The 72089-nt window shown below is 41.8% G+C and overlaps 2 protein-coding genes and 1 long non-coding RNA gene across 4 annotated transcripts; all 3 read left to right on the top strand.

Annotated features, from left to right (window-relative positions):
- Window positions 1–9273: 9273 nt before the first annotated feature.
- LOC134222399 (uncharacterized) lies at window positions 9274–10553 on the top strand. Its single transcript, XR_009982416.1, has 2 exons — window positions 9274–9505; window positions 10356–10553. It is a non-coding gene; the product is annotated as an uncharacterized LOC134222399 (long non-coding RNA).
- Window positions 10554–19316: 8763 nt separating this feature from the next.
- On the top strand, window positions 19317–22255 carry LOC134222396 (sterol O-acyltransferase 1-like). 2 transcript variants are annotated; one of them, XM_062701549.1, is made up of 4 exons: window positions 19317–19746; window positions 19835–19892; window positions 19963–20461; window positions 20523–22255. In XM_062701549.1, exons 2-4 carry the CDS (start codon window positions 19848–19850, stop codon window positions 21584–21586), a joined length of 1608 nt encoding a protein of 535 aa, XP_062557533.1. In that variant the 5' UTR covers window positions 19317–19746; window positions 19835–19847; the 3' UTR covers window positions 21587–22255. The 2 variants fall into 2 exon arrangements, with proteins under 2 accessions (XP_062557533.1, XP_062557532.1); XM_062701548.1 differs by having other exon boundaries at window positions 19317–19766.
- Window positions 22256–35481: 13226 nt separating this feature from the next.
- Window positions 35482–68214, top strand: LOC134225915 (sterol O-acyltransferase 1-like). Its single transcript, XM_062706355.1, has 4 exons — window positions 35482–35879; window positions 66320–66387; window positions 66460–66961; window positions 67019–68214. The coding sequence occupies exons 1-4, from the start codon at window positions 35777–35779 to the stop codon at window positions 68080–68082; spliced, it is 1737 nt and encodes a 578-aa protein (XP_062562339.1). The 5' UTR covers window positions 35482–35776; the 3' UTR covers window positions 68083–68214.
- Window positions 68215–72089: the final 3875 nt, after the last annotated feature.

Below are 72089 nucleotides of genomic sequence, written 5' to 3'. Positions count from 1 at the left end.
TTCAGCAAAATGTGGTCAATAGTCATATAACTACTGTTCTAATGTTGGTTTTTCATTATAGCACCCAAATGAGTGCTATAATGTAATTTATCACTCAAACTCGAACTGTAAACCAGGTATTATGATCAGGAATTGCAAACATAACTTTTTGGCACTTATACTCATCCGATTTGCTCACAAAAAGCTGTGTTCAGCAGGAAATTTTACAAGCACAAACTTCACATTCGTTATTCTCCTATTAGTATTTTTTAGACCTTTCTTCTCAACCTTCAATGCGAACGAGAAAGGCATCTTCTCCGCTAGGTGGATTATTCTGGTCAAAAACAACAATAATTGTGCAAAGTCAGTTATTTAAGGCATCAAAAGTCTTGAGCGAAATGGACTTTATGTTCGGCAAATTTTCCTAACTTTTCCAGCACGTTAAAGGTTGGTGCATTATTTACTATAATCGTTTTTAAAAGCCGTAAGGTAGGCAACTATAAGCAGGGTGACCACTGTTGTCGATAAAATAAATTCCCGGGTTTTTTTTCGGTATTCCCGGTAGGTTTTCCAAAATTTTCCCGAAAAAACTAAAAAGTACCTGATAATGTTTTGAGCACTTTAGTCTATATTATGTAATAAAATGTATTTATTTGAACGAAGAGTTTCTTGGTAAATATATACAATGTTCAACATTATTTATAAGTATCAATTATTAAGTTATTTTATAATAAACATTCCGTTCTAACATTCTAACAGACTGCTGCAAAAGACTTTAAGTTCTAACTGCTGCTTCGTCCAAAAACCTTTTTTAGATATTGATTGTAGTCTAGAACCTATGGCCATGCTCCATGAAACTAATGAAAACCGGATATATGTATGGAGTAAAATATGAAAATATTTCAACATAGTTTATTGATGAGTCATTTATTTATCCATTTTTATCTTAATAATGTTCATATGTCTAATGATTTCTCTACCTTTTCGCATTGATAGTCAAAAAGTACCAACAACCTGTTCGCTCTTTTGCTGTAAAAAGGTAAGCTAGGACTTCATTTTCAATAAACCTTGAGCTTGATTGACTGCCCGTAGTTGCTACTCCATTATGACCAGATCAGCTGTTCTTGCACAGAGAACAACAGATGTTTTGCTTGGGACTAGCACTCATCTTCAATGTAGAAGTACTGGTGATCTCATTTGTTAGGTCACACTGCCGCCTGCCACGTCAGAATGCAAGTCAATGTAGGGAAGAGGAGGAATTGATGACGCATTCCCTCGCCCACTGCAAGCCGAATATACCTCTGCACTTGCCACTAGTTCATGCGGAAGTTTATAGTTTTTTTGGGTGAGGTTAACGGGCAGAGGTTCATCTTAGTTCACGAGTTCCCAGTGTGGTAGGAGAAAGCAATTGATGGAATTCTAATTTGATATAGGAAACTAGTTTTCCGTTCATTTTCAATTCTAGCCGTTACTGCTAAACTAGTCAATTTGAAGGTGTAGGATAGAAATGGAAACGGTATGGAAGTCCATTTCCTGTTCTAGCGATTGCTAGAACATGAGAAATATAAAAAGAAAGAATACAATGTAGGAGGAATGAGACGAGTCTGGGATTGAACCCACGACCTCCTGCATATGAGGTAGAAGCGATAGCCATATGACTACTAAGCTCGTCAAAACTTTATTTTCAGTAAATCTATCATCTAAACTCAGATAGATTAATCCACCTTGGAATTGGTGGTGCCTTTCTAGCACATAATTTAAACAAATAAAAAAGGCATCAGAAAGGCTATCAATTTAAAGGGATAAGTTCCACTATTTCCACCAATTTGCATCTATTTGTTTTCATTTGAATGCATTGCAGCAAATTTATTTTCTAAGGGAAACCCTTGGCAAAAAAACAATGTTTTTCAATATCTCCGGAAGCGAAAAACTAAACCGGGTCGAATGCAGAACTTGTTTCTTTAATAAAGAGATAAAAAAAGCAGAACTTGTTGAGAGCAAATCGGATAAGGACTAATACCAAAAAGTGTGTCTCACATTTTTTGCATACACACACATACATACATACACATATACAGACATCACCTTAATTCGTTAAGATGATTCGATTGGTATATAACACTATGGGTCTCTGAACTTTCTATCAGAAGTTCGGTTTTGGATCGGTCCAACAGCCTTTCCATATACTTATAATACGAGAAATTATAATGTGTATGAGAAAGGCAAAAAGGGTCCTCTACTGTTCTGTACTCGATACTGTCGAGAGATCTTATATTTATGCAGTACCTTTGGCACCTCTTTCTTAGGTGTACCTTCTTAGCAGAACTGTCTTTTTTAAATTTCAAATAGATTGTGAAATAGAAAGATAGAACAGTTTAGTGTGTCTAAAATTAATCAAATTTCAGTATTTAACGACAAACGACAATACACTGGTACCTGGAAATGTGCGTAAATTATAGGAAGCTTCCAGGAGTTTCCAAAAAATGTAAGAAAAAAGTATTCAAAGTTACTACGACTTTCCGAAATCTAGTCTCAAATTCAAGTGTTTTAACTTTATTAGCAAAACTGCTAATTTTACATAAATAAGAAAGAATTAACATATACCTACTTTTGAAATAGAGATTTGAAAGAATATAAATTTAGGGACATTCCCGGTAACTTGATCAAATTCCCGGGTTTTTTCCGGCTTTCCCCCGGTGATTTCAAATTCCCGTGTTTTTCCCGGTTTTCCCGGATTCCCGGGTGAGTGGCCACTCTGTATAATGTGCTGTTTGAAATTAAAATCGTAAGATGTAATTTGAACCGGTGCCAGCAAAAGTGGTACATAAACCATTTTTGTCGATTTTGTGTTTTTTACATCAACTGCTTCTGTGAGCAAAGGTTTAGTAAGGAAATAACGAAAAAGTTATTTTTGACAACTAAATCTGAAGATATGCACTTTTTAATTTCTGGTATATATCACAATGGCAATTTCGTTGCCAGGAAAAGTGGTACATGTACAGCTCTACCCACTAAAATCAGCTTATTGAAAAAAAAAAATTGTAACTTACGTTTGTTACGCCCGCTCAGTCACAAGGACTCCCAGCCCACTCAGGGTCGGCTCTTTCACCGAGAATTAACGAACAAGAGGAAAATACGGTAATAATACGGAGTAATGACGGCTTTTATTAATAATGGTCCCTAGCGTCCCTAATGCCCTAACTACGGCCTACCATTGACAAAATACTCACGGTTAGTGTATGGTGTAAGTGTGGGGCCCTGATGTCGTCGACGCCTGGTATGCTTCTGTGGATTCGTTCGTCGACAGTCGTGGCACCGGAGACGCAGTCGTTCATGCGAGATGCCTTATCCAGAGGACGTCGCCAAAATACCGTCTCGATGACTTTGCTGATGCCTGCGGTCCGCCACCTCGTGTACCGTCGCTACGATGCTGGGGGTGTCGGCCGCCGGGCCGGAATGGTGTTTGAGGGTTATTACCGTCGCGTTCGCATCCGAAAATGGATGCTCCGAGTATGCTTTCACGTTTTGACAGAGCGTCGGCCGCCTGGCCGGAATTGTCCTTGAAGAATGTCGAGGGTTCGGCCGCCGGGCCGGAATGGTGTTTGAGGGTTATTACCGTCGCGTTCGTGTCCGAAAGTGGATGTTTCGAGTACGCTTTCACGTTTTGGTAGGGCGTCGGCCGCCTGGCCGGACTTGTCCTTGAAGGATGTCGCCGCGCGTTCGAGTCCGGAACTCACACCTTCCACGGAACCTTTGTTCTTCACCGGTTATACCGGGCCACTCACTAGCTATGGTGGTGATTTAAGGTTCACCTATGCTCGTCACTATCTGTAGACGCTTGACACTACTTTTAGTGAACTTTAAAAAACTGGTTTCTGTTAACTTTTGTGAACGTGTTGCTCTTAACGTGGTTGTCCAGAATCTGCCAAGTAGGAGAGAGCTAGACCATCTCGGAACCGGGGAAAAGGCTTTTTTTTGTCGGGACCAGTGGAAAACGGTTTCGCCCACATACAACGGCTACCAAGCTCCGACAGCGAAAAGGGTGTTTTTGTAGAAGTGTAGTGTTGTATGACTGTGGATACAAATTCTGTTTTGTGTTTTGTGCTTTATTTTAATTTGACCGTTGTGCCGTCCTTCTATCTAGCTTTAAATAATTTTGCATGATTTTTATTTAATTGCATGATTTAGTTTGTAAACAATATTTATTGATATCACTTTTAGTCTAGTAATATATGGTTTCAGATTGACCCTACTAGCTAGCTAAATTTTTAACGTATTTTACCGGATTTTCCTGCTAATTATTATTTGTGGTTGGAATTTCTTGAGAAGAGAGTGAACATCGCTAAACGACTGGTTACACTACCGCACCGCTCGGGTAAAAATTATTAATGTAATTAATAATTTTAGGAAGACTACACACAACTCTCGCCATACCGCACCTGTACCAATATTGGACCACAGTGAACATCAATGTATATCATATTGACAAAACGTAGTTTCTCATAGTGACTACTTGAACTAATAAACGAAAAAAAAAACAACAATGTAATTGTGCTCCATGATCAAATAGTGAACCAAAAAATTAACCAAACATATACTGGTTTAATACCAGAATAAATATGTTATTCTAGTTAATCTAATTTACCAAGCTATAAGCTCCAGAAATAACTAACTCATAGATTCTATTGCATATTGAGAGTAAAAATAAAATATCGCAATCTAATTTGGGGTCGCTTAGACGCTACATACGATTTACCGCGGCGACAATGATGATTGATATCAATTTAATTTGAATAATGGGCCCGTGATCATTCATGAGTAATCACATCATTGTCATTGTTTGTAGTTTCTATTCGACTTCAAATCAAATGTGATGGGAATTTGGCTATTGTAAGAGTTCGGAATCGGAATGCTAAATCTGACCTTCATGAAGGTCAATAAATTATAGATTGTGCTTGCCTAAATATTAGCTGGAATTAGAGCTCTGATAGATTCGCGTAGCTTAAGACATCGACTTGCCCAGATCAAATTTCTGTTGATGATCTGGCGTGCAAGTTGCATAGTAAATTACGTCATACGTTAATTAATTTCTATAGTTTAGGATCCAACATATTATACAAATAAATCTTCTCACTCACTTTCGTATATCCCGGGACATCTCCATCGTACTATTTGTTGATGAGTTGGAATTAGCACACAAAAATCAACTATTATGATCGTCAAACAACCTATTCACGATAACCACAATAATTTCATATTTATTCCACATTGACCAACAATAAACGAATATTTAATTCTAAACCAATTGCAAGCCCTAGGCTTTTAAATCTCCTGCTGAGAACACGCCGAGGCTTTTGCCGCTGAGGTCAGCGACCTCGTACGAACAAGTACCTTTCTTGGCCATAATTACACATGGCTCATACACTTCACCGAGCTTGGCGTTGAAGTGATCGCCAGCTGAAGACTGACGAAACGTTCGTTTGAACACCCTCTGGCCGATATCAAAAGTCGGCGAGTATCGTTTGTGTCTAAGGTCATATCTCACCTTCGTTCTCTCGTGACCTCTCTGAAGGTTACTCACCACCTTATCAAAGATCGATTTACTTACAATCTCCATTCTCTTCATTCTCTCCTCGTCTGATAACTCTGTCTGATCTGAGTGCCTATGCTCAGATCCCTTCGTAACAATTTCATGTCCGAAGATGACCTTAAACGGTGTGAATTTGGTTGTCGCATGTACAGTGTTATTTAGGACGAACTCCACTTCGGAGATTTTCGTATCCCATACTTTTTGATTATCTCGAACATAGCTCCGTATCATAGAATTTATGGTACGGTTCAGTCGTTCGGTAGGGTTTGCCTGACTACGGTGTCTAGCGCTAGCCCAATGGCGAATTTCATATTTGGCCATCATCGCTTGGAACTCCTTAGAGTGGAATGTTGCTGCGTTGTCGGAGATTATATACTGTGGCACAGATAACCGTCGAAACCACAACTGTTCCGGAATCTCGCAGACGCTACCGGAAGAAATCTTACGCACCGGAACAAGGAGGCAATATTTCGAAAACACATCCATAAGGACAAGTAAATGTGCGTTGCCTCGAGTGCTCCGTGGAAGAGACTGAATGTAGTCTAACGTGAGAATTTGAAACGGCCGGGTTGTGACACGCTGGTTGCCCATTTCTGGAACAACGGACGTTGTCGAATGTTTAATTCGCTTGCATGTGTCGCAGTTTGCAACGTAGCGTTTGATCTCGGCCGACATGCGCGGCCAGTAATAGCGCTTTTTGATTTTGTCAACCGTTTTTTCAAAACCTACATGAAAGGAACCGTCGTGTTCTTTCGCTAATATTGTTGGGCGTATCGATTCTGGAACGCATAGCTTCCAGTCGAAGGCATAGTCCAGTACATCGGACTGTGAACTAACGAATTTGTAAAGTTCATTGCCCTCTATCTTGAAGTCGATGAATTTTTCGGGGTCTTGCTCTACCGATTTGAATAATCGCGAGTACCAATCGTCTCTCACATCTACTTCTGCTAGTTCAACCGACCTCGACAGCGCGTCGGGCACTACATTTTCTCGTCCCTTGCGATGCTTGAGTATAACATCATATTGTTGTAACTCAATACTCCATCGCGACAAACGGGATGATGTTCGCCATTTAGAGCGCATTATAAACGTGAGTGCTGACGAATCAGTCACTAGAGTGAATTGCTTTCCTTCGATGTAGCATCGAAATTTATCGATGCATCTTAGGGCCGCCAATCCCTCCTTTTCCGCGGCGTGGTAATTAAGTTCCCCGCCTATAAGTTTTTCCGAGTGGAATGAGTTTACTTTTCCTGTCCGCCTTGAATTTGTGTCAACACGCCAGCGATAGCATGATCGCTCGCATCAGTCTGGACAGTAAAGGGAAGATCGAAATTAGGGTTGGCCATTACGGGTGCGCTGATTAATTTTTCTTTAATTGCACGGAACGCTTGGTCGGCCTCTTGATTCCATTCTACCTTTTTTGGTTTACCCTTGAGTAAATTAGTCAAAGGTACCGTGAGTGCACTGAATTGGTCAATGAACCGTCGGTAGTAATTAGACATACCGAGGAATCTGCGTAGTGCACGGACCGATTTGGGCACCTCATACGCAACGATCGCATGCACGCGATCCGGATTGGGCCTCAAACCGTCTTTTGACAAGATATAACCTAAATAAGGCAATTCCGGTACGCAAAACTTTGATTTCGTGATGTTTATGCGCAAATTGGCTACCCTTAATCTTTTTGCTAGTTCCTTTAAATGAGCAATATGCTCTTTGAAGGTCTTGGACGCCACAACAATATCGTCCAAATAGACAAATATGTTGGGCTCCAGTTCTCCGAATCCCAATACTCGATCCATTAATTTGCTAAGTGTCGCCGGGCTGTTTGCGAGCCCGAACGGCAATCGCTTAAATTGATAAAGACCTCGTCCGGGAATTGAAAAGGCTGTATATTGGCGAGACGATGGGCACAGTGGAATTTGAAGGAACGCTTGACTTAAATCAATAGTCGTAAGGTATCTAGATGATTCTAATCGGCTAAGAATTCGTGTTTGGTGGGGAAGTGGGTACGCGTCACGCTTGGTGCGCTCATTCAACTTCCTCGCATCTAAACAGAGACGAACAGTTTCGGTACCTCGTTTTGCGACTGGTACCACTGGCTGTGACCAATCTGAGCGAGATCGTTCTACAATGTCGTCTTTGATCATATTGTCAAGCGCTGTGTGGATTTTTCGCTGTAGGTACTTCAGGGCTCCATGGGTATGCGTTTTTACGAATCGGAGGTTGCTCACGAAATTCCTCCCTGATTTCGCTTGTATGGGTGAGCAGATCGGTACATTCAATATTTCCAGGCTCGGGGACTAGAAATAGTGCCGTAACTTCTTCTAGTTCGATTTGTTGCTCCAGTGTCAGTGAGATTTCATTTTCAGGTAACTCAACTGAGTCGTCGATCGTTTCAATAAACGAATCCATCAGTGAAGGAACGATGCCAAACTGGTCCCAGAAAGACATCCCCAAATAACATTTGCGCTTCAGAGAAGGTGCAACAACGAAGGATACGATTTTCGTGGTCCCATTGAACAAAACTGGTATTGAGACTTCTCCCAGAACATGTACTGGATTACCCTCAGCAGTTATCAAAGTCAAATCCGATTGTGAATAGTTTAGATTCAGATTCGTTACTAGACGTTCTGATCCTTTGCCAAGAATATTTCTATTAGTTCCACTGTCTAGGAGAGCAATTAATTTTATGCCTAACAGTTCGATTCTCACAAATGGCCGGTTGTCGCCATGTGGGTGGAGAAAGATTGTGTTAACCTCCTCACACAAGGGATTGCAAGCCATGGAGTGATAACCAAGCTGTGTCAGAATAGAATTAATTGAATTGATTTCATCATTTTGAGGACTTGAAGGCTGAAAACGAAGACTACTCTGCCTCAATGAGCAGTCTTGTTTGCGTTTTTTGTGACACAATAGGGACACTCCTTTTGCAGGAAGCCGGGGAAACCACAGACTTCGCAGAAGACCTGTTTTTCCTGGCTGCATTGTGTAGCATTATGGCCAAAATTATGGCAATTAAAACATGTCCCTTTCTTAATCGGCACATACGCTTTCAAAATCTTTTCCATAGGACTAATGATTTTGCTGGGTCCTGGCTTTTGATCGTCTAACTTTTTAGACTGATCTTGCTTTTGTTCGGGAGCTTTGGAATGCGAGTGATACTGACCAGATTTCGACGTATAGTTTTGTGGGTTCTCGTGATACTGTTGTCGATTGGAATTCGTATACTCTTTCCTATAGTTCTCCCCTCTATTCCACGATCGATTGTTATCCGAAAGTGGATTCTTTCGATCTCCTATCTCATTAACTTGCCTCTCTGCCGGCCGATATGCTCTAACAGGTTCCTTATCATTCCGGCTGTACCACTGCCAGTTGATCGAATCGAAGTTCTTTCCAAACTCTCTCATTTTCGGAATGGTGTTTATATTCCCCGCCAACATGGCACTCTTGTACTCTGACCGAAGATTACGGAAAAGTATTTGAAACTTTTTCGTGTCATCGAGAGCAACTGTCATGTTTCGGAAGATACGAGTCATTTCCAGGTAGTAATCCTGAAAACGCTCTCTCGTACCTTGCTTGCGTAGATGTGCTTGTCTCTCATGTTGATAATCAATATCAGGTGGTAGAAACTCTCGTTTCAGCTCACTCACGAGATTATCCCAGGTACGGAGCTCATTGCAAGCATTGACCTCCATGTACCATGATCGCGCTTTGCCAGTTAGTAAGTGGTACGCAGAGTTGTACAGCTCTTGTGTCGAAAATCCCTCCGATCGGGCAGTGAATTCTACCTCGCGTAAAAATTCAATTAATCGTCGGCCGTAGTCTGCACCATCATAATGAATTTTCCACTTATGGATGGGCAACCGTTTGCCAGTATTATCATGCATCGTTGCGATGCGAGAAGACGAGCTACCTGTGTTGTTTGGTTGTCGAGTGAGTATCGCATTATCTGTTCTTGGCAAAATAGGTTCCTTTAACAATGGAGCCTCCTGCAATAAATTTTGATCCTTGACTAACCAGTCCATGAATCCTTTGTAAGAGAACTTAGGTTTAACCACGTCAACTGGAGCTGAGTTCTCTAGATCAACTAAATCATCCGTATCGCCCACTTGTGTACTGTTCTGCTGGTGTGATTTAGTTAGCCCAGGCAGACGAGTTTCTAGGATTCCATTCTAGTTAGCAACTGATCAAGCATAGACTTGAGCTGATAATTCTCGGTTCTCAGAATTTGGACTTCATCAGTGGGGTCACCACCGCCAGCCGCTTCTGACAATTTATCTTCTTCGTTCCGATTCTCTAAGTTAAACAGACCTGCAAGTTGTATGTCATTTTCCCCACCATCTCCATTTTCTCCCAATTGCTTGTCGGGATCCGATTGCTGATTGGGGGGTGAGGATTTTGGATTATCATTTTCGGGAAACGCATACCGTAGCTTTTGTACACTATCGTTCACCCTAGCGATCTCCGCCCTGCGTATTTCAGGGAACGGAGAGGCAATTGAATAAAAACTGTTCAACAACCTAACACATTCTCCTGCTAACTCTGAAATTGAATTTGTTTCGGACTCTTCAACCGTATGAGCTTTCACTCGTAGTAACCGAAAAAGATAATGGAGCAGTCTAGATTTGTATTTCTGATCTGGTGCTTTTTTGTACGTCCTACTGTCTAACACTTGTTTGATTTCTTGAACATTTTTGTCGCAGTCTTCCAACTCTTCAACGATAGTTTTCCATGGGCGCTCATAAACAATTTCTGAATTTTTTTCTATTCCTTCTTTTTTCAGCTCGGTCCTACACTTCCGTTCGAGAACGGAACGCGGTTCACCATGATCCTCGATTTTACGGATTTGCAACTCGTGCGCGAGCTCCTCATCAAGAAGATGAGAAACGTTCATCCCAAAATATTGGGAAATGAAATGATCCATCGTGCAGTGTAATTCGCGAAACAATGAGTGATAAATAAATTCTGTTCTAATCACGAAGTGCAATTCCCATCAAATTTGATAACCTAGAAAGAAATACTCGCGTCGTTTGCGATTTTTTTGGTGCGATTTGCTCTATGAGAACGGTAAAAATGCAGAAAATTGGTTTATATTGCCTAGAATTGGTCCACCTTGTAACCACGCGTTCACAAGTACATTTACCAGAAGTAAATTATTGAAAAAAAAATCCTAAACGCGAACAAATTTTTGTGCAAATTGATGTGCGTTGATTTTAGCTACCGGTCTATTGGAATCAATTACCAGTATCACCGGCGTAAACGATTATCGCTATCGTTTTCCTCCCTCGCTAACCTCAAAAATAGGAACTATTTTCTATTGGTCGCCAGAATGTAACTTACGTTTGTTACGCCCGCTCAATCACAAACTCCCAGCCCACTCAGGGTCGGCTCTTTCCACCGGGGTTCAACAAAAGAGGAAAAACCAATAATACGATTAAACGACGGTTTTTATTCGGAATGTTCCCTAACGTCCCTATCGCCCTATCTATATCCTACCATTAACATTACTCACGTTGGTGTGTGGTGTCAGTGTTGGGCCCTGATGACGCCGCCTGGTACCTTGGTTCCGACGTTCCGGCCACCTGGGTATGGATTGCCTTTGTCGGATCGTAGTCGGCCGCCTGGCCTGGAAATCAATTTCAGAGCTTTTCTGTCGGATCTGGGTGGACTTCGTCGTACAGTCGGCCACCTGGCCTGGAATTCACTTCTGTGATCACCGCCGTGGTACTTTCGATAAGGATCCCGTCCGGAGCCTGGCGCTTTCTCTTGCTTCCGCCTGAAGCTATGGCTTTCCCGCACAGGGGGGGGGGGTTCCTTCGTTGATGGTGCTGCCCGCACTGATACTGTCGAACTGTATTCACCGTGGCGCTGAGCAGCTCCAAACCAGATAACCGTAACAACTCGGTTAACGACACTCAAAGTATCTAGTTGACTATTGCTGCCACTGTAGCTTTTGAGGAATCTAGACACTTCCTAGCACTTATAAAAACTTGATTTTCTTCGGGAGTTTGCTTTTGCCTTTAACGTGGATCATCAGCAAGTGATCGAGTCGAGCTTTCCAACCCAAGACGGAACCGGTGAAAAGCCCTTTTATTCGTCGGAGCTCCTGGAATGTTCTGTTGCTCAAATCCATCGGTTACCAATCTCGGCAGCGTAGAGGGGTGTATTGTGGATGTGTCGTGTTGTACCACTGAGCTAACAAATTCTGTTTTGTGTTATGTACTTTAATTCAATTTCACCGTTGTACCGTCTTTCAATCTAGCTTAAAATAATTTTGCATGATTTTTATTTAATTGCATGATTTAGTTTGTAAACAATATTTATTGATATCACTTTTAGTCTAGTAATATATGGTTTCAGATTGACCCTACTAGCTAGCTAAATTTTTAACGTATTTTACCGGATTTTCCTGCTAATTATTATTTGTGGTTGGAATTTCTTGAGAAGAGAGTGAACATCGCTAAACGACTGGTTACAAAATAGACAACATGGGTGTTTCCGCAACATATTTTAACCATATTGTGAATTTCATGATGGTTTACTACCGCTTAGAATGGTTTTAAAAATGTACATGTACCACTTTTACTGGCAACGATTTTCGATTTCTGTTGCATTTGTTCCCATTAATAGTGGTACATGTGCATTTTGTTCCTACAAACTTGAAATTTGTCAAGAAACTTCGCATATTTCTCATTTCTACCTTTAGGCACATCAGTCATAACACGTTGGTACAGTTGAGATGGAGAAAATTGCGAATTTGAATTTTATTTTCGAAGTTTTTGGAAAAATGCGTCTCCTGTAAAATTTACTCAATGTAACATGTACCACCTCCGCTGGCACCGGTTCATTTGTAAACGAGTGCTCCAAGTTTTGGTTAATCGTGTCGCTATACTAATGAAAATTGTGAATTTTACATGAATTCTAAAATAGGGTGATTGTAATCCGTCTTATGTGCGAAAATAGGTATGTCCATTTAGAAAACTACTTTATTGAGCAAAAGAAAAAAAAAACTCTTCAACAGCCAGCCTACTTTAAGTGGATCGTAATCGAAATATCAAGCAGTCATTCAAACAGTGATAAGTGTGCTATCAGATAAAATGCCACTAGACCCTGATCATGATTAAACAGCACAAATGTAAAGTCAAGTTTCTTCAGAAAACTTTCTACTATATTTATATTTAATACACCCTATTTGCCCAATATTTAAGTTCAGTCCATGAGTTAATCCTGTCGCACTAGTTAACCATTATCAGTCGAATCAGCTACAAGACGAGTAAATAACGATTCATTGAATCTCAATTACTTTTCTCACTCGATTAGTGCTGTCTAATGAGCAGCTTGAAGTTGCTCCAATCAAGCTCGTTCTTTTTTGTCAACAAATGGAATCGAGAGGGATGAGAACAACTTCGAGCTTCAATTATCGTTTAAAGTGCTTTTTCTTGCGTTTCAACCTAGGCCTATACCTATCAAGAAACGTGGATTACTTGGATGAGCTCTTTCGTACGAACGACAGTTAACATCAAGATGAATACACTACACACTACACTTGGTTTACATGGCTTGCTTGTCCTCCAGTACAGATGCACAATGCCACCCCAGGATTGAGGGTGATGAACGATCAGAAAATCTTAAAATCCTAGGCGAAGTGAGAATGGGTGTTCGAGAATTAGGGGAACTGTTGCGTTTTCCATCTCACTGAACATATATTCATCTCATCGCAAAACAAAGTAATACAGCGCCAATCTCGTCGCTTCTTTTTGCTAACATGCGTGCTCACTGCAGAAAAAATCACAAAAATAAGAAACAAATAAAATTCCTCTCTATTTCTTTGTTTTTGGTGGCATGGACATGGGAGCTATGGGATGAAGTTCCGAACAGTTCCCCTAAGTAATGATTAAGTATCGTGTATCTTATCAACGAAATGAAGCTTATATTCGATTGCGGTAGCAAGCAGCCTAGTCAGAAAAGATGTAATTAGTTTTGTTATAAATCATTGTTTCTGCCTATCGGTTGGGAAAGTAATGAAAGGGAAAATAATAATCTATGTTTCATGTACAAGCAAAACAGAGATGTTTTCATGATGTTTTAATCAGTGATCTGATAAAACTTGCATGTCTTCTATAATATCTGGTGAAAAAAAGAGATAATGTTCTAGCGTAGAGAAGCTTCTCAGTTTGATTTTATTCATTGATCCGTTTAGTACTCATTCGCAGGAACTTTTAAGGATTATCGGATATTACAATTATTGTTAAGTTCATCGTCTGATTTAAGGAAGTGGTAAGAGAAATTGATTGCTTCCCAGAAGTACTGTGTGATTCAAAAATATGAATTTCATTGTTTACAATAGTGAGTATTCATCAACCACTATTAAAGGCTCCCCCAGATCATCGCCGCGACGCACAGTGCTTTGTCCCTTAGCAAAAATGGAAAAATCGACTCTCGTATTTAGTCGAATCAAGTAGGCCATGATATTAACTTATGTTTTAATTATGCTGTATGCGCATTCAACATAGGTCAATTACGCAAATATTAGTTTTTATATTAGTTTATCACCCAAAGACACCATTGAATTAGAACGGATAGAATGTAAGTTATGATTTTTGTCCCGTAGCTCGCTACGTTTGAATCACTGTGCGACGGCGACAACTAGTCGCCGAGATTCTATCGTTGGGTCACTACAGGCAATGTTCCATTTAGGCTTCCATACCAACGGCGACAGAATTACAGTCGCCAAGTGATTGAATCGCGTCGCGTGTATTTGGGGGAACTTCAATATTGATCAACCATTCCACAGCTACTCAAAGAAAGGTACAGATTGATTTGCTAACAAAAATGAGATTTGTGTTATTTAACATCAGCAACTACCAGATATCGCTTGTACCACTAATGGGTACACTGTTCCTTTAGTGATGGTAAAAAATAATTTTGGTTCCCATATTGGTGCTATCTATTGATTTCTCATGAGACTCGCCACTATTGGTACAGTAGCACCACTATAGGTGCGAAGGAGTCAATTTTATTAAGCATAATCATTGTTTTTAATCCTTCCTAAAGATTAAAGATAAGTTGCATTTAACAGCATCAACTGGAATCATCATAAAGTGTATAATTATGAAAAATCTCATTAAAACCATTGATGAACTGGCACTTCTGTACGATTGATACATATTTCTGGAGCAGTAATTTGTCTTGTGCCGGCGTTCCTCCTTCCGAAAGCTGCTCTATCTTGTAGAGCTTAGTTACGTCAGCTGTTGCTTCCATTCCTGCTTTCATTTATCTCGTAAAGTAGGTGGCTATCATCAAGGCCTCTCTCTCTCAAACGTTAGCTATCGAGACGTAATTTATGTTTACATACGGATTTATTGTCCATTGTTTTAACAAAGTAGAACAATGTATTGAACGATGAAGAACATGTAAAAATCGTGTATTGATGCAAATCGCAAGTCGAATCGTAAACGGTTCTTTGTGTCATGAGACTCATGAGTTTGGTGAAATTGGACTCGCGTATGAGATCTGAGAATTGCTTTTTGCTCAACACTGCTTTTAGTCGGTCCCCCGTTCCTTTCTTTGGTAGAGTTCGTTATCGGCTTGCATTAGATCATTCACTGTTTTGAGTTATAGTCTTAATGGACATTTTTTTTCCAATTTCGTTTATTTGGAAGGCCCAGGCGTGTATAACACTTTACGGAGCTATTGTTCTTTGTGATATATACAATCAATATCATTTTATTATACGGTTAGTAAGAGGGGGTTAGAAGCCAGCGTACTCGTGGTGACTCGAGATTAGTTTACAATGTTTAAGGATGGACGGGGCTTAGGATTTGGGATCAGGAAATTTCAGCTTCTCATCCGGGAATTTGGCGTCAGTGACGATGTGGCGTGTCGTCGTGCTCGAGGAATGGTTCGACTGGGAGCATCTTCCGGATGGCAAGAGCTATGGAGCTCTACGGAACAAAAAGGCAGAGACAGAACAAAAAAAAAACTTTAAAGAAAGAAAAAGAAAACAAAATGTTAGATTTTTATGTCAGAAGCACAAAGAAAACTATAAATGCCCTGCATATAGACAACATCACGATCTCCCAAAACACCGCGAACTTCCCTGAAGGGTTGTTTATCTCGGGCCACAAGGGTATCCAATAATTGCTCTCTTGAGGCGTCATTTTCCGAGCAGGACCAAACTACGTCATCATAATCGGCTCCGCACCTACATAAGTTGCTATCGACAAGGTTTATTCTGTACAGATGTGCGTTTAGTGAATAGTGATTGGATATAAACCTCGACATCGACATTTGGTCCTCACCTCTGAACCACGCTCGCCCAGAAACTTTTGGAACTATGGAAAATAGCCAGCGTCCAAGTTCGTTGTGTGTCCAATTTCTTTGCCAACTTTGAAGAGTACTCTGAAGGACTAATGGGAAAAACTCGTTGCTCGAGTATTGTCTATCATAAACCTCACCTTCCTGTGCGCCCACCTTTGCCAGCGAGTCTGCCTTCTCATTGCCGTAGATTGAGCAGTGAGATGGGACCCAAACAAAGGTAATCTTGAATGACCTTTCGACCAAAACACGCATCTGCTCTCTTATGTTTGTAAGAAAGTAAGATGCGTGCTTAACAGGTTTCATCGACCGGAGTGCCTCGATAGAACTAAGACTATCCGAGAAGATGAAATAATAGTCTACGGGCTGATTGGAAATAATCCCCAAAGCGAAGATAATTGCTGCCAGCTCAGCAACATAAACCGAACACGGTTCCTAAAGTTTCCGGAAGGTGGTTGAAGTTACATTGAAAACACCGAAGTCAGTGGATCCGTTAATGCGAGAACCATCAGTGAAATATCTGTTGTTGCAATTGACATGTTCATATTTTTCTAAAAAAAAATTAGGAAATAGATATTTGTCGAAGATGATCTGATATTCCTTGAATAGCGTATTTCATGGACAGATCGTATTCAATTGAGGAACTGTCGTTGGTGAAGTGAACTCGAGGTGGATTATAACACGGACGACAAAGATCTGAAGAAATGTAGTTGAGATAGACTCTAAGGAATCTTGAACGACAAGTCAGTTCAAGCATTTTATCGAAGTTATCTAAGACAAGTGTGTTACTTGTTCCACATTTGACGAGTATTCTAAGTGAGAGCTCCCAGTAACGGTGATTTAAAGGAGTGACTCCAGCAAGCACCTCGGGGGCAGCAGGGACTATGTCCAAGGGCTTGACGATCCCTCCCCAGGCCATCTGCGAGTTGTGGGGCTTGCCTAGGATGTGGTGGGGTTTGACAGTGGGCCCTGTTAAACCTCTATAAAAAGCTGCATGTATCCGCAAGTAAGCTCCGCCAAAGCGACCGTGTGCCGCTCAAAGCGCACAAGCCCAAGTCCTGGTGTTAGGTGGGACGCTAAACAGCCCTGACACGACGGCCCTCCGACGAGACAGGAGGTTTGCGCAGGCCCAATAAGCCGCCTTTAAAAACAACCATTACGAACGACATAGCAGATAATACGACTCGATACAATCGGCAACGGCCTGGGCGGCGAATAAAGGATCAGGATTGGAAGCTTGGAACAGGGAACTGCAAGGCGCTGGGCTTCGCAGGTTGCGACAGGATCATCTACGATGAATTACATCCCCGCAACTTCGATGTCGTAGCGCTGCAGGAAATCCGCTGGACAGGACAGAAAGTGTGGAAAAGCGGGCATCGAGCGGCTAGCTTCTACCAAAGCTGTAGCTCCACCAACGAGCTGGGAACCGGCTTCATAGTGCTGGGAAAGATTCGCCAACACGTGATTGGGTGGCAGCCGATCAACGCAAGGATATGGAGGCTGAGAATAAAAGGCCGTTTCTTCAACTACAGCATCATCAACGTGCACTGCCCACACGAAGGGAGACCCGACGACGAGAAAGAAGCTTTCTATGCACAGCTGGAGCAGACATACGATGGATGCCCACTGCGGGACGTCAAAATCGTCATCGGTGACATGAACGCTCAGATAGGAAGGGAGGAAATGTATAGACCGGTCATCGGACCGGATAGTCTGCATACCGTATCGAACGACAACGGCCAACGATGCATAAACTTTGCAGCCTGCGAATATTGAATCCGACCACTATCTCGTCGCAATATGTCTGCGCTCAAAACTCTCGACGGTGATCAACACGCGTCGGAGTCGTCCGCCGCGGCTTAACATTGGGCGGCTACAAGACGGTAGACTAGCCCAAGACTACGCGCAGCAGCTGGAAGTGGCACTCCCAACGGAAGAGTAGCTAGGCGCAGCATCTCTTGAAGATGGCTGGAGAGATATTCGATCCGCCATTGGAAGCACCGCAAACGCTGCACTAGGCACGGTGGCTCCGGATCAGAGAAACGACTGGTATGACGGCGAATGTGAGCAGTTAGTTGAGGAGAAGAATGCAGCATGGGCGAGATTGCTGCAACACCGCACGAGGGCGAACGAGGCACGATACAAACGGGCGCGGAACAGACAAAACTCGATTTTCCGGAGGAAAAAGCGCCAGCAGGAAGATCGAGACCGTGAAGAGACGGAGGAACTGTACCGCGCTAATAACGCACGAAAGTTCTATGAGAAGTTGAACCGTTCACGTAAGGGCCACGTGCCACAGCCCGATATGTGTAAGGACATAAACGGGAACCTTCTTACGAACGAGCGTGAGGTGATCCAAAGGTGGCGGCAGCACTACGAAGAGTACCTGAATGGTGATATGGCAGACAACGGTGGCGGTATGGTAATGAACCTAGGAGCACGCACGCAGGACATGCGACTTTCGGCTCCGAATCTCCAGGAAATCCAGGAGGAGATCGGCCGGCTGAAAAACAACAAAGCCCCTGGAGTTGACCAACTACCAGGAGAGCTGTTTAAACACGGTGGTGAAGCACTGGCTAGAACGCTGCACTGGGTGATTACCAAGGTTTGGGAGGATGAGGTTCTGCCGCAGGAGTGGATGGAAGGTGTCGTGTGTCCCATCTACAAAAAGGGCGATAAGCTGGATTGTAGCAACTACCGCGCAATCACATTGCTGAGCACCGCCTACAAGGTACTCTCCCAAATTTTATGCCGTCGACTAACACCAATTGCAAGAGAGTTCGTGGGGCAGTACCAGGCGGGATTTATGGGTGAACGCCCTACCACAGACCAGGTGTTCGCCATACGTCAGGTATTGCAGAAATGCCGCGAATACAACGTGCCCACACATCATCTATTTATAGACTTCAAAGCCGCATATGATACAATCGATCGGGACCAGCTATGGCAGCTAATGCACGAAAACGGATTTCCGGATAAACTGATACGGTTGATCAAGGCGACGATGGATCGGGTGATGTGCGTAGTTCGAGTTTCATGGGCATTCTCGAGTCCCTTCGAAACCCGTAGAGGGTTACGGCAAGGTGATGGTCTTTCGTGTCTGCTATTCAACATCGCTTTGGAGGGAGTAATACGAAGGGCAGGGATTGACACGAGTGGTACGATTTTCACGAAGTCCGTCCAGTTATTTGGTTTCGCCGACGACATTGATATCATGGCACGTAACTTTGAGAGGATGGAGGAAGCTTACATCAGACTGAAAAGCAAAGCTAAACGGATTGGACTAGTCATCAACAAGTCGAAGACGATAGGAAGACGATAGGAAGAGGCTCAAGAGAGGTCAATGTAAGCCACCCACCACGAGTTTCTATCGGTGGTGACGAAATCGAGGTGGTTGAAGAATTCGTGTACTTGGGCTCACTGGTGACCGCCGATAACGATACCAGCAGAGAAATTCGGAGACGCAAAGTGGCTGGAAATCGTACGTACTTTGGACTCCGCAAGACGCTCCGATCGAATAGAGTTCGCCGCCGTACCAAACTCATGTTTTACTTTTGAGATCCTTATCTAGAATGCTATCAGAAATCAAGAAGGGGAGTGGTCCTTGATTCTAGTCTTAAACAAAAATAACAAAAGCATGAGGATTACTACTCCTGGCCACGCCCATCTTCACCGTAACTAGGGAGAGGAAGGAAGTGTTGATGTACTTACTTACTTAACGAGAGGCCACCGACTTAGCGACACCCTTATAAGTACCATGGAGTTGAATAATGAGGAAGGTATTCGTTGGGTCAGGATTTGCCTGTAGCTGGCAATGTAACCGTGGTAGATCTTACCCCGTAACACACCACGTAAAGGTGTCTACCCAGCATTACTGGTACAAGTATATCCATTTTTTGAAGCGAACACTAATTGTTTTTTTAATTTATCTGTTTTACTTTACAGCTAAATTCTTTAAATGGAGGAAGACATTACCACTAATAAAAGGCCCAATAAAATGGACGTTCGTAATTATATGAATTTTATATCTTGTATAACTTTCCGCTGAACGACTCTCCATATACATTTTTTAGGAAGCTATCAGAATGCCAGAGCAAGACGTCGACCACACACTCGAACATCTCTTGGGCGACATTATCCACGAGGCGGAGTTGCTCAAACTGAAAAACCACGAGCTGCGTCAGTTGTTACGTCAAACGGAAGCACTATCACTCCTCCGAGCGGAGTTATCAGTTGCGTCCTGTTTCAACAACCGGAATCGGCGCCAGAACGAATGGCCACCGGATAAGGAATTCGTGACAAGGAATTCACTGTTGACGGATTTGTTCGAGGTGAAGCACATCAAGACGATCTACTACATCTTTGTAATCACTCTGATCGTACTGTTTCTGAACACTGTTGTGTATGACTTCATTGACCGAGGGGTTATAAACTTTGGTTTTCGACCAATCGTATTTGTATTTAGAAAGTTCCATTTAAGCTTAGCATTGTGGGCTTGCATGCAGTTGGTCGTACTGTGTGTCTATCCGGCATTCAAGCTATGGTCTAAAGTGCGTAATATTTTTGCAGACAGTAAGTTATTCGTTGATTGATTCAAAACTCTTAGGTGTTCTATAATCTCACAATATTTCAGATCATATCCGTAAAGTGTGTGACCTGAGTGCCCTCATCGGACTTATCGTGTTCCAGTGTTCATTCATCTACTTGGTTATTGAGGCGGTTCTACAGTTAGATATTGCCCCGGTGTCATCTCTAGCTGCACTCCTAGAGATGACTCGTTTCGTCATGAAGGTGCATTCATTTGTACGGACCAATGTTCCACGTGTTCTCGACTCAACCGAGAACGTCACTCAAACGAACAAACATACACAAACTGTATCATCGTTCACCAAATATCTGTACTTTCTCTTTGCCCCAACACTCATTTACAGGGACGAATATCCCCGAACACAGCGCATACGCTGGACGATAGTACTCCGACACGCTCTGGAAGTGATTGGAGTGATCTGCTATATGAGCTTCATCTTCGAGCGATTCCTCACACCGCTGTTTGATCGATTCGGAGATACCGAGATCAGTTCTGCAAAGTTTGTACTAATTTTGTTCGAAAGCGTAATGCCTGCCACATTAATATTTTTATGTGGATTTTTCCTCCTGTTGCATTCTTGGCTAAACGGAAGCTCCGAATTACTACGCTTTGCAGACCGAATGTTCTATGGAAACTGGTGGAATGCTTCATCGTTTGTGGAATTTTTCCGTTTATGGAATGTGGCGGTTAGCGATTGGCTTTACGCCTTTCTCTACAAGGAGTCGATACAACTTTTGTTCAAGAACCACCGGTTGCTGGCAACGATTCTGGTGTTTACCGTATCGGCGATATTTCATGAGGTGATTATGGCGTTCTCTTACCGATTCTTCTATCCGGTGATGTTCGTGGGGTATGAGTTTGTGGGACTCTCGCTGCTGTTTCTGACAAGGAATATAAACAAGACCGCCGGAAGTATCCTATTGTGGTTTTTGCTGTCTATTGGCAACGGTATCCAGATGAGTCTCTACCATATGGAGTACTATGCCCGGAAAAATTGCCCGTTAAGCAGTAACGATTCACTACTTGTTGACTATTTTATTCCGGTTTCGTGGTCGTGTAATGGGATTACAAACAATTCGAACTGGACGTTCAGAGGCGTAGAATATTAATAAAAAATACGAATTTCAAAACAGTTTACATGGTATTTTTGAAAAAGTGAAGTACGTGGTGGAAGATGCGGCTGACCGTGGCGGGACTTAGCTAGGAAGCAGTGCAACAATCGACTGGACTTGAGGTAATTAGAAAACACTTCAGGCTTGAAGTTGCTTTTCGATTCGATTCATCCCTGCACTATATGAACCGTGTAACAGAACCTTATATGATCGATTTCCATAAAATGGGGCACGGAATCTGAACTATGCCCAAAGAGAACCTTTAACAGATAGGAGTTTAAATGACATGTACATGATTGAAGGTGAATTTTGGAAATGGCAACAAGAAATACTATGCGTGACCTAATTGTAAGAATTATGGACAGCAACATTACAAAGATGGTAATTGCTGAAAATTCTATTACTACAAGAAGGGGTGGTGCTTGGGGGGAACGGTCTATTCGATCTATAGATACAATATCATAGGGCCCAATCGAAGATGAAGTAGAGCAGGAGTAGAACAAGCACTGTGGCGTGTGGTCAAAAAAATAAATATCGCTTTATGGAAGCTGTTTCGTAATTTTATTTAACCTCTCCGTTATCAACCCCCCTTTTGAAAATGAAAATAAAAATCTTTTTGGTTGTAGCTATTTTGTCTTTCAACAATTTTTTCCGCAACATTCACCAAAAAAGCGACATTTATGCAAATTTCTTCCAGGATTGGTCATTAGGTTTCGGAGGTCTTCCGGATTTGAAATGGGTGTTGGCCTTTGGACATTTTCCAGAACGCATACTTCGGAAATGATTATTTTAGATATTTTGATTGGAAACGATGCATCCAAATTTGATACGGAATTTGTTCAGTTCAAAATATTGTATCCCGGACGTACAGCCGGAACCTGTTACGAGATAACATTAGGGAAATGGGCGAATACCATTGTTCCTTGAGCAAATGGAGTGTCATCCGAAGTCGTATAAGCAGCTCGCAAACTCAAGTTTTGGTGCGAATCAGCTTTTAGCTGTTAGATGATTTTATTTTAGTTCAGCAGATACAAATATCATCGTGTATTTTAGGATCAATTTCAACGCGAATCTCTTGTAGGTTAAGGTTATCGTTTCTGTGATAGTAGATTTAGGTTATATTTACACGCTGATAGCTGTACTGAAAACTTACTGTGATAACTAGAATAGTTCGTGTGTTTGTTCGTGATTGTTTAACTGTTAACTGTAAATAGAACAAATACTTTATCAATAAATTCAATAATTTCAACTGCAATTTGCTAATTTGCACTAATGGGTCGTCCAAAATGAGTACTAGGTCTCCTACAACTACAGGTGCTACTTTTCCGTCTTGTCAGCATCGGGAGATGTTCCCGAATCCAACGATTCCAGAAGACATTCAGTTTATACTGTATCAGGCTCCACAAGTTCTTCACTGCACCAGCGAGGTCGTTGAAGTGTACTACGGGCTGTTGAACACCCGAAGAACTTCCTAGGAGAGAGTGATTCGGCATAAGGGCTTCTGCTTCGGCGGAATCTAGAGACAAGTAGTTGAGCAAGCGAGTTGACAATGCTCTCGGCTTCAACGAGCAACAACGACTGTAAGTCTTCGTCATCGTTGTCACTGTTGTAAGCAGCCATCATTGCTGGTGCCGTTATCTGTGTACATCTCCGCCGGCAGACAAAACGACGGATACACTTCACGCACGATGAACTTCGTGAACTTCGGGTAGTAAGACAAGTGAACAGGCAGATCCAGCGTTTTATAGCACTTCTTTCACCAGTAACGTTCCGAAGAAATCAATACCTATTCTATATGTGAATGCTCGTGTAAATGCAGACAGACGAGCTAACGGTTGCGGTGCCATCCATGGAATCTTCGGGACTGCTTTCGTTACCTTGCACCACAGACATCTCGCCGCAACCAATCTGAGAATGTTGTATAGAACTGCCGGCCTTCATTCACTACTGTTTAAGAATTTCCGTGGCGAAAGGCTCGATGAAAATCATCCACTATAAGTAGTGTCATCAGATGTTTTCTTGGGAGAATCATCGAACATTGGTGTCAACTGATACAAACTGCTGGTTTTCGGTACCTCTGCCTTTCCTGTTGAAAATAGTGCCATCTCATCTGGAAATTCTTCCCACTACACAATCATCAAAGTGTTCTTTTTGAACTAATTTTATTTGCCAATTATCTAATTCATGCATTCATCTCTTAGACTAGATGTTTCGTGTTCTCTTAACACTATCATCCTTATTTGCTATGTCACATTTTTAGTTATTATTAATACATTTCAATTGCCTCTGGCAGCTAGAATTTTTCCTCTGGTTGAATTGAACTATGTATGAATTACAATATTTTCAACTTCAACTATACTAACCTAATTTATACTAAGGGTAAGGAGCTAATCGTTGCAATAGAACAGCGGTTCTCAACCTTTTTCTTGGGAGGTACCCCTTTGCGTTTTTGTATTCATTGAGGTACCCCCATTTTAAAAAGCGTAGTTCATAAAATTATCTTGCAAGACTGCTTTCAAACCTATTGAAACGAGATATTTGAGCATCTTAAGATGACGTTTCTGAACCTTTTGTAAGTAGGCTTCCAGGCTTCTTCAAAGAAGAATTCTGAGCCACTCAAAAGAAAGTTTCCGAGCCACTTAAAAGGGGGCTCCAAGCCTTTTGAAAGTAGGCATCCGAGACTCCAGAAAGGAGGCTTGGAACTCTCTTGTAAACGGGGCTTCCGACCCTTATGAAAAGAGGCTTCCGAGCCACTCGTGGGGATTGGCTAAAAGCATTCCGAGCCCCACCAACGGAGGTTTCTGAGCCTCTTGAAAGAGGGCTTCCGAGCCTTATAAAAGGAGTCTTTCGAGCCTCTTGAATTGAGGCTTTGGGTATCTTGTAACGACGTATCTGAGCCTTTTGGAAGTAGGCTTTTAAGCTTCTCGAAGGAAGAATTCCGAGCACCTCCAAAGGAAGTTTCCGAGCCACTTGAAAGTGGTTCATTTGAAAGGGGGCTTTCGACCCTTTTGAAAATAGGCTTCCGAACCTCTGGCTGGCTGAATGAAGAATTTCGAGCCCCTCGAATGGAGGTTTTCTAACCTGATGAAAGGGGCTTTCGAGCCTCTTGACAGGGTGCTTTGACCGTCTTAAAATAACGTTGCTGAGCCTTTTAAAAATAGGATTCCGAGCCTCTCGATTGGGTTTCCGAGCCACTTGAAAGATGGTGAAGAGTGCTTCCGTATCTCATGAAAGGGGGCTTCCAACCCTTTTGAAAAAGAGGCTTCCGATTCTTTTGAAAAAAAGGTTTCCGAACCACTCCAAAGGGGCTGGCTGAAAGAAGAATTCCAAAACCCTCGAAAGGAAGTGTCCGAGCCTCTTGAAAGGAGGCATTGATCATCTAGAAATGACGTTGCTGAGTCGTTTGAGAATAAGCTTCCAGGCTTCTTGAAAGAATTCCGAGCCAGTCGAAAAAATCAGAAGGGTTATACACAAGATACGACCGCCCGACGTAAACTACGTAAAACAGATCATAAGATAATTATTTTGGTTAGAGCCTAGAGTGATAGAAATTTTGACTTCTGCGTTCCCTTATGCTTGAACGATAACATTTGCCGTTTTGGTGAACCTCTTAAATTTCCAACTTAATTGGTTTTAATATAACTGAGTACGTGCAGTTTGAAGTTTGTATGGAAATTACTATAGAAATCGCCCCGTATGTGAGAGATCGTTTCGTGAGGCGGATCATTAACTATTTAGTGGGAGATCTCCCAGCGCCGGACAGCTCCCAATACCAGACACTTCTTAAAACGACACTACTTGCAGAGGTCCCTCCTTCATCTTATTAAGTACATAAGAAAGCTACGGCAAGAAATATCAGATCTCCATGTGATAAACTTTGTACAAAATTTGAAGGTGAATAAAAATTCTTCACACTTGTTTTGTTACACTTACTTCAATTCAATTGTTTCTTCTTGCTGAGAAAGCCACAGAAATTAGCAGAAACAAAAATTGAAGAGGACATTGAAAAAGGTGGGAATTTGGATTAGGATGTAAAAAAAAATTTGATGAAGAGTCAAATAAGCTCCACTAACAATTTTTAATATTTACAACAAAGCACGTGAATAATGAAATAATTAATAATGAGCGTCTTAGGGGAAAATGTTAAAAGGTTAAAAAAAAATTCAAACTTCCATTTACTTCCACTATAATCACTAATGTATCATCAGATATGTATTTTGTTTTCTACTTGAAAACTTCTTCAGTGTTTTGTTATCGACTCGATAACGAAACACTGAAGAAGTTTTCAAGCAGAAAACGAAATACGTATCTGATGATACATTAGTGATTATAGTGGAAGTAAATGGAAGTTTGAAAATTTTTTTTAGACGTGAATAATATTGTCGCGCTTATCTTTTTCTAGACTTTCGCGGCGGTCTTACTCTCGCAGGCTCGACTGCGAAGGTAGACGTCAAGGTAGCCGCCGGGTTAAAAGATAGGAAAAATTTTCCCTCTCAAAACAAAACCACGTGCTTTTCGCCAAATGACAGCAGTACTCGATTGTATTAGTGAGAGGCAACCGGAGTCACTGAGTACATGGAGAGTGTTTATCATGACAAGTGCATACGGTGGGTAAGATTTTTATTGACTCTGTCGTGTTTAGTGACTGTTGCGATTACCTGAGAAGCAGCCAGCAGGACACCGCAGTATTCTATATTTTCTCGAGATGCATAATATTACTATTCTGAATGATGTCTTTACTCATGTAACAGGAATTTAGTCACATTTGAACATGATGCAATGGTGTCCGGTACTAGGAGACATTTTTCTGAATCGTAAAATTTTTCATCGTCGGAAAACGTGTTCAAATGATCAACTATAGTTTGTACAGGTTTGTATGAATCATCAATGGTCAATAGTCATATTTTGTGTTTCTTTCTTCTATCTATTCTTCCTTTGAGGCAATATAACTCACGAAGAGGATGACTGATTTGCGAGATTGCCTCACTAATCGATTCGTATTGGGATCAGCTGTGTTTCCATATGCAAAAGGTTAGTAAATTTTAAAGGGAAAGTTGGGAAAATTGTCAAAATACAATTTTAGGGCGAGTTCGATCGCTCGAAAAATGATCTAGAGTGCGGCGTCGCAATCAACGCAGAAAATGACATTTCGAACGTTAAACGTAAAAACCCGAGCAACACAGGGTATCCGGATAGTTAAAGTTCTTTTTGTTAAATGGCTTATGTGTCTGGAACTAAAAGATCTCCCCCTAAATATAATCAACCCGAAGACTTCGTAGAATATTTCTAAATCAGTAAGACGATTGTTGTTGCGAGCCGTTCGGATTTTCGTCAACAAAGTTTTAAAGAAAATAAAAATGCTCATTATTGATATGTTATTCTTTTACGTGCTCAATTGAATTTCCCACGATTTAGTATTTCCTTAATAATTTTTCTTGCAAGCAGCGAATTGTTTCGCAATAAAGACGATTTATTCACTTGCTAAATTTCCTATGTTGCCAACGTACTCATATAATTTTAAATATTAATGACCAACGTTGCAAAACGGTTTTCCGATAAATTTACTATTTTCATAGTAGTTCTCATACAAACTTCAAACCGCGCTTGCGTGCTTAGTCAAATTACAACCATTGGGATGTTTGATATATGGGGTTGGGAGGTAGCGAAGTTTGTTTTTGTAAACGTTTTGCCGCGTGTAATGTGTAGTTTTTCCGCAAATCATGTTCGATCGCACACCAATCCATTTATGTTTCGAACAAAATTGGCGTAACTCACTATATATGAAAATGGTTGGATATGACAATTTAAAATTTTCATTTAAAAACCCCAAATTTATTTTTCCGCAGATGATGCCTTTCTCCGATTGTTATTCGACTTAGAGTGATTAAAGCATTTCATAGTTAATTGCCTATTAAATGGCGATTACATGCTTTTGAAGTGTTATTTTAAAGGGATGCTGCCTAAATAGTAAAATACACGCTAACTATCACCTACTCAGTGACTGTGTAAAATTGCATTGCTCTCTCTTTCTATCCCACAGAAATTTTACTCAATTTCCGTCAAAACAGTAAGAGTGTGACCTTGTTTAAAGTTGATAATCAATTTTAATATTCACCTCTTGTTACATGAACATGTGCAGCATCTGTAGCACTTTTTCATAAACACTACTTTTTTGCTCCGACCGCGGTCATTGCTCTGGTTCTATTTTGTACTTTTTGTGCGAATCACCGCACAAAAGTAGAGCGCAAGAACCAACCGCAGACGGCGGTCGTAACAAAACTGTGAAATTTTACCGGGTTGGTAAAGATTTGGAATTCTTAATGTTTTTACGTTGATAATCAAAAGCTCCAATAGGCTTAAAAAATTGCTGGAGAGTTGCCGATTCGATTGATAATAAAATCTCAAAAATACATTGAAAGATAATGGAGCTATTAGCGTTTGAAATCTATCCTTATTTCGTGACGGTCTCGAATTTGGAAATTTCCGTTTTACACCCTGTATCAGAGTCTTCCCCTTAGACGTAGTTTACGTCAAAAATTCTAAATGACAGACTTTAGTATGAGGGGTAATAAAAAATGGGTGGCCAAATGATACCAGGTTAAAAAAACTTTTGAATATAAGGGAACTGTTTCATTTTCCATCTCACATCTCACAGCACCAATCTTACCGCTTCTTTTTGCTAACATGCGTGTTCACTGCTGAAAAAAATCACAAAAATAAATAATAAATCAAATACCTTTTCATTGCTGTGTTTTTGATGGGATGGAAATAGGAGCTATGAGATGAAGTGCCGAACCGTTCCCCTAATTATTCTTAATTGCGGATTTAACTATCATAAACGGATTTAACAACCTTTTACTACTGGCGGGGTTAGATATTGATATTTGATAGGAACCCCTTGGCGGAGGAACGCTGCCTTTGTGAACTACAGCGTGCTTGCAACGAGTGGTGCCACCTCTGGCTTCGCCAAAGTTCAAGAGTAAATTCTACTCTGTGATGTGTATATGGTATGTCTTATGTTCATTCAATCTTCATTCTTTGATTATTACTTACTAAATTGTCCGAAAACATATAATTTGCTTATTTACTTCGACTATATCGGATAATATTAAAGTCCCCGGATAATGTTTTGTAATATCAAATGGAGCCAATATATACGGAGTGTAAATCAATCGCTTTATTCCTAATACCATCGTCGGGGGTGACAATCGGTCGGGGGGTCAGCGCTCTCACCTAAAGTTCGGAGGTCAGACAACAAAATCGTTCAAAAAGGTCTCTTATAATTCAGTTTCTTGTCCTCAGATATATTAAATCTTTTCTATGTAGTGACAGTGGAACAGTGACACATTCTTACCACCATTTGACCCATTGTCACCCCCGGCGGCGGTAACCCTTTACATCCGTGGTTCTGGTTCCAATTCTATACTCTATACTCGAGGCCAGCCAGCATCACAAATTCCATTCGTGAAGAAAAAGATCATAGTTGGCATACATCGGAAATAACCCCACGATTTTCACAACACACTTGGAACTTCTTTGTTGCATAGTTTCCAAAATAATATATTGCTACCAGATTTACATTTGATTTGACTGATAATAATAGTAGGTACAAATTATTTTTATTTTAAACTTTTTTATATGCAATGCAAAAATAGTGACTTTAGTGACCATTTTCCGAAAATTAGTGACTTTAGTGATTTTTGGATGCAAATAGTGACTTTTTAGTGACTAGACTCAAAATTGTGACCAAGTCACTAAAAAGTGACTCGCTACCAAGTCTGTAGTTAAGAAGTATATTCTTAACAAATTTCATAATTTTGTTTCGATAAAGTAAATTGCTTTTGAAGATTTTTTTGATCTTTTGTCTCACACTGTGTTGGTGGTGGACTTGATTCGATATATTTTGATTTACTGATTGCTATCCATTATTATGTACAATACAAAGTCTTGCAATATAAATTTGTACAATTATTAAAACTTAATCAATATTTTTTTTATTCTAATTGTAATATATCCGCCATTACGCATTTTCGTCCGAAGTACCCCCTGGGGTCTGCGAAGGTACCCCCGGGGGTACATGTACCCCAGGTTGAGAACCGCTGCAATAGAAGATTGCAACGATTTTTGTCTCAAATTGGAAATTATTTTGTTGGACATTTGTTGGAATGTCTCAATATTAGAAATTCTAACCGCATACACGCATACTCGCCGATGTGCTCAAGGATTGTGGATTCGGCATCGTAGCGCTGCAGGAGGTTTGTTGGAAGGGGTCAATGGTGCGAACGTTTAGAGGTAATCATACCATCTACCAGAGCTGCGGCAACACACAAGAGCTGGGAACAGCTTTCATAGTGATGGGCGATATGCAAAGGCGCGTGATCGGGTGGTGGCCGATCAATGAAAGAATGTGCAGGTTGAGGATCAAAGGCCGGTTCTTCAACTTCAGCATAGTCAACGTCCATAGCCCACACTCCGGAAGCACTGATGATGAGAAGGACGCATTCTACGCGCAGCTGGAACGTGAGTACGACAGCTGCCCAAGCCATGACGTCAAAATCATGATAGAAAATTTGAACGCTCAGGTCGGCCAAGAGGAGGAGTTTTGACCGACTATTGGAAAGTTCAGCGCTCACCGGCTGACGAACGAAAACGGTCTATGACTAATTGATTTCGCCGCCTCCAAGAAAATGGCCATTCGCAGCACCTACTTCCAACACAGCCTGGAGATCACCACTGCAGACAGAATCACAAATCGACCACGTTCTGATTGATGGACGGCACTTCTCCGACATTATCGACATGAAGACTGAAGCAACCTGATGTCGCCACTGCATACGCGCAGTATCTCGAGTCAGAGCTGCCGGAAGAGGGTGAGCTCGATGGGGCCCTTCTTGAGAACTGCTGGAATACAGTCAAAGCAGCCATTAACGACGCAGCGGAGAACAACGTCGGGTATGTGGGACGAAGTCGACGGAACGATTGGTTCGACGAAGAGTGCAGACAGATTCTGAAGGAGAAGGACGCAGCGCGGGCGGTCGCGCTGCAGTAAGGTTCCCGGCAGAACGTGGAACGTTATAGACGGAAGTGGAGATAGCAGACCCGCCTTTTTCAGGAGAAGAAATGCTGCCTGGAAGAAGCGGAGTGCGAGGAGATGGAACAGCTGTGCCGTTCTCAAGAAACACGCAAGTTCTCCCAGAAGCTCAACGCATCCCGTTAAGGCTTCGTGCCGCGTGCCGAAATATGCCGGGATAAGGATGGGGCGGGCCATCTTGACGAACGAACGTGTGGTGATCGTAAGGTGGAAGCAGCACTACGAAGAATATTTGAATGGCGCTGAGAGTACAGGCAGTGAAAGCCAAGACAGCGGAGGAGATGACTACGTCAGTTCAGCGGACGATGGAAGCCAACTAGCCCCCACCTTGAAGGAAGTTTAGGATGTCATCCAACAGCTAAAGACCAATAAAGCAGCCGGTAAGGATGGTATCGGAGCTGAGCTCATCAAGATGAGCCCGAAAAGCTAGCCACTTGTCTGCACAAACTGATAGTCAGAATCTGGGAAACTGAACAGCTACCGGAGGAGTGGAAGGAAGGGGTTATATGCCCCATCTACAAGAAAGGCGACAAGCTGGAGTGCGAGAACTTTCGAGCGATCACCATCCTTAATGCCGCCTACAAAGTGATATCCCAGATCATCTTCCGTCGTTTGTCACCATTAGCGAATGAGTTCGTGGGAAGTTATCAAGCCGGCTTCGTTGACGGCCGCTCGACAACGGACCAGATCTTTACTGTACGGCAAATCCTTCAAAAAATGCCGTGAATACCAGGTCCCAACGCACCATCTGTTCGTTGATTTCAAGGTGGCATAAGATAGTATAGACCGCGTAGAGCTATGGAAAATTATGGACGAGAACAGCCATCAAAGCAACGGTGGATGGTGTGCAAAACTGTGTGAAGATTTCGGGCGAATACTCCAGTTCGTTCGAATCGCGCCGGGGACTAAGACAAGGTGATGGACTTTCGTGCCTGTTGTTCAACATTGCGCTAGAAGGTGTCATGCGGAGAGCCGGGTGTAACAGCCGGGGTACGATTTTCAACAGATCCAGTCAATTTATTTGCTTCGCGGATGACATGGACATTGTCGGCCGAACATTTGCAAAGGTGACAGAACTGTACACTCGCCTGAAACGTGAAGCAACAAAAGTAGGACTGGTGGTGAATGCGTCAAAGATAAAGTACATGCTTGTAGGCGGATCCGAGCGCGACAGGGCCCGCCTAGGAAGCAGTGTTACGATAGACGGGGATACCCCGAGGTGGTCGAGGAATTCGTCTACCTCGGATCCTTGCTATTGGCGTGAAATACGAAGGCGCATCATCTATGGAAGTCGGGCCTACTACGGGAGCCAGAAGAAACAGCGGTCAAAAAAGATTCGCCACCGCACCAAATGTGTCATGTACAAGACGCTGGTCTTATTAGGTTGACCTCTACGGAGATAAAACATGGACAATGCTCGAGGAGGACTTGCAAGTACTCGGAGTATTCGAGAGACGGACCATCTTTGGCGGTATGCAAGAAGACGGAGTGTGGCGGCGAAGAATGAACCACGAGCTCGCCCAACTCTACGGCGAACCCAGTATCCAGAAGGTAGCAAAAGCCGGAAGGGTGCGATGGGCAGGACATGTTGCAAGAATGCCGGACAGCAACCCTGCAAAGATGGCGTTCGCTGCCGATCCGGCAGGTACGAGACGGCGTGGAGCGCAGCGAGCGAGATGGGCAGACCAGGTGCAAAACGACTTGGCGAATGTGGGGCGTATTCAAGGATGGAGAGATGCGGCCTCGAACCGTGCATAGTGGCGTCAAATTGTTGATTCAGTGCTATCTGTTTAGATGTAGACTAAATAAATGAATAAACGTCTATTAATGACGTGGCGACCACACCACAGGCGCTGTCAAGACAATCATTTCGGTAAATAAAATAATTTGGATCTCTTTTGATGAAAAGACCAGATTTTAAATATGTTTCAGTTATAATGGCAATGTGCACATTATGAATCGATAGGAAGTTGAATATTTCATCTTCCTTACCCTTACCCTTTAAAGAGCGGGCATTCCAATTTAATATTTGCAAAGGATTATTTGGATCCATTAAAACGAATTTCAATAACAATTTTTGAGTAAATTTGATACCAACCTGAACAGCTTCAGTTTTGGTATTTGCTTTGAACATTGCATCAATCATGTGATGCAATTGTTCATTTAGACAATCAAAATCGGAAGCAGACATGCTACCTGAGTCGTCAGAAAAAACGTTATTTATCGTTGAAGAATGGTATGAAATGGTAAGAATGGTATTGCCGGATAGTTTCTTCTGTTTTAAGTTGGTTGGTTTACTGCTGGTTTTGGATTTGTTTTCAAAGGTTGTGTCCAAGCCCAAATACCTATTCATGAGTTTTTATAGAAGTTCAGAATATGCAATAATTTCAATGCATTTTGCCTTTCGCGTATTCTAAGTACCGTCATCTGGGGAGAATATGATCACTTTTGAGACTAAACATGCATTAACAATGTGTGTTTACATTTTAAATCGAAACAAATATTTTCTAAACATGTACTACTGTACGTTGCAAAAATCAACATATTTAGTTTCCAGAAATGTGTACGCATTTATTAAAATAAATTTAATTATCACAATTTTTTGAGTAATCTGGTTTGGGGTGAAGTTGATCAAGGAAACTCTACTAAAATCAATATGACCTAGCCGTCAGAATACACCAGATTATTTGTACAAATGTTGAATTTACTACGTAAAGAAGTCTACGAAGTCAATATTTGAAACGGAAATAACGTCATTTATGACTATCTCTCTCTTTTTTTTACAAAAAAAATACACTTTCATGATTATATTCGAAAAACTCGGATTTTTTACCTAGCGGTAAAATTACTTGAACAGATAATATGGTTGACCTACTAGACCACTGGTTCATATAAAAATTAGGCACTTTTGACTGACACATCAAATGGTCATCTTTCCCAGGATCACTCCAAAACCGAACTTTTGATAGAAGGCTCGGAGATCTCGGTGTTACATACCAATCTACTCAGCTCAGCGAATTGAGGTGATGTCTGTATGTGTGTATGTATGTATGTATGTATGTGTGTGTGTACAAAAAAATGTGAGATACTTTTTTGTACTTAGCCGTATCCGATTTCTATCCGACAACAGGTTGCATTCGACGCGGAATCCTTCCTTATTTTTCGCTATTGAAAATTGGCCCAATAGGTCATTGCGTTCCGGAGTTATTAAGAAAACATTGTTTTTTCCCCATTTTTCCCAAGGGCCTCCCTTGGAGAAAAAAATTACACCCACAAGGTAGGTAGAACAAAGTATGTATCAGTTTCAAGTGCTTAATCATTAAGGAAAAGTGTTTAGTTCCTCTACTAATGGGTCATTTACCCTATTGAAAGCATATCCGAGTTTTAATAAGGAGTTATTCAAAACTTATAAACAAATCGCTTGATGTGACACACTTGCCCCACATTCCGCTACAGAGGAAGCATATGGAGGAAAGTAAGAGGTGCGCTACCACTAGTAACACTTGTCAGTTAGTATACAAGATAGGCGAATCGTAATCTAATTGTAATCATGGCTGCGAATCCAAAGTCCTGTTGTACTCGTCTGTCTTGTTCATTGCCAATCTGTAACTCGCGTTCCAATGTTCTAATCACTCTATGTGCAAAGCCGAGGAGCCGTTTTACGTACTCATCGTCGAACTCTTTCATTCTGTCTACTTGTCTCTCAAATCAACCATATCGCCATTACTAACGACTACTGTTGGTTACTTCATGCTACCAACTATTGATAACGCGTGGTGGCGAAAGTATTTTATAAGTTCAGATAATTAATGCTTAAATCAACTAAACAGTTCCAATTATCTTAGCTTTTATTCATATCTGCCACGTGTTGGTCATTGCATATGTCCATTTTATAGATTCTGACGATACCGAGCGATGACTCAATGACAAGCCATATAATTGGGTGTCCCCGACACCATGCACTTGCAGTAATAAAGTAGGTAACACGTCATAGGGCGGCGGAATCACATCGGAATTAGAAGCCGAGTGCAGACGTACCCGAGTAAGTACAGAAGAACTTCTATTCCGTTTCCATTGCATTGAGACAGCGTGGATGGCGTAGTAACATGAGAAGGGATTCCCAACCAAGAGCTAACGCACCGATTCTGAACATGTATGTGAAATGCCGATAGATAGCTACAATCAAAGCAAGAGGAGGACGATAAGAACAACGAACAAAGTGTAGAGCTTGGTACTCAGCTTGTTACGCTTATTAGCAATGAAGGAATATGTTTCTTGTATCAATATTATGAGATAGGCTACTTTTGCTTTTAGTTGCTTTTTTTGGGTTAATTAGGGATAGATCGTAAACTTACATTTTGAGCGATTTGGAGTATGAATTCTGCCTAAATATTATGTAGATCATAAGAATATATCAAAGACCCCTATGCGTAATCCAAAACTTCAATATTTTAGTTTCAAAAACTTAATCATGGTAGTGACTTAGTGGATAGTCTCTGTTTTCAATGATTCTTTCAAATATTGTAACTCCTGCCCTATGTTTTATGAATTAATTTGCACGCTTTAACATTTGTAGGTCCTAAATATTTTTGAAAAAATGTTACAAGACATTCTATTTTGCGTTTGAAGATCGTGAGCAAAACTGACCTGTGCACCCTAATCTCCCCCTGAGCAAAGTGTAATCCCAGTTCCCATAAGCCATTATAGGGCTCACACTTGTTCCGCTCCTATACTTGTACGAACGACAAGGGAGATCCCATACCGTGCAACAGAAGCAACCAAACACAAATAAAAAAAAAACTAATCAGTTAGTTGTTGGGAGGAAGACTGCGCGCGCGTTCCATTAAATACTACGGCAACTGACGATACCCGTCCACACTTTTTTATTCGAAATTGTCTATTCGTGCTGGAAGAAAGTGTTCTCGCAGCTGGCATAGAGCAGTCACAGTTTGTTTTTGTCCGTTGACCTGCCCAGAACGAAGGTGTCGAATTAATCCGGTTTTTAGTGAATCTGGTCATAGGGAGAAAGTGAAGGTGTTATTTTTTTTGTAATTGTGTCGTGAAGTGAGATATTTGTAGAACTTTTGGAGATCACAATGAGTGATCTGAACAATCCCGTCGGTGATGCAGGTGATAACAGCTCCAGATCCAGCTCTAACGAGGATATTTCGGCTGAGAGCAATGGAATTGAAAGACGTGGTAGGTAATTGGTTTGTTTTGGGGTTTATTGACAAGTAACGCGTGATTAGGTAGAGAGTTTCAAGGTTAGAGTTGTGAGCTTCAAAAACTTTCGTGGAGCTTTTAGAAAGGAACTAACATGTCGAATTAAACTATCGAGCTGACCAAAGTTAGCTAAAACTGAATACGAATTTCTTTAAAATGGACCTGAGAACCTTAAAAATCCGCTTCGAAAACTCATATCTTCTTCTTCAATAGTTCTAAATTTCAACTGGAACTTGGCCTGCTGTTCAACTCTAGTATTTTTTAGCATTTCCTTTGCCTTTTTATTTTTTAGCATTTCTTTAGTTATTAATAATTAATTTGGAAGCATTTTTATGCCCGCCATTGCATTAGTACATATGTACAATGAAAAATAAATATTAAATTGAAAAAAAAAAAAAAAAATCATAAACATCTTCGGATTTGTTGAAGACTGCTTTTTGAAAATCCTCAAATTTTCCCGGAATTTTTTTGTTGCCCCTTCAAAATTTTTTTTTGCGCAACAAAATCCGAGGGGGGAGGAAAGACATATTTTTTTTAAATATTTGTATCGGCCTTATCATAGAATAAACAAGAACAGTATCGAAAATAAAACTTTATGAGATTCAACAAATAATTTCTGTAACAATTCAGGAAAAATAAATATTTCAAGACTATCCTAGGAGCAATGAGGAGTGTATTATTGTCCAATAAGTGAAAATTATTCAATAATGAGTCGCTTACGATGTCGTATTGTGTAACGATATTTGTAGCGGATTATAACTACCTGTTTCTTCTGGCCATATATTCTGATATTTGTTACGAGGGACGTAGCTTCTCATTTGCAGCTTTTATGTAATTGTGTTATAGGGTATATGGCTCGAACCTCTTCGTCAACTTCGTCAAAGTGACAAGCAAAGGATTTCTTACCTCAGAATACAAGATATCCGTTGCTTGTCACTGTTATTCAAAAGCGGGCAAATCAAGGAAGAGAATCCTATCTTACAACATTCGCCTTTATTCCAAATGAAGCTTGATATTGAAGCTCTAAACCAAAATTATGTCATCAGACAGCTTGTTTACTTTTGGTTATTACGCCAAGTAGTTAAAAACAACAAAAATTGTGCACAATCAATTAAGTAATCAAAAGTTTCGAGCGAAACGGACTTTATGTTCGAAAAAATTTCATAATCTGAACTAATGCTTTTTCAGCACATGTAGGGCTGGTGCATTATTCACTATACATTTTTCCGATGAGTTTCAGTAGATGTGTGGGCCAAAGTCCTCTATGCCTTTTTTTTTTTCTTGGGCAAGGGTAAACGGAAATCTGCAACCAGACACCTGAGGAGGTACTCAGGTAGTGTGGGGATGGGTATGTCATGTAACTCTTACCCGACCCACTAAAACCAAAACCCTTTCGCCAGTCCGTACCCCCGGCCCGCAATTAAGCAATACATCAGGGGGGGACTATTGAGAACGCTCACGCCTATGCTAACGCACTTGACGTCAACATCGACTTCAAGGGTGGCTACCTCACCACCCGTCGATCGCAAGCTATGATAGTAACCTAACGGTCCGTATCATAATCTCACGTTGGAGACGAGCACCCCGACAACAACCACCGCGCGTGAACCGCAATGACCTCTATATCTACATACTGAGGTCTCCGCAGCCCACCCGCGACATGTTGGTTGTCGGGGTGAGCAAAGTGTTCACTGCATCACAGGTGCCCTTACTGCACACGTTGGTTTTGTTCAAGACGCCACCAACGCTGCAGTTTCGACATAATCTGTTGAGATGCTGTGTTCACCGCATTCCATATAGCTTCATCCGGCACATCCTCTCGACGGGGTGTCCGGGGTTGTATCTATACCACTAATAAGCAGCATGGCATTGCGTTCTATCTCGAATCGCGGGCATCCAACATCACATGCTCTGCCGATTCTACCCCACCTACACAGTCAGGACACTCCGCAGGATCTGCGAAGCCAAACCTGTGTAGGAATTTCTTAAAGCAGCCATGTTCAGACAACACCTGTGTTAGGTGGAAGTTGACTTGACCATGCTTCCTATCAACCCAGTTGGACACATCTGGAATCAGTCTGTGGGTCCAACGACCTTTGACTGCGGTGTCCCATGCTCTTTGCCATTTAAGCAACGAAGCTGCTCTCTTGACACGTCGCACTTGCACCGAGTCCCTTTCGTTGTAGCACTCCACATCCTCCTCTAAGAGTATGTCGATCGGCATCATTCCAGCTATAACGCACACCGCCTCATATGATATGGTGCGATATGCGCTCGCGACACGTAAGCACATCAGCCGGTGTACTCTGATCAATTTCTTTACATTGTACTCGGCTTTTAGTGCTACGGCCCATGCCGGCACGCCATAACGGATGATAGACAATGCTACGCCAGCTATCAGCCTACGCACTTGACTATGCACCGCCGATCTGTTGGACATCATTCGTTCGTGATAAAGATTTTATCGCCAATGAAGCCCGCTGACATGCATAATCGACGTGGCTCGTAAAATTGAGCTTATCATCGATCATCACGCCCAGATGCTTGAGAGACCTCACGGAGTTAACTGTACAGGTCCCTACTCTTATCCTCGCCTGTTGCAGCCCATGATGGTTATGCACTACCACGACTTCCGTCTTGTGATGTGCAAGGGACAACCGCCTCGAGTTGAGCCATTCCTCCACTCTGCCAATCGCGTATGAAGCCTTCAGTTCGACTTCGTCGAGAGTGTCTCCTGGTACCTCCAGCATTACGTCATCCGCGAAGCCTTCTATTTTCACACCGGCCGGGAGACTTAGGCGTAATACTCCATCGTACATAATATTCCACAGAACCGGTCCGAGGATCGATCCCTGTGGAACACCCGCGGACACTACGATCGACTTTTGACCAGCATCAGTGTCGTATAACAGCACCCTATTCTGAAAATAGCTTTTCAGTATCCTGCACAGGTAATCCGGAACTCTCAATCGGTGCAGGGAGTCAGCAATTGCTGCCCAGCTAGCATTGTTGAACGCGTTTTTTACATCGAGTGTAATCAACGCGCAATGCCTAATACCTCTTCTGTTTAAACCTCTCGCTATCTTGGCCGTATCCGTTACCGCTCGAATTGCTTCGATGATAGAACGGCCCTTACGGAAGCCATACTGGTTGCTAGATAAGCCACCAGCACACTCTGTATAAGCCGACAATCTATTCAGAATGACCCTCTCTAGCAGCTTTCCTGCTGTGTCGAGTAGGCAAATTGGTCTGTATGCCGAAGGATCCCCCGACTATTTGCCAGGCTTCGGTAATAGCACCAATTTCTGCCGTTTCCATCGATCTGGGAAGTTTCCTTCGTCCATGCATCTCTGGAGGCAGCTCCTGAACATATCTGGATTGGCAAGAATGGCGTGTTTAAGGGCCAGGTTTGGAATACCATCCGGGCCTGGCGCCTTATTGAGCTTAAGTTTTCTTGCGGTTACGATAAGCTCTTCGTTAGTCACTAGCGGTACCACGTCAACTGACTCGTACGGAGTAGCGGGCCAGTCCGATGATTGATGCCTCGTAAACAACCCGTCGACTATTTTGGCCAACATCCCCGTAGATTTCTCAGGTGGCGTGGTATTGGTCCTAGCCATCACCATCCTGTATGCATCTCCCCATGGATTGTCGTTTGCCATCCTGCACAGTCGGTCGAAGCAGGCTCTCTTACTACATTTGATCTCGTAGTTCAGAGCTCTGCTCGCTGTCTGGAACACCCTGCGTCTCTCGACTTTATCAGCGTATGTTCTGGCACGTCGCAGCCTTCTCTTTGCTCGAAGACAGGTTCTACGAAGGTCTGCAATTGTGTCAGTCCACCAGTACACAGGTTGCCGGTTTCCGGGAGGTTTGGTCCTCCTAGGCATCGTCACATCGCATGCACGGGTTAGTACATCGATTAACTCGTCGCCACCTAATCCCGTTGTTCGCGTCTCCCATCGTAGTGATTCCTCCAAGAGTTCTGGGTTGAACTGCGAGGTGCGCCATCCTAGATCGGCTTTGCCGATCCGCCTTGTGGTTGCTACGGGGGTATACCGGATCATAAAACGAATTTCCTGATGATCGCTGGAGGTATGCCCCTCATGAACCTCCCATTCTGGCTCCACCGTCCATCCCGCGCTGCAGAAGGTCACATCGATGCATGAATCACCGTTCGGTCCTCTGAACGTTGGCACTTAGCACATAACATATGTGTAACTCGGGTAGCAAAAGTTGTACCCTTATAACAGATAGAATGTGTTATACGGAACATCGAAATGTCAAAAGATATGGTATAACAGTATTGAATTAGCAAGGGGTCGCGTGATTTTTACTGTTTATCTGATTATTATTCACACCAAAATTAGCTACATTTTTTTCGATTACAACGTGGTGGAATAAAACTGAATAGTAAAACTCGTCTGACATTCCACAAAAAAAGGCTTAATAATTTTCTTATTGTTTTACAGTTTTGTAATCCAATTCTTCCATATTGATGGTATTAAGTGCTTATGTTGATGTAAATAAAATCTCTAAATAAAAAATAAAAATTAAATCGTATCCGCATAACTCGAAAACGGCTGGATGGATTTTCTTCATTCCTTCAGCAAATTCGTTGTCGTTTCCGACGGGCTTATATGATATATCCTCATGCGAAAATAATGAGATTCGTACGAAAATTTCGCATGGGCAGTTCACAACGCACACTTTCGTCTACTATGCAGTATAACGTCTGCCGGGTTGACTAGTTGGTAATAAAATTTACCGATTTTGAGGAAAGACAGCTCGTATTGTATTCGTATATCTTGATGTCACCGTTAACCGGTCACTGTGATTCAGAAAAGTAAGCAGCAATGCAACTCTAGTCAACCATTGCAAGGCGAATATACATTGCACTTGCCACGAGCTCATGCGGAATTTATTGACATTTTTGGATAAGGTTCGAGTAGCACAGGTTCGCCTTAGTTAACGAGTTGGTAAAGTGCAGGAAACTACCTTTTCGTTTATTTATAGTTCTAGCAATTACTGCTAGAATATCAAGATGGAGATATAGGATATGAATGGAAACGACATGGCGTATGAGTCAGAAGCGGTAACAATATGACTACCAAGCCCACTAGATACTGAACAACAACAAGAAGAAGACGCACATAGTAAAGAAACTCTCTGGTATTGAGCTAAAATCTTTCTTTCTGCAAAAGAATCAAACTAGTTAACATAGACCATTGGTTCATTGAATATAAAAATGATTACAGTCAAACCTCCATGAGTCGATGTTCTATGACTGGATATCGGCTCATGGAAACAAATTATGCAATATGAAAACAATATTTTCTGGGTTACTGTGATGGTCCCTCCAAAGAGCTTTTCAATGATTTTCTATTCCACATCTCGATATTTCCATGAATCGACTGTTCCTTTAAATATCGACTCATGAAGGTCAGTCACAATCATTATAAAATTATATGATTATAATAAAATGGATTAAAAACATAATTATACGATTAATCTTTTGAAACTCTGTAATTAACTTTGAAATATTTTGAACATGAAACTTCGATTTATCATAGTACAGTAACACCAAACTTTTGAATGAAGTATTACAATATTAGTTCACAATATCAGTGTTTTGCTGTTTGAACAATAAATGTAATCAATATTTCCTCTTATCGGTACAAATTTGTAAACGTTATTACCAGAATATTATCAGCAATTTGTCAAGTTATTCAAATTAACCTAATGCTTAGTTAAAGCGTATTAAGTAAATGAGTGTTGAAACAGCTTTTCAATTCTCGAAATGATCTGAAACATTGTTAATATAGTTCTTTATTATTCTAAACTAAAAACACCTCGCGACGCCGTCCCACGAGTTAGCTTTCGTATACTTGGTTAATGATTTAGGTTAGAGGATATACATATATTCAACATTGCAGTCTATACGGAATAAAAGTATTAACAAGAATGACATCTAGTCAATAATAAAACTTTTATTTTGAAAACTGTTTGGTTTTTTCTCATTTCATTTCGCAACTCATTTTTGCAACTTGAAAACCAACATTGGTGTATCCCTCGCCATCCTTTTGAAAAAACCGAAAACTGCATATTTACAGATTAGTTTCAAATGTAGTACAGTTTCAAACGACATCTTAATTTACACTTTTTGAAAAAACTTCAATTTTCTTCAATTCATACACAAACATATTGAACCAGTTTTAGGATCATTTCATTTTCGATACTAGTAATCGGTAGAAAAAAGATATTGTTATAAAGCCTGAAAATAGCTGTTTTAGATAAAGAAAATGTCGATATTGATTTTATATGTTGTCCATTGTTGTGAGAAGCGCGGAAGAGATTTGTTTTCGGATATTATCTCCCATATCTCGATAATGTTTAAAATATATGCTAAAACTGAATTTCTCCACACATCGGTTGTCTATCCTGACCTTTGTACTCTTTGAAACAAAGTGTTCTAATTTTCTGATCATATGGTATTTGTTTACATTTGAGAATGACAGAACGATGTTCCCGACGCTCGTTATAACAGTTTTGGCCCACCGAAAGGGGTCAACTTTTGATGGGATCTTGTTCGAGGATCCACTTATGTTATGTGCACTTAGCCTTCATTCAGCAGGACTACGTTCAATACCGCTATCGACTCTAGCAGGGTATGACCTCTGGCGTTTGTGGACCGGGATCCCCAGTTCACTGCCCACGCATTGAAGTCGCCTGCTACAACTAACGGTTTTAAGCCAGTTAGTTTTGCTGCAAGAATATCTACTACCCTAGTAAACTGCACTATACTCCACCTGGGAGGACAGTAGCAGCTACAAAAGTAAACACCGTTTACCTTTGCTATAACGAAACCCTCATCATCAGGTGATGATACTATCTCCTGGATGGGATATCGCCCGCAAGTCCAGATGGCCACCATCTGAGACTTATCCGCAATCCAACTACCGTTACCGGCAGGGATACGGTATGGATCGGACAGCAAAGCTACATCAGCTTTACACTCAGTAACCGACTGTTGTAGCAGCAATTGAGCCGCCTTGCAGTGCTTCAGATTCAGCTGTGTTACCTGCGTGTCTGGATCCTTCTAGAGGCCGGACAAGCCTGGACACCACCGGTAAGATGTCTGTTGTCTGTACCCGGGGGACAGATCAGTCATCTTGGTGCAGATTGACAGGTGCGAGCTTGGTGGCCTTCAGCTCCACACCTACGGCATAGTTTACTGCGATCAAGTCCATAAGTCATAAGACTTATGATCGTTACCAAGACACCTGAAGCAGGTCTGAAGCGGTTGGCTAATACTTAGCGCACATACCGACCAACCCACTTTCAGTTTAGCCCCCATTACCTTTTTGGCTTCAGCCTGAGGTACTTGGAATGAGGCAACCTGCATTCCCGCTTAGCTTTTGCGTAACCGAACCGTAGATTCCTGGATCTCGACATTGCACTGATCTCTCAGTGCGTCGACCAGGTCTCTAGCCTCGGTTACTTCATCCAGGCCCTTGCACTGGATGTTCGAAACTGGACATAGGGCTCTTACTTGAACCCCATCGCCCAGGACTTCCTCCGTCAACTTTTTGTACTCAGTACTCTTCTGAGCAGCATCCCGCTTCAAGACGAGAATCATCTCGCCTCTCCGCGTCCTTCGGATGCAGTTGACATCCTCTCCTAGGCCAGCGAGTTTAGTTTGTCATTAACTCTCATGGCCTTCAAGACTTCGGCGTAGCTCTTGTCGTCAGTACTGACGATAATCGCCTCGCCTCTGTCTTTACGCTTACCACTGACATTGGAAGGCGCACCCGTCTCCTTCTGGGCTCTACCCTTCTTAACAGTGGCGCGTATCGCTCCGCCTGCATGGGATTCACGACCTCCCTCCACGGTAGATCTTCCTCCCGGCGAGCTTCAGTGGTCCTCGATGGTGGAGGCACTGGGTTCACCGGCTTGGAATGGCCATCCTTCTGCTCGACCTTCTTCCTTTTCTCTGGCTTCGGGGCTGCGGACTTCTCGATAGCTGCTTTCAGGTTCGCCTCCTGCGTAACCTTACTCAGCTTCGGGGTCGCCCCTGTTACAGCCATCCTTTTGCGGAGTTCCTCGACCTGGCTCTCCGCCAGTCGTTTGCCCTCGGACAGGAGACGAATTTTCGATTCTGCCTCCTCTTTGTCCTTATCCGCCTGCTTCAGCTCCTTGACAAGTTTGCGGAGCTCTCTCTCCACACTCTTGCTGGCCTCTAGTAGGGACCTCCACTCCAATTTGGCCTCAACTACTAGGGCACAGAGTGCCTGCACAGCAAGTTTCAGATCCTTGCTGTACTTAACCCGGTTGTCTAGGAACGACATAATCACGTCGGATATCTCCGTGACTACCTCCATCGTGTGACCACCGCGTTCTTCGTGGTTCGCCATCACAGATTTGATGACGCGGGTCAGGGTGGGGCCGTCCATCTTTACTTCAACCGGCACCTCCTCAGACCCTCCACGGGCTTCTCCATCGCCTTCTCCCGGCGATCTTTGGGGAGACCTTTCAAGGCCGCTACGTCTGGTGAAAGGGTTCTCCTTACCACCATTCGCCTCACCTGCATCCCTCGACGTTTTGTGTTTTGTGTTGATAGAATTCATCGCTGTTGGGCCCCCCTTGCGGCGGCTGTCGAAACCTGCTGGTATAGTCGCCTTTGCGATCCCATGGTTATCTATACATACCTTGCGGCATGCAGGGAGGCCATGCGAGAGTTGACACTTTCATGTTCAGAGCCAGATCAACGCTAGTCAGGAAAGAGTATCTGAGCCTACTCCCACTCGGCTGGCAACTGAGCGGCAAGATTGTACCGCGTGCTACAAGGCCCACCACGGTTTTAGGGGACGGAAGACTGCCTGCCCATTAGCCCATTCGCCGTTTCAGGTCGGTGTCACCCGACTTACTAAGAGAATAGAATAACCAGATTACCAGCCCTCGCGTTCACAATATCTCAATATCCAAAAACAAGACCAATAACATGCAACCAGTATACCATAATCAGGATCTTACTGGGATCAATCCTGATGTGCCAATGGCACTCCCTGGGCTTGTGCTTTTGAAGCGGCACACAGTCGCTTTGATAGAGTCTGCTTACGGGCACTTGTGGTTTTTTGGGAGGGATTTGAGCAGAGCCCACTGCTAAATCCCACCACGCCCTAGGCAGTTCTCCCTGACTCACAGACAGCTGGGGAGGGGTCGTCAAGCCCTTGGACATGGTCCCTGCTGCCCCAGAAGTCCTCTATGTCTTTTTTTTATAACGAAGGTAATGGAAATCTGCAAATAGACACCTGGGGAGGCGAACCCAGGTAGTGTGGGGATGGGATCACCACTCCCGACCCACTAAAACCAACTCCTTCCTCTCCAGTCATTCCCCCGGCCCGCAATTAAGCAATACTTCGGGGGATGACTATTGGGCATTGCGCCCCCTCCATGACGTACACAAGTGCACGTATGCGCCTCAACTCTTCGACACTCCCCATGCAACACATTTGCACAAGACATACTGGCACCACATGTGCCCCAACACTCACCTGCCTATGCCGCTTGAATGACTGCAGGGGAAGACCAGGTACCCTGCAGGGGATACCCCCATGCCGCCATCTCACAGCATAGACAGTCCTCATTCAGTATCGTGCTCACCCCGTCCTGCAACAGAATGGCACCACTTGTCTACCAAGCCGGAGGCGACCCTAGGTTGGTGGCTCCTATGCCGCTCCTACCTCAGCTACGAGGCAGACCCTTTCATGTCTCCTATTTCTGAGGTGCCGCAGAGGCATCAACCCCCCGACACTCCTGCCAGTCATAGCGAGACTTTCGTGTCCCCTACTTCTGAGGTGCCGCAGAGGTATCTGCCCCCGACACTCCTGCCAGGCCTAGCGAGACTTCACTCATTCCGTCCCTGACAGCCGGATCACACTACTGCCTAAGCAGCCACACTGACCATACGTACCATGCGAGTCTGACTTGTGTGCCCGCTCATACATTCAGTCCCGATCGCTTGCACCACTTGTGCACCACTCTCTTTGACATTCAGTCACTCACTCAGTGGGGGTTGTAATACCCATATCTCCCATTTTTATCCACTCTGTGCACCTCCTGTGCATCGTTTGGGCGTGGAACACCCGGCACGTCAGGCGTGCCTAACACTCACCTACCCAGGCTTTGATACTGCCAATAGGTCACCATTAGGTACTTTGCTGGCAGCACCCACCTATTGACATTTCGAAGCCCAGGTAGTCCTCAGCCAGTGTGGTGGTCTCCCCATCCTGCAACGGGGTCGCACCACTTACCTTACATGTCTCCGATTTCTGAGGTGCCGCAGAAGCATCAACCCCCCGACACTCCTGCCAGACGCAGCGAGACTTTCGTGTCCCCTACTTCTGAGGTGCCGCAGAGGTATTTGCCCCCCTGACACTCCTGCCAGGCCTCACCAGACTTCAGTCATTCTAACACTACCGACATGCGTACCATGCGAGACTTACTTGTGTGCTCACCCATACACTCGGTCCCTCACTCTGTGGGGGTATTACGAGTAATACCCCCAACTCCCATTCGCTTGCACCACATGTGCACCACTTGGGGGTGTGTGAGTACCACCCACTGCCACCCGCTTGCCGCCGAAGCAGCCCTCACTCTGTGGAACCTCCACAGGCTCCGTTAACGACCTGGCTAATTGTTTCACCCCCCAGGCCATTCATCCCTTCGGCACGGGTCGCCTGACACCTTGGGATTCGGGGTTAGGGGCTTGTATGCTTTAAGCGGCACACGGTCGCTTGATAGGGTTTGCTTGCGGATATGTGGTTTTTGGGAGGGAATTAACAGCGCCCCCTGTTAACCCCACCACCTCCTAGGCAGAACCCCCTGACTCGCAGACAGCTGGGGAGGGGTCGTCAAGCCCTTGGAAATGGTCCCTGCTGCCCCAGAAGTCCTCTATGTCTGTATTAAGCATACAGTACACTGTTTGTCTAATCAACAGATATTTGTCATAGCCTGTTTTAACAAAATTTGACGTTTGCTGATTATTTGACATGTGCCAGTACACGATGAGCAAATATTTGAAAATAACCTATTTGTCAAATATTATGTTTAAAAATTTTGTTTGATTATTTGTCAAATGTTGTTCAAAAGATAGTGCGTTGTTTTTCGTCAAACTCGCATTAGACATTGTAGATTTGCTGTGGTGATACATTTTCAAATCAAATCTAAACTTTTTCTTGATTGATGACTTGATTGAAGACGAGTTTGTACAATCCCATTTAATTCCACCACTCAATTGTACCTTGACGTATCTGTCAAAGTACAATTAAGTGGTGGAATTAAATGGGATTGTACAAACTCGTCTTATGACAAGTGATGACATTCCACTAAAAAGCTCAAAATAATTTTTCTTATCAAAATAGTTAAGTTTGCCATTTTAAAGTGTTTTTATGAGATATTGCGAAAAAAGATTCGGCTCCCGATGGGACTTGAACCCATCATTCCATTAAGTACACGGACGTATTACCAATTATACAACAGCTGCCCTTGCGAGAAGTTGTTCCATAACCAGCTAATAACGATGGGATCCCTACAAACATTGAAAACTTATAGAGCGCTTATTCAATGAAAAATAGCCTTCTTCAGCCGAAAAACTAGCTTATTCAGATTAAATTGTTTGTTGGGATATCATAAATAAAACAAATCTATAAATTAATCTATAAATTATCAATGTTTCTGAGAACATTAAACACACATTCGTGGCAAATCATAAGATGCTCACAAATTTTGAGACGTTAAACAACACACACGATGAGGCGATTGCTCACATCGAAACAATGCTTACCAACATTGAGCGTCATCAATGCCATTACCAACAACAGAGCATACGCTATTATTATTATTTATTCAGACTAAGGCTGAAGTGGCCTTTGCGGTATATAAGGGTCTTCTCCGTTCGACTCGGTCCATGGCTACACGTCGCCAACCACGCAGTCTACGGAGGGTCCGCATGTCATCTTCTATCTGATCGATCTACCTTGCCCGCTGCGCACCTCGCTCTCTTGTACCTGTAGGATCGTTGTCGAGAACCATTTTCACCGGGTTACTGTCCTACATTCTGGCTATGTGCCCGGCCCATCGCAGTCTTCCGATTTTCGCGGTGTGAACGATGGATGGTTCTCCCAGCAGCTCATGCAACTCGTGGTTCATTCGCCTCCTCCACGTACCGTCCGCCATCTGCACCCCACCATAGATGGTACGCAGCTCTTTCCTTTCGAAAACTCCAAGTGCGCGTTGGTCCTGCACGAGCATCGTCCAGGTCTCGTGTCCGTAGAGGACTACCGGTCTAATGAGCGTAGATTGTCAATTTGGTACGGCGGCGAACTCGATTCGATCGGAGCGTCTTGCGGAGTCCAAAGAACGTATGATTTCCAGCGGCACCGAATTTCTCTGCTGGTATCATTTTCGGCAGTCACCAGTGAGCCAAAGTACACAAATTCTTCTACCACCTCGATTTCGTCACCATCGATGCAAACTCGAGGTGGCTCACATTGTCTTCTCTTGAACCCCTTCTTATCATGTACTTCGTCTTCGACGTGTTGATGACTAGTCCAATCCGCTTAGCTTCCCTCTTCAGTCTGATGTAGGCTTCCTCGATGAATAGATGATGTGTGGGCACGTTATATTCGCGGCATTTCTGCAGTACTTGGCGAATGGCGAACACCTGGTCCGTAGTGGAGCGTTCGCCCATAAAACTCGCCTGGTACTGCCCCACGAACTGCCCCAGAGCATACGCTACAGAAATTAAAAACAAGCTATCAGCATTTTTGGACACACCTCCTCCAAAAGACCTCATAGTATAAAAGGCGGTTGAATCAGCTATAGTGGCAGCAGTGGAGGCGATGAAAACAACAACAATTTCAATGGGCCTTGCTCTACAACTAATAAATGACCTCAGAAGCGACCTGGTGCCATCTTCCCTAGTCCTCACTGAATTAAAAAAATTGGATGAATTATTGGATGAAGTGGAACATGTTTCTGCTGCTGTTTCCAACTTAAGTAACAGTGCAGAAATAAATTCACCTCCTTTACGCAACACTTTGGCAGACGAGCTATATGACCTACTGAGCTGCCTCCACAACATCAAGAACTGCATCAGCAACAACACCAATAACACCAACAACATCAACAACAAGAACAGCAACAACAATCTTTCCAAGACTCCAATGAACAGCAAAAGGCATCAGAACATCTACAACATCAACAAAATCAACAGTCCCAGCAAGACGTGACCAATAATGTAATCATGGACCTGTTTGCTGAGCGTCGAGCCCAATTCACTAAATTGAGCAACGAAGCTCAATCGAAAAAAGACCTTTCCCCCGCTGGTTGGCGGATGCTTGGAAATAAATGGTACTGGAGGCCAGACTCGTCGATATACGACAAGAAGCTGAATAGGCAAAAGCTCCAAGAAAAAGCCGTTGATAAGGCTAGACAACGAAGGAAACGAAGAAAACAACAATCCGTTCGTATTAGCTATCAACCACCTGCAACCGTCAAAGATCACACTCAAGGACACATGGGTAAAGACAAGGAATTACTTGCTCTTGCTAAAGTTAAATTTGCCGGTTCACCCTCTATCATCGACCTATTTCTGGTCTATCGGTCCCAACACTAATTAACTTTAGAAAGGGTGAAACTATCAACCCTTATCGAGCAGAACCACCTATTCAAAAAGATCAACATCAACCAGAAAACTATCAACAGTCACAAAGCCAACAGCAACAGCACAACTTTCTTGCAGCAGTGAAAGCCGACTTCATTAAAATGGATATCGAGCACCCTCCTCTGCTGGACCCAATGCGACCACCTATAGTAAGACTCACAGAGCAATCTGCATCTGGTGAACGACGTTTTTTAAAATCACGACTACGGGACCCAAAAATTATGGACATTGTGCGGAAGTTCCTGTCACACTTGCACGACCAGCTACCTACAGGTGCCTACAGTATGCATTCATGGAACCACCAAAACCAGCGCCACTGCAATGCTAGCATCTGAAGGACTACCAACAGACTTAGAACTATTGCGTCAAATTTTCCTGGTTGTAGACGAGGATCTAGGAATATCTCGCAACGATGCACACTGGTTCAGAAGCCCCCAAAACGTGCGTTTTTTAGTTTTCAACCTGAAAATTACATTTTAGAGTCATGATGTCTTCAGAAGAGTTGAAGGATATTTCTTGGGCTTTATTTTGATAAGAAAATTTCAATGATCTATCCACCTTGAAGGGCGGTATGGAATAAAAAATTTACGCAGATGTACAAAAGCAGTGGTTGTTCTCTGCGATGTTATAAAGATTGTGAATTGGAACATCTTTTCTGAAGACACAATATTGGACAAACGGTTTTGTAAGGAATTAGAGCACGTTTTGTATGAATGACCCCCAAAAATCATATTTTGAGCAGGCAGCTAAATAAAATTTCCATTTGAAATTAGAAATTTTCCATAAACAATTAGGAAATTGCCAATAAAAAATCAGGGTATGAGCAATAAATAATTATAAAATTTCCACAAATAAAACAAAATTTCCATAAACTATTAAGAACTTTCCACAAAACAAAAATAAATAAGCACTTTTAAAAGCAAAAATAGCAATTATAAAAGAAGAATTTTCCATAAAGAAATGAAAATGTTCCACGAAAAAAATACAAAATTTCCATAAATAAATCAATATTAGCAATAAACAATTACAAAATTTTCCACAAAATAAATATTTTTTTTCCATAAAAAAATAAAAAATTTCCACAAAATAATCAATAAAGAGCAATAAAAAAATAAGAAAATTTCCATTAAAAAATACAAGAAAGCAATAAAGCTGATGAAATTTTTTCATGAACTTTAAACGCTTTTAAAGAAGGGGTCATCTATAGAAAAAAAGCACAGCTTGATTGCTTTTTATATTTCTTAATGGAAATTTTCTTAATTTTTATTGCTTTTTCTTGATTATTTCGTGGAAAATTTTTATTTTTTTATTGAAAAAATATTTATTTTGTGGAATATTTTGTATTTTTTATTTCTAATATTGATTTATTTATGGAAACTTTGTATTTTTTACGTGGAACATTTTATTTTTTTTATGGAAAATTCTTCTTTTGCTTTTAAAAGTGCTTATTTATTTTTGTTGTGTTGAATTTTTGTAATTGTTTATGGAAATTTTGTTTTATTTGTGGACATTTTATATTTATTTATTGCTCATACCCTAATTTCTTTATTGGCAATTTTCTATTTTCTTATGGGAATTTTCTAATTGTTTAGGGGGAGTATTTATTTTAGTCATTTTGAGCATAACTTTTTTGGAAATGGTTTTAGCACTATGGTTTATTCTAGAAAGTTGTGCATAATGACAAAAAACATGTTTGTCTAGAAGACTACTTTGATCTATCTTGAAACCTGTCAAAGTTATTAAGGAATCTTTAGAAAAATAGTCAATTTTCACATCAACACACCATGAAAAGCGGCAAGAGGCGGCAAGCCAAACAGCCACCATCTGAAAGATTCGATTTTAAGCTACCGAATGCACAATGTTTTGTTTTGTTCCGTCGTGTTCCACTATTGTTTTGAATCAACTTAAAATAGTCCTTAATGTACGTTTCTCAGTCCAACTGTTATGTGAACAATTAAAAAGTGGCTAACATGATTGGTTATTTATTGCATAGTAACTATCTCCATCAAGACGAAACAGCCACATTTAAGACGAATGGCTGTCATTTGTCGAGTTTGTAACCTTGCATGGTTAAATAACTAATCATGTTAGCCACTTTTTAATTGTTTACGTAACAGTTGTACTGAAAAACGTACATTAAGGACTATTTTAAGTTGATTCAAAACAATAGTGGTAATTTTATGTAATTAATAAAATGTAATTTTCAGGTTGAAAACTAAAAAAACGCACGTTTTGGGGGCTTCTGAACCAGTGTGCGATGCCTTGGCAGACGTTCAATCAGGGCTGAATTTAGCCGGAAGGGGGCCCCGGGGGCGACGGTATGTGGGGGCCCCAAAATGTACAAAAAAGGTTGGTTTTGGTACATAAGATTTGTGGGGGCCCGGGGCCACGGCCCCCGCCCCACCCATAAATCCGGCCCTGCGTTCAATCAAAAGATATTTTAGTTACTAGATAAATATTGTCGCTGTCGTCGCTGTCCGGAACATCTTTTGCTTGCGAGGATAGGGGAGCTAAATGTCAAAGAAGGAAAATCCATACGATTTGACAGCTTGGTACCCAACATGTTCCGGACAGCAGAACAAAGGGAACCGAAGCGACAATCTTTATCTAGTAACTAAAATATCTTTGTTCAATCACACCGTTCGTTCCTTTCCAGTGAACACACTCAACCAATTCAACGCACTAGGGAGGCCGAATATAAATTCTACAGCCTACTTCTTCGCAGAAACAGAATTCGACTGAAGTTCTAATTCGTCGGGGTTCAGCCAAACCGCACCAAGCGGCTTTTTGACTGACTTGTAATATTCTGTTCACACAAGGAAAACCGGAATCATTTCATATCAATTCATACCTATATTTATGATATCCTCAGTAATGGGCAGAAAATTGGCGATTTTTTTGTTGGCGCTTGGTGTGTTTTGGCAGAACCCCGACCAATTTATTGTCAAAATTTCAATCGAATGAAAAGCCTAGCCAAAATGAAATATATTGTAGGATGGGGCAAGATGGGTCACCTAAGGCAAACCCTCAATGCCTCAAAATATGAACTTTTTTATTTAGCTTTTTAACGTGAATCTATAAAAACAGCTCATAACCTGTAAGCAAAGGGTATAAAAAAACAAAAATTCTAATTTTTATTTCATTTTGAGGTAATAAAGTTGAAGTCTATTTTTCTGTCTATCAAAAAATGCCGGGGCAAGATGGGTCAAACAGCGGGGCAGGATGGGTCACCTTTAAATTCTGCAATTATTATTGATTTTATTCATAATTATAAATTACACACAGATAGATAAGCTTATTGCCAATGATTTTATTGAATAAAAAGGATTTTAAAGCTTGGGATTGAGTAACCTTAAAATGATTAAATCAGCAATGGAAAATATGTTTTGAATACGAACTATGCCATTCAGTATGTGCTTACCCATCTTGCCCCATTTGTAAGTTCATGTTAGAATGTCTAATTTTCGATAAAATTAATTAATTTCGACGCAGTTAGTACAACATCGCATACATTACTTATGATACTTTTACTATATAAATAAAAAATAATTAAATTTTAGATTGCTCGACGAGATAACACGTTTTATAGAAAGTGTGTTTCGCATAAGAAACAATGCTGAAAATTATTTTACCTTGCCATACTCTACCAAAATGAAATTTTATCATCAAATCGAGTGACAATAAAGTAGAACCAAATTATTCATCCTACAAAGTCATAATCTCCACATTAAAATGTATACGATGCTCAAAAACGGCCCTGACCCATCTTACCCCGTGACCCATCTTGCCCCCCTAACCCTATATTTAAAAATTTATTAAGCTCATCCTTTTCGATTATTCTGGCAACTGAAAAAAGCTGGGATGAAAGCGTTTGGAGTGAAGAAATTTTTGGAAGTAACTTTAATGTATTTAGAGATGACCGGAGTTTTCTCACGGTGGTGGTGTTCTGATAACTATTTCAGCAAACTTTAATTCAGAAATCATCACAACAAATAATTTCAATGAATTTGAGCATGTCTGGGTAAAAACCCATATAGCTGGAGAAATGCATGTATTCGCATCGGTATATTTCCCGCCTAATCATGCTTGTAAGCACAACTATCTTTACTAACTTTAACCAACGCATTGCTGACTTTATTCTAGACTCAGAAAACGAATTTATCCTATACTGCCAGTCGTTGGGGATAACGAAACTTTGCAATTAATTTTTGACAAGTCTGCAAGTTAAGGATTGAACCAAATCATAATGATCATATAAAAAAAACAAAATTGCTATTTTACCTCTTGCTTACAAATATCTATGAAGATTTTTGTGTAACAGAATCTATCAATCCATTGTGGAAAAATGAAGCGTTCCACACTGCAATCGAATACTCGTTATTCATACATAAACAACAAAGACCCAACGATTGTGAGTATGAGGATGTCTTTGAATACAATTTAGCGAACTATGAAAATAATCGAGGTAGGTTAAAGAGTGTAAACTGGCAAATAGTTTAAAGCAATGAAGAAAATGTCGAAGCATCTGTTAAAACTTTTTACAGATTATTATCTGACATAATCTCACAAGAAACTCCACTAAAACGAAAACGACGTCATAACAATAATAAAGACCCAATTCGGTATAACCGCAAATCAAGAATTTAAGAAATCGCAAGCAAAAGGGACACAAAATTCACGAAAGTCATAACAGTAATGAAAATTTAATATATTACTTGGACGTATGCGATCAATTGAATTACGCTATCAGTAACGCTTTTGAAGATAACAATTCAAAAACTGAGAGCGAAATAAACTGTAATCTTTTTGTAGATTTTTTTTCCAAGGAAACCTATTCTACATTTTCTGAAAATGATCGTGACCGCGACTATTTTGCATTTTTCTCAGACTTTCCAAATGATATTGGAGTGAATCAACTTCAAATCCATGACATTTTTCAGGCCATACGAAGTTTAGATGCTTAGAAAGGTCCTTAACGGGTCGCTTAACGCTTTGGGGTTAGGGTTTAGGGACGATGGTCGCACCCCCTCACTCTAGTTGATGTCAGAAGGACAACAGTGTCCAGGCTGCACTACCAGCTAAGTACAAAACCCTATTTTTTCCTGTTCGGGTGTGCCACTGCGACCAATTATTAGATCTATTGTAGCGTTACCCGTATCTTTAGTGTTTAAGTGCATGTCGAATTACTCCAGTGCTATTGAGTAATGCAGTATCGGTTTCGATACAGTTGTTGTTTTGTTTCCTCAAGACCACCATGACAAGGTCCCGCTATTTAGACCCTTCATAGAGAGCAATCCTATTGAAGGCGCGCTCCTTATCAATAGGAAATCAATCCTTTCTTGAGAAAACAGAACAGTAATAATGTTTTTGGCCATGCATCGGAGCCCTTGCCACATCCTTTTCTTGCTTCTAGATTATCACCAGTGAAACTCTTAAAACCCGGGATTTAGCTCTGTCTACAAGACCATTTCAAGCAAGAGAATTTGGTCAGTAATAAGAACTTCCGTGAGTTCCTATCACTACCATTGTTCACCAGTTCAAGAAGAGTTAGTACGTATTTAAACCCCTAACTCGATTTTTCCAGCAGTCAGTTCAGCCTAGGACCGGGTACCGAGGTTTTTAACTAATTGCTTGAAAAGTTCCGCTGCATACAGTTTAGCCTCAAACAAGAGGAATTCGAGTCTATCAACTGTCTGCAAGGTAACATTAATTATGTTTTATTTCTGAGACTGCTGTTGGTAGCGAGGACTAAATACGATGAATCCTTAATTACCACAACTTATTGTCTGTAGCCTGCAGCTGCTCACGGTAGGGAAATTATGTTGAGACGTAGGGTCGTTTATGCTCACAGAGTCACACGCATACAATCAATCCTGCTCACTTGAGAGGGAACGAAGGGGAAAACTGCAAGAATTATGTTTGCTCTCGTGGAAGTATGAACCACAGATCTCTCACCTGGAATTGGCTCAAAAACCACACACATCTACCCTTCAGAAACGGTCTCTACAGGGCGAGGCCTGAGAACTCCTTGCAAAAACACGGAAAAGCGCACAAAAAGGAATAAAGGTGTAAATCACTCAAACCTAGGGTAATTAAAGCAAAACTAAACCACCAAATACAATTTTCATTGCATGTACAATTTTATTGCTTCCTAACTGGCCTATCATTGAAGTGACGTCACTTAATTACTAGAGTGTGGTACTTGCGGTTTTATCTTAGAACTTGTTCTTCGTGGTGGTTATCTCGGATGGTGGGTTGATGGCGGTTTTCGGTGGCAAAACGGTGGTGGAGAGGGGCAGGGTGGCCTTAGTGTGGTATTCAGCGTTGGGCGGGTTGGTGGGATACCTCCAATGGGATCTTGGCTCCCGGTGCGAGTTGTCGATCGCTCGCGTCCCTTGGCTTTCCGGCGAATAATGGAGACCCCAGAACCGGAACAATTTCTGTCCTCACGGCTCGACCGAGTTAATAACGACTCACGGTCCTTCGGATCTGGGAATCGTCACACGGAATCCTGTGAAGTATAGTTTCACCTGAGGGCGACGAGGTGAAACCCGCACATAAAACAAAAAGGCCCGCTGTACGGACCTGTTCAAAGCACATTATTATTCAGCCAAATTATTTTATCCCAACCCACGAGTACCACAAACCCACTACAACAATTCTACTATTTTACTTAAATTACCTTTTGTTGTATAGTTTTGCCACTAATCACAGAATTGGCTTCACCTATTGGCTTCTATGGACAATAGTCCTATTCACTTTAATAATGGAATAATAGAACAATCAGATTACAAAAGAACCACATTTTCTTAACAAATTCACTAACCGTACTAATTACTGTGATCCTAGTTTAAGATTGTAATTTTATAATTTGCCGTTTAGCTTGTAAGTTTTACCTATAATAACACAAAGTTTTAATAATTTACACCAATTGAACAATTTTTACACATAATACTTTTAATTTAGGAACACGACGCGCACTTCTTATTCCTTGTAAAGACTCGGACAGAAAGACGGATATGATTTAGGCCAAGCACTAAATAATTAAAATAGTGAGATACGGGCCCGAAAATAACCGAAAGGTGGTTAACGGCCCTCTGTGGGTCACCTTCCTTTGCGATTAACATTGCTCTTGCATTCAAGTTAGCTATTTCAAACCGCTACAAATAAACATAAATTGATGGGCGAGTGGCTAACTGACAGCATAAGCGTGTGAGTCCCATTTAGGAAGACAGGGTCGAACTCTTGCATGACAAAAGACTCACATAGGACATAAGCAGGGAGAGGGATTTTTGCTTGTAAAGGAGCTACAAGCTTCATCATGGGACCAACGGTTACATTACCCCACACTCCTTCTTTTGAAATGAATGAAATTTATTTCAAAAGTAGGCAAATGGAGACACTAGCTAAGCATTATACGATGTTTTCATTTCAATTTCGCATTATTTATTTTAGAAAATAATTGAATTGTATGAAAATAAAACTAGCAACACTTCTGCATCTCTGGGTTCCACTTTCCAATGAGAGAAAGCGTTTGAGATACTGTGTGAGTGGTTGTCCACCAACACATAAACATTCCATCTGTCAACATCGAAAACGAAAACAAAATTGATTCTACATAACAAAACGGGATACAAGTGAAATAGTGAATTTTATCATATTTTATGGAAAAACTATCAGTTCTGTGGTGTTTCTTCGAAACGGACTAACGCGCGACAGTCACGGCAGTTCCTGTATCATTTGTCGGTTTTATTTACAAGGATCAGCTTTGGATACTGCCTCCGAGAGACACAAAGAGACTTTTAGGATTAGAAAGGTAGGATTGAGCATGATTTCGAGCTAGATGGAACTATATGGTTGTACAACACGAATACTTTTGTTTACATTCGCAGGGTGCACCGAGCTGCGAATGCTTTTGCTGGTCGATGATTCATTCATTCGTATTACAGAATGGAATCGTTCATTGATTACTGGCCGCATTTATGTTGCAAGGATTAGAGCGGAAAAACAGGCTAAGTTTATCGTTTTTTTTTCTATTCGCAAATAATGTTAATCGTATACTGTATTATTTTTTCTTTCTAGATTTCTTCCGGCTTGAGATCCGCTCCCGAAAATATCCCTAACGATTTCCCATGTTCGTCCGCCACCTCATACGATGACGTTCCTACGCGGGCGATTACCGTACATGGGATGTACAATGGACCGAGTTTAGCATTGTACGATTCAATCGCGGAGGATTGTTTGAAGTTTCGTTTCAGGACTTTTTGCCCAACGGTGTACGACGGACTAACGGTTTTATGACGAAGATTATAGATTTTCGCGTTTTTCTCGTAGCTTTTTCGAAGATTTTTGTAAACTATGTTGTAAATTAAACGATCGATTTCCAGTTTCCTACCGACCCTTCCCAAGTAACAATTTACATGCTTGTTAGATTTATTTAATTCTTATAGAGGATTTATGACAGCAGTCACCATGGCTAGTTGCTCAGATTCATTGGCGATCTTATTGCTATCAATAAACCTCTAATAAATCTGTTCGAAAAGCTTCAAACGTCAAATGCCGACTGGTTTTGTTAGCAGCTCTACGGTTGTAACGAAGAGCATAATAAGTCCAATTTTCAAAGCTTGATCAAAGCCATAATTTTGGGTCGTAATGTGGTCAAATGAATAACCCCAATAAGAATATTTACATTGCAAAGGGTTTATAACGGTGTTTAATAAGAGCAACATTTTTCTGATCGAAATCTATGATGGCCATATTGGAAATGGAGAACCATCTTCAAGTCAGTGAAATTTATCACTGGAATTTATGATTAGACGGTGTTTTCGCCGCAAAAGACACGTTTTTGGTAAAGGGTATAAAAAACAAACATATCTGGGTGTAATATCAATTAGTTTAGTGAAGATTTACGTTATTGATATTATAATAATTTTAAATTCATTGCCCAAAACTATATTATTTTGCGGGCGCGTAGTGCTTAATCTCATTTTTGCACTAGCTTTCACCATGAAATCGAGCGCGCACCTCATTTCCATGAAAGTACATTGGAGAAAAGCTTAAAAAAGTATTATTTTGTAGTCGTCCTCATCATGATTTTCATCAACACTTTAGTTTGTTATTATTTGTTTGCAAGATTTTGTTTCTCTTTTTCAAAGCAAATTTTGACAGCTGCCGCAGCCAAATTCCCTTTTTTGCGGGCGGCTTGAAACGGATTTTATATACTCTTATAAGAGGTTTATAGTGGTAATCTAGAGAGGGCCACTTGGACATATCTTACTCTTATAGTGGTCATCAGAAGGTAATCCTGTAGTAATGGGTTTTATTGTCAGTTCTTGTAATTCAATCTTGAAAACCATTTCTAGAGCGGAATAAAACTTGAAATGTTACTTGGGTTTCCTCATCCGATACCTCTTCCTCATCCTTGTCCATTTTATGCTCATCTCCTTTTCCAACTATTTCATGACCAAAAAGAATGCGGTATGGGCTGAATCCAGTGGCGTTATGTGGGGTATTATTTAGCACATATTCTATTTCAGAAACTCTCGTGTCCCACATTTTCTGATCCGACCGGACATAGGTTCGGATACACGCATTTATTGTTCTGTTCAGTCTTTCGACTGGATTTGATTGGCTGTGATGCCTTGAATTTTTCCAATGCTTAATGCGGTATTTGTCTAGTAAGGTTTTGAAATCTTTTGACAAAAATGTTGTGGCATTGTCACTAATCAGATACTCGGGGCTGAGTACCTTCTAAACCAGTTCTGTTCCAGGATCTGGCATACCTGTGTTGCCGATATTTTCCGTAGCGGAAACAGAAGGCAGTACTTGGAAAAATGTCCATTATGACAAGTAGGTGGGAGTTGCCGGTCTTGCTTCTTGGCAAGGACTGGATGAAATCCAGAGCAACGAGTTGGAAGGGTTTGGTGCATATTCGCTGCCTTCCCATTTCAGGGTGTTGGGATCTATTTGGCGGTTTGCTTTGTTTACAAATTGAACATTTTTGAATGTGGGATTTGACATCGCTTGATAACTTCGGCCAATAGTATTTCTTTTTGACCAAAGCAATCGTTTTATCGATTCCCAAATGAAGGGAATCGTTGTGCTCCTCCAATAAGATTTTCTCGCGCATGTCTGATGGAACGCACACCTTCCACTCAAAGCGATAATCGAGACGGTCATTGGGGGTAGCTACAAACTTTTTAAGCACACCATTGTCGATTTGAAAATCTTTAAACTTTTCAGGTTCAGATTTAACTTTTACCACCATGCTAGTGTACCAATCTGGATTTGTCGGCGAAGTAGAGAGTTCATCAACAGACCTAGACAAGGCATCAGGCACCACGTTATCAACGCCACGGCGATGTTTGATGTCCATGTCATGTCTTTGTAACTCTATACTCCATCGACAAAGTCGAGATGAGGTACGCCAGCTACTTCGAAGGATGTATGTTAGGGCTGAAGCATCAGTGTAAACTGTGAACTTCGAACCCTCTATGTAACATCGGAATTTGTCTATAGAGTTTAGCACGGTAAGAGCCTCCTTTTCGGTGGCAAAATATCTCTGCTGAGCTCCACTAAGCTTTTGGGAAAAGTAAGATATAGGTTTATCTACACCTTCATATGATTGTGTCAGCACACCGGCGATCGCTGTATCGCTGGCATCACAATGAATGGTAAAGGGCTTATTGAAATTTGGGTTTGTTAAGATTGGAGCACTGATGAGTAATTCCTTAATTCGAACAAACGCTTTTTCAGCTAAATCGTTCCAACGTACTGACTTGGGTTTCTCTTTAAGTAGATCGGTGAGGGGACGCACTAGATCGCTATAGGCGGAAATGAACCGTCTATAATAATTACACATCCCTAGAAAACGCCTCAAAGATTTGAGTGAATTGGGACGCTCAAAATTAACTATTGCTTCCACTCGGTTCGGATTTGGGCGAAGTCCAGTGGTGCTCAGTATATAACCGAGATAGGGAACCTCCGAGACGCAGAACTTGGATTTCTCGAGATTAATGGATAAGTTGGCCTGTCCCAAGCGTCTGGCCACTTCTCGTAATAAGTCCATATGTTCCTCGAATGTATCGCTGATGATGATAATATCATCTAAATAAATGAACACCTTTGGCTCCAATTCTCCTCCACCTAGGACACGATCCATTAGTCTGGACAGAGTCGCGGGACTATTGACCAGACCAAATGGCATCCTTGTGAAGTGAAACAGTCCCCTGCCGAGAACCGAAAACGCAGTATATTTTTTTGATTTGGAGTGTAACGGGATTTGTAGGAATGCTTTAGAAAGGTCTATTGTTGAAATATATCTACAAGGACCTAGCCGGCTCAAAATACGGTCCGCATGAGGCAACGGATACGAATCCCGTATCGTGCGCTCATTTAGTTGCCGAGCATCAAGGCAAAGCCGAACCGATTCATCTGGTTTGTCAACGGGTACTAATCGAAGGGACCAATCGCTATAAGAGCGTTCTATAATTCCGGCTTGAAGCATACGGTCGAGTTCCAGATTGATTTGTGCTTGTCTCTTGGGTGATGTCGGGAACGGATTTATTCGAACTGCCGGTTTCTTCCTAGCTTCTTCAGCTAGTTCGATCCGGTGACAAATAAGGGAGGTGGTATCAAGCTTGCCATCTTCCGCTATTTTGAATTGTGCTTTCACATTTTCTAACTCTTTAAGCTGTTCGTGGGTCAAATCGGGGACAACTGGTGCATGAACTTCGAGTTCATCCACCGAATTCGTGGCTAATGAGGGGACGATTTGGAATGCTCTCCAAAAATCCGTACCCAGTATGAGCTTTCTTTTGAGGTCTGGTACTACCAAAGTCTCGAGCAGTTTGGTCGTTCCATTGAATGAGATCGGGAGGTTTACACATCCTTTTACATTCAGTTTTTGGCCACTTGCTGTTATAAGCTCAACCTTGGTGGGAAAAAGCTTAAGTTTGCACACGTTTATCAAGTGTTGAGAGCCAGCGCCAATTATACTACGATGCGCTCCACTATCTAGTAAACCGATAATCGGTATTTCGAATATTGCAACTTGCACAAAGGGACGGTCATCATTATGGAGGTGAATGAATAATTCATCTACTTCCTCAGATGGACTTTCGTATTCCTGTTTCGTGAAAGGTTCAAAGCCAAACAGCGGTAGGGCATTTAAAGTTTTTGTTTTAGATTGGGGATTTTGTGAAATTTGTTGACGGACCCACCCCTTACGGCCGCCTAATGCGCGTTTTTTGCGCAGAATGGACAATTATCGGTGTCGAACTTCATGAAACCACATCTACGGCAAAATTTGTGCTTAGGAGCTCGGCATTCTTTGGCCTGGTGACCCGACAACCTACAATTGAAACAAATGTCGGCTTTGGGTACCCTATATTTCTCAAGAAGAATTTGCAATCCCTTCGAGTTATCGTCAGTCTTCTGCAAAGAGTGTGTTAGTTTCGCGGGTTCTTGTCTCTTCGAAGTTTCTTCGTCGGATCGTTCGGGCTTTGACCGGTAGAATTGTCGCGATTTGAAACTTTTATTAGCGTTGTTCATGGGAGGGTTTTGCCTGGGTTTATGGCCGAAGCTCACCTCGTTTACCTGCGCACGAGTTCGCGAAGTGTTGTGTTCTTGTTCGTTCGTGTTAAACTTAAACCAGAATGTCGCGTCTAGTTGGCGACCAAACTTCTTGAGGTCCGCGAGATTATCTATATTAGACGCGATCGCGTGGGCCTTATAATCGGCACGAAGGTTTCGAAAAACTATTTCGAACTTCTTCTTTTCGGTTATTGGTCTAGTTAGTGAGTTGAATATTCGTTGCATTTCTGCAAGGAAATCCGAAAATCGTTCTTTCGGACCTTGTCTTCGCGAGATGGCGCGGATTTCGTTAACGTGATCGTGGTCTTGGCTTAGAAATTCGCGTTTCAAGTCGGATACGAGTTCTTTCCACGTGGAAAAATCTCCATTCTCGATCCCTGCCATGAACCAGACTCTCGCCTGATCCTTAAATAAATAGATCGCGGATCGAAATAGTTCTTTCTCGGACATTTGTTCGGATTTCGCGTAGAACTGTACTTCTTTGATAAATCTCATTAAGTTTTGCCCGTTATCTTTTCCGTCATATTTCAAGTTCCAGTCTGAAACTGGTTTACGTTTATATGTGTACCGACGGCGATGTCGAGGTAGCGACGGAGGACTTGAACTATCGGACGAATTGATAGATAGTTCCAAATCCGTATTGGACATCGAATCTGACGCTTCCTGACTTACTTCGCGATTCTTATTCGACCGTGGATCTAAAGAAAATTTACGGATCAGTTTCTCTTGACCAGGCCTCTCTGACAAGCTTTGTTTTTGAGACCTGGAACCGGAATGTTCCGGGCTATTCCGACGCGAACTCGGAATGCGACGCGCGAGATCAAGTAGAGATTTTACATTATCGGATTTGCGTAATGACTTCAACGTACGACGACTGGAAGAGACTAAAGGATCTTCCTCCCTAATACCCCCTGCCGCTTCGTCTAGTTTTCCATGTTCCATGGACAATGATTTGGAATGTTCAGATTGAGATCGTGAGACAGTTTCTACATTTGTATTAGAGGCCTGCAGATTCAACTCAGAAAGGGTCTGGGCTATTTGCTGAATGACTTGTGCTTGAATAAGTTCGTTTGGAATTAAGACTGGAAAATGGGTATTCATCATTTCGCGAATTCCGCCGATGAGTCTGTCTAGATCCTGAAGGTCTTCATCTTTATCCGCAATTTCCTGTACTCTTCTCGTTCTTGCAAAATAGTGTACTAGACGCGTTTTTAAGCTCTCACGAATACCCTCAAACCGCGATTTATTTTCTAAAAAGTTTTTAATTTGTTCCAAATTCTCATCGATTTCCTTAATTTCCAAATCAACGGATTTGTAGCATCTTATGAAATTGATATCTGTCTCGTTCTTCTCTCTCTCCTCCTTTAATCTATCTCGCAATCTTCTTTGCAACGCGGAACGGGATTCAGTTTCCTCAAACTGGACTGCTCTAACCGTTAGCTCATGCTCAATCTCCGGCCTTTCTAGATGATGAATTAGCAAATTCTTATACAGGTGCGAGATTTCTAAATCCATGCTCAAAATTTGAAAAAAAATACAATGAAAATTATTCGCGCTTTGTATACGCTGAAAATTATAAAAAACTAGGTATCTTGTTTGATCTAACGATAGAAATTTGAAAAAACTAGGATTTGTAATATCGTTTGGAGAACGATGTGAAATTGAAAAAAAGAACTAGATTTTTTTTCTCCCCCCTTCGGGTTTGAAAAAGCGTGTAACACAGTATAGTGTGGAATTCGCTGAGCGCCAAAATGTAGCCTGCAGCTGCTCACGGTAGGGAAATTATGTTGAGACGTAGGGTCGTTTATGCTCACAGAGTCACACGCATACAATCAATCCTGCTCACTTGAGAGGGAACGAAGGGGAAAACTGCAAGAATTATGTTTGCTCTCGTGGAAGTATGAACCACAGATCTCTCACCTGGAATTGGCTCAAAAACCACACACATCTACCCTTCAGAAACGGTCTCTACAGGGCGAGGCCTGAGAACTCCTTGCAAAAACACGGAAAAGCGCACAAAAAGGAATAAAGGTGTAAATCACTCAAACCTAGGGTAATTAAAGCAAAACTAAACCACCAAATACAATTTTCATTGCATGTACAATTTTATTGCTTCCTAACTGGCCTATCATTGAAGTGACGTCACTTAATTACTAGAGTGTGGTACTTGCGGTTTTATCTTAGAACTTGTTCTTCGTGGTGGTTATCTCGGATGGTGGGTTGATGGCGGTCTTCGGTGGCAAAACGGTGGTGGAGAGGGGGGCGGGGTGGTCTTAGTGTGGTATTCAGCGTTGGGCGGGTTGGTGGGATACCTCCAATGGGATCTTGGCTCCCGGTGCGAGTTGTCGATCGCTCGCGTCCCTTGGCTTTCCGGCGAATAATGGAGACCCCAGAACCGGAACAATTTCTGTCCTCACGGCTCGACCGAGTTAATAACGACTCACGGTCCTTCGGATCTGGGAATCGTCACACGGAATCCTGTGAAGTATAGTTTCACCTGAGGGCGACGAGGTGAAACCCGCACATAAAACAAAAAGGCCCGCTGTACGGACCTGTTCAAAGCACATTATTATTCAGCCAAATTATTTTATCCCAACCCACGAGTACCACAAACCCACTACAACAATTCTACTATTTTACTTAAATTACCTTTTGTTGTATAGTTTTGCCACTAATCACAGAATTGGCTTCACCTATTGGCTTCTATGGACAATAGTCCTATTCACTTTAATAATGGAATAATAGAACAATCAGATTACAAAAGAACCACATTTTCTTAACAAATTCACTAACCGTACTAATTACTGTGATCCTAGTTTAAGATTGTAATTTTATAATTTGCCGTTTAGCTTGTAAGTTTTACCTATAATAACACAAAGTTTTAATAATTTACACCAATTGAACAATTAATTGAACACATAATACTTTTAATTTAGGAACACGACGCGCACTTCTTATTCCTTGTAAAGACTCGGACAGAAAGACGGATATGATTTAGGCCAAGCACTAAATAATTAAAATAGTGAGATACGGGCCCGAAAATAACCGAAAGGTGGTTAACGGCCCTCTGTGGGTTACCTTCCTTTGCGATTAACATTGCTCTTGCATTCAAGTTAGCTATTTCAAACCGCTACAAATAAACATAAATTGATGGGCGAGTGGCTAACTGACAGCATAAGCGTGTGAGTCCCATTTAGGAAGACAGGGTCGAACTCTTGCATGACAAAAGACTCACATAGGACATAAGCAGGGAGAGGGATTTTTGCTTGTAAAGGAGCTACAAGCTTCATCATGGGACCAACGGTTACATGTCCTAGCTAGAAAAATGGATTAGGATAGGGCTCTGTTTGGTAGATCTTACACCGCAACACACTACGTCAAAGTGATCTACCCTGTTACGGGAAACACAAAACCCTTAGCTGGCGGTCGATTGTCATCGGAAGACCCGTGGAAGCGTGAGATTGGAACTTGTGAGGACCAGAGCTGTGTAGGTCGCTCCTTCCCAGATGTCAACTCACCATTTCGCGAGACTGTACAGTTAGAGAGTGTTGTACTTTGTATGCCAAAGGCTGGTAGTGAGAAATGCCGCTCAAAATAGTGACTTGCGGTCAATTATGTAGATTTTGATTAGGAGTTTTGCCAACATTCGTACACTTCGAGTACCCGTTGGTAGCCTAGCGTGATCTGGTATTTTCCTTTACATACCTATTCGCCAATTGAAAGAACCTCTTTGTAGTTGCTGGGAAACTAGGATATATGATCGTTAACTCCATTTCCACAGTCCTATCTTTAGATGCGATCCGTAGATTGAGGACTTCGACATTAACCTTCATCTCGTGATTATTGTCATGCTCAGAAACGATGTTTTGCGATAGGCTGACGACCTTCAAATGCTTTTCTCAACACTATTCACAACGGAAAGATTACGTGAAAAGGTGAATAAAGGAAAACGAAATCGACAGAATATGTATTTGTGTGGCTTCCAGCGAAACAGGAATGTACTGCTTGGAAGCTAAGCATGATGTTCCAAAGCTTGAAACTAATTCGTATGAATTGCTCACAAAATCGGCGTAATAATTAATGTTATTTTCGTTCACAGCGCAATTCGAATTCAAGGAAGAAATCGTCAAGGACATGGCTATTGATAAAATGCGGGAGAAGATGGACGTACGTATTTATCCCCACTTAATATAATTTAACCCATGATTAACCCATCATCTGCGGTACTCTAAATTCCAGAGCGTTGTAAAAAAGCTAGAGAAAGACGTCGAACGGAAACTGGACCTGCTGGTGGACGATCTGGTCGGCGAGGTGAGGCTATTCAACCTGAAAAACTACGAACTGCGCCAGTTGTTTCGCGATTCAAGTTCAGCATCGCTGCACCGGGCCGAATTATCCGGTGCGTCCGCTTCCCAAAGCAAAAGACGGAAAGGCAGAGACGGGAAGCTACCGGATAAGGAGTTCATGGCGCGGAACTCACTGTTGACGGATTTATTCGAGGTGAAGCACATCAAGACCATTTACCACATCTTTTTGGTCGCGTTGATAATCATGTTCCTGAATACGGTGGTGCACGACTTTGTCGATCGGGGAAGCATCAATCTGGGTTTACGTCCAATCGTTGCTGGATTCGGAAAGTTCCACATCAGTTTGGCATTGTGGGCTTGTATGCAAATAGCTGTGTTCTGCGTATATCCGGGGTTCAGCCTTTGGACTAAAGTACGGAGGATTTTCAAAAACAGTAAGTGTACTATTTTTGTTTAAATACATGGTTTTCAATAACTTTTCAATATTCTAGGTCAGAAACGTAAAATTTGGGACATAAGCGCAATATGCGGAGTTATTGCTTTCCAGTGTGCATTCGTCACCTTGGTCATCAAGGCCGTTCTACAATTGGATCTCCCACCAGCATCGTCCGTTGCTGTGCTCATGGAGATGACTCGATTCGTCATGAAAGTGCACGCCTTTGTACGAAGCAATATCCCACGTGCTCTTGACTTCGTTGGTAAAACTTCCTCGGGGGACAAACCACACTACGCCCAAGCTGTTCCACCAGTTGCCAAGTTCCTGTACTTCCTGTTCGCCCCCACACTCATCTACCGGGACGAATACCCACGAACAAAGCGCATCCGCTGGTCGGTAGTCTTCCGGCACATGTTGGAGGTAGTCGGCGTGATATTCTACATTAGCTTCATCTTCGAGCGATTCCTCACCCCAGTGTTCGACCGCTTCGGAGGTGCCGAAATCAGTTCGGGAAAATTTGTACTATCGCTGTTTGGAAGCATCATGCCTGGATCGATGTCCTTTTTATGTGGCTTCTACTGCCTACTACACGCATGGCATAACGCAAGCTCCGAATTGCTGCGCTTCGCGGACCGAATGTTCTATCGAGACTGGTGGAATGCCTCGTCGTTTGCAGAATACATCCGATCGTGGAATGTGGTGGTGCACGATTGGTTGTACACATACATTTACAAGGATTCGGTTGAACATTTGTTCAAGAACTGCCGACCACTGGCGACTGTACTGGTATTCACCGTATCTGCGGTGTTTCATGAGGTGATCCTGGGATTCGCCTTCCGATTTTTCTACCCGGTGATGTTCGTGCAGTTTGAGTTTATGGGGCTGCTGTTGATGTTCGTAACCAGAAACCTGAGCAAGGATGCTGGGAATGTATTGTTGTGGTTCATGCTGTGCATCGGTAATGGAATTCAACTAAGTTTGTACAACATGGAGTATTATGCCAGGAGGAATTGCCCAGTAACTGGTGATTCGATAGTTGATTACATGATTCCGGTGTCTTGGTCGTGCCATGGAATCTCGCATAATCCGAACTGGACGTTTAGTGCCATGGAATATTAGGTGTATTTGTTTATGACTGTTCGGTAGTTTATTTTTTAGGTTAAGTCTCTATGACAAAACTAGATCAAACTTCTACTTTATATATGCTACTTTTGCTAATAAGAGTGATAAATACAAGACTGTTGTTTATAACTGCATGATTTTTTTCTCTCTACATATCTCAGTCGTGATTGATATACTTGGTTATGCGTACTACTAAACCCAGATCTCAGATAGATGTTGTATGTTCAAATAACACTGAATCAATGAATTTGAAGCCACAATACTTGTTTTGCGGCCACAATTTTGCTGTCTAGAATTAGTGCACATGACCTGCCCTGGATTCGCCGCAGAGTTGGGCTAGCACATTGTTCTCTCTCCGCGCGCCACACACCATTCTTTTGCAGATCCCCAAAGATAGTCCTAAACAGCCACCATATAAACAGAGACGGCGGAGTGAAAAACTGTCGAAATGGCAACGTATGAAAATGCATGAAATCGTGAAAATAATACTGGCATCACTTGAACTTTTTGCTTACACGCTTAGATTGGTTTACCTATTTATGGGTACTATATTCACTCATATGTGGGTAAATGCAATTATACCAATATTATTAGTAAGACTTACCCAAAATATTGGTGAAATTTACTGATATTCTGAAGAAATAGACTTTACCTATATTTGGGTAATCGCATTAACCCATATTTGGATGAAAAAATGAACATAAATAAATAAAGCAGAACTAATGGCCGCCTCGTGAATGTCGCCGTCGTCACAGCAGTTCATAAATTCATCCCTTTCTTTATTGTTCAACCCAGTCAATGCCGGTATCTATCAACGTAACTAGTTCCGAGTGTTCTTCATATAAGGTACATATTTTTTGTATTTTATTGGGTAGGATTGGTATTTTTCTTATCTTATATATTATTGATACACCACTTTCAGATTGGAACTTCTCGAAGATCTCCAGTTCCGACCAAATAGCACCATATCGACCTCCATGCATGCGGCCAAAACGGATACTAGTTCCTAATCGATCGGCGGAGATTCCATTGTCGAAGCTGTGAGCCCCTGACCCCAAACGGTTCCACATTCTTAGGAAGTGCCAGTGCTTCGGATTGTTTCGCAACAGTTCCAGTGAGCTAATTGATGTTGCAACAGAAAGGTCTTGACGATGTTGTTCCGACATGCATGCTACCTACCGTCTTGGTCTCAGTTTTGGTGTTCCCGATCATCAATTTGGAAGTGGCCGTGATGGCATCAAGAAGAACAGATCCAGTTAATTCGAAAAGGAAACGGAACGTGAGTGCGAAAGGGGTGCGAGGACGGGTGCAGTAGTTCCTGTTTGTACCAAAAATTGTTTTGCTATTATCCGATGCTGCTCCTGAAGAAAAATCCGGATTGATAGGATTGGTAGGTTATTTGGTTTTTAAAATTATAGTTTATTCATATAATTGATGGTTGGGTTTTTATTTTCCAGATCACCAGTTCCGCATTGGCATGCCGTCAAACATCCACACCGGCATTGCGTTTATGTTGTCAGCTAATTTATGTTTCGGTGTTCCGTTCGTTCCACTCGAGGTTCCACCATACTGATACGACGCTGCTACTAAGGGATGTCCTGTCCTGGGATCTGTTCCTGCGGTTCCTGCTGATGATTATACAGTAGCAGCCAAGCATCCGGCAACATAAAGGTTTAAAAATAATCATACCTTATATATGTACTATATAATGAGTCATACATTCAAATCAATAAAATATTTTACTTTATATTCATATAACCAATCAAATTTTATGCTTTATATTTATTTATATTTTGAACATAAATGTCATCCAAAACAATTTTCGAAATGAAAACATAAAAAAATCACCCATATATGAGTGAATTTCACCTAGAATAGAGTACCCATAAATAGGTAAACATTACAAATATTTCTATGAACCACTTGTACTCAAATATGAGTAAATGGCACTTCACCCATAAATAGGTATGTGCACTTTTTCACGATTATAGGTACTGTTCACCCATATTTGGGTGAACTGAACTAAGCGTGTACTTCTTATGGAACGTACACACGGTCAAGAAGTTTGACCAACATTGACTCCACCTCTCGTTTATTCAAACATCCATCAAGTTTTACCAACAGCGGCACAAACAATCAATTTATTCGACCAACAACATCACACACGAACGACCGAAGCGCCAACTTGAGCACCAACCATCAAAAAATATATGGGGGTTTGTGCAACTTCACTACAAATGCTGAAACATGTTCGGCGAATCTTGACTCCACCCCCGACAACTCAAACTAAAATCAAACCGTTTTAATTTTTTCCAACCGAGCCGCCAACTGTCAAATGGTTGTTCGACCAACTTCACACACGTTCAAACAAAGCAGCAACCGAAGGGTTTTCTTGGGGGCGGAGTCAATGTTCGTCAAACTGCTTGACTGGTGTGTACGTTGCAGTATGGATGCAAAAAGTAAACAGGTCGAATAGGAACCGCTTTTGACGGTTCGATTGGAAATAAGATGGCGTCTTCGCCGATTTCTTATTGTATTAAGTACTAGCGGAAAATACCCAGCTTCGCCTGGGTGTTGCAAATGTCACAATGAACTTACGTACAGCACCGCACTCTAGATCAATGTCCGTGCGTTTGTTTGGTTTTTCTCAACAGCTGACCCAAAATTGTATTCTAATGATTTTTTACATTTCCCCGTCAAATTCAACAACGTTTTGTATCCAGTTTTCCGCGAGCGGTAATGGCCGCCAGCTTGCCTGCGGGTTAGTCTCTGATTTGACGTTTCTGGAGGTCAACTGCACCCACCGCTCCCAGAGTGTATGTAATTAAGAGTGGCGACACTGTCAAAATTGGAACAAAATTCATCTGTCATTCCCATACAAAATCGTGTTCCAAACGAGCAGGAGACCTGTCAATAAGGTTTTACATCGAATAAACATAACCTCAAAAACTCAATCGAATGAACTCAATTTGACATTTATCGGTGGTAGGTTCATGAGGTTCATCCTATCTCCCGCAGCAAGCGGATGAACCTTTGTTTATATACAAACCACCGATACCTGTCAAATATGGCAGAAATTCACCAGGACGCAGTCGTGGCTACATACGTGTGACGTCACACTGTGAAACCATATTGCGGCACATGTCGCCACTCTTAATTACATACACTCTGACCGCTCCGAGCATTCTGACCAATGTTGCATATAAGAAGGTGCTGATTCAGTGAATTCGAGGCTTATTATATACCTCATTGATCAAAATGCTCGAATGGTGGGTGCAGTTGACCTCCAGAAACGTCAAATCAGAGACTAACCCGCAGGCAAGCTGGCGGCCATTACTGCTCGCGGAAAACTGGATATACAAACCTTACGAATCCCAAAACGAATCGATTAGGGAATCTCGTAAATCGGTTAACCGGTTCGCGAGTTAAATCGTCAGGAAGGAAATCTCAACTCATTTTTATTATATAGATTTCTAGTCCGAAACACGTGTCGCTCGAAAACTCCAAGTACATCCAAGTCCAGTTCAAGCATGGTCCAAGTCTGAAGTCAATAGAGGACCACCGATCTTATAAGCGTTTTTTCTCCAAACATTTGATGTGGGTAAGTAGGGGAAGATGGTCGGTTGTCGGTATCCTTTTGTTTTTGGTCCATAACTTTTGTCCAATTGGACAATGTGGTGATATTTGCATACCAATGGAAGCATATACCCATAAAAAACCCACTCAAAATGAAAAACTATGGAGTGGGAAAGATCAAGATCAGGGTTCGTAATGCTCACTCAATCTCAGGAGCACATTTGGAGCTCCCTCACCAAAATTTTCGGGTAGAAATCGCTTTTCGGGAAAGAAAAACAGCCTGGAGAGTGATAACCATTTTTCGCTCACTTCGATTGCCGCCAAACGTTGGTTTGTTCTTATTCTTTCATATTCGAGTCTTTTCGTGGGACCATAAATGCAAATGGTAGTAGCTTATGTGGACCAAATAACTTAACGCTTTCATACAG

This window comes from Armigeres subalbatus, chromosome 3, assembly GCF_024139115.2.
Source record: "Armigeres subalbatus isolate Guangzhou_Male chromosome 3, GZ_Asu_2, whole genome shotgun sequence".
NCBI lineage: Eukaryota > Metazoa > Arthropoda > Insecta > Diptera > Culicidae > Armigeres > Armigeres subalbatus.
This window is presented reverse-complemented; position numbering and strand designations above follow the sequence as displayed.

Excerpts from the sequence above, each read along its gene's own strand:
- LOC134222396 (XM_062701549.1), top strand. The coding sequence starts at position 19,848 with ATGGAGGAAGACATTACCACTAATAAAAGGCCCAATAAAATGGAC. Across the intron at positions 19,893-19,962 it reads AAAGGCCCAATAAAATGGAC|GAAGCTATCAGAATGCCAGA; the intron begins GTTCGTAATTAT and ends TACATTTTTTAG. Across the intron at positions 20,462-20,522 it reads GCGTAATATTTTTGCAGACA|ATCATATCCGTAAAGTGTGT; the intron begins GTAAGTTATTCG and ends ACAATATTTCAG.
- LOC134225915 (XM_062706355.1), top strand. The coding sequence starts at position 35,777 with ATGAGTGATCTGAACAATCCCGTCGGTGATGCAGGTGATAACAGCTCC. Across the intron at positions 35,880-66,319 it reads CAATGGAATTGAAAGACGTG|CGCAATTCGAATTCAAGGAA; the intron begins GTAGGTAATTGG and ends TTTCGTTCACAG. Across the intron at positions 66,962-67,018 it reads ACGGAGGATTTTCAAAAACA|GTCAGAAACGTAAAATTTGG; the intron begins GTAAGTGTACTA and ends TCAATATTCTAG.